This window comes from Vanacampus margaritifer, chromosome 10 (genome assembly GCF_051991255.1).
Source record: "Vanacampus margaritifer isolate UIUO_Vmar chromosome 10, RoL_Vmar_1.0, whole genome shotgun sequence".
In the NCBI taxonomy this organism is placed as follows: domain Eukaryota; kingdom Metazoa; phylum Chordata; class Actinopteri; order Syngnathiformes; family Syngnathidae; genus Vanacampus; species Vanacampus margaritifer.
In genome coordinates, this window is record NC_135441.1 from 19,221,944 (window position 1) to 19,275,280 (window position 53,337).

General features: G+C 40.1%; 1 protein-coding gene across 1 annotated transcript; it reads right to left on the reverse strand.

Moving 5' to 3' along the window:
* Positions 1-10,097: 10,097 nt before the first annotated feature.
* Positions 10,098-52,727, reverse strand: gfra4b (GDNF family receptor alpha 4b). Its single transcript, XM_077577877.1, has 8 exons — positions 52,388-52,727; positions 21,055-21,330; positions 19,486-19,566; positions 18,731-19,076; positions 16,637-16,746; positions 15,287-15,421; positions 12,480-12,646; positions 10,098-11,102 (listed from the first exon to the last, which is right to left on the reverse strand). The coding sequence occupies exons 1-8, from the start codon at positions 52,428-52,430 to the stop codon at positions 10,965-10,967; spliced, it is 1,296 nt and encodes a 431-aa protein (XP_077434003.1). The 5' UTR covers positions 52,431-52,727; the 3' UTR covers positions 10,098-10,964.
* Positions 52,728-53,337: the final 610 nt, after the last annotated feature.

Sequence of the window (53,337 nt, forward strand, 5' to 3'; positions counted from 1 at the left end):
AAATGTCCATGAAATTGCAAAAAAATAAAAGTCAGAGAATTGAATAAAAAGGCAGAAAAGAACATGTTTAAAAAGTAACTATAAAATGTACAAAAACAAAAGAAGAAATCCTGAAAATGACCATGAAATGTCCCCAAAATTGCCAAAAAAGTCAGAAAATTGAATTAAGAAAATGTTCCAAAAGTGAAATTGCCAAAATGTCAGAAATTGATTACAAAAAAGTCTGGGAAAAAAATGTCAAAAAATAGTCATAAAATGTCCAAAAAACGAAGAATATGTCCATAAAATTGCCTAAAATGTCTGACATTTGACAGAAAGGAAGAAAATCTCAAAATGTATAAAAAACGAAGCGTGGATTTTTTTTTCATAACAATAATAATAATAATAATACGGAAGAGGATAGGTAGAAGAAAATGAATCTCAAAGTATTGGATGATGCATATTTTTCTGTTATGGTGCAGCTCTAATGAGCTCTTGGGCCCTCAGTACATTAGACTACTAACACGAACACACTGTTTCTTTCATCACAATGTTCAAATGTTTTGCGGCTCCAGGTAAATTTTTTGTGACTCATTTGGCCAAAAATAGCTCTTTTGACAAGAAAAGTTTCTGACCCCTGATTTAAAGTGTTCATGGTCATGGGGTGCTGGAGATGATTGTGTATTGAGTACGCATTGAACTGTTCGCCAGGCAGACAACCATTCACATTTACACCATCACTTGACAGATTTATCACTACACCATCAGTGTCAGCATTCATTCTACACTAATTTTTCTTATGCTTGGCTGAGCAATTTAATATCATGAAGAAATGTGTTTATCTGTGATATACAGTAATACTATGTAAGAATATAGATAGTTTCTTTTCATTGGCCTGAAACTATAATGTCAGCAGTGTGGAGTCAGTCATACTGCATTTTTTGCAAACCATTTAAGTCTAAGCGCTACATAAATACATCTTACCATTTCATATTATTCCATTGTATTATAGATTTTCCATTTCAAAGGCACAAGCAACCTCCCATCATGTAGGCTTTTTGTGCTTGTCGTATGATATATTCAAAGATATCAGACAATAGTGAAAAAAAAAGATGAAATAACATGACTGCACGAATGCTAAGTGTCACAATTTCATTCACCAAAGGGAAGCTAAATTCCCTACCTTGGCCGCCGGACAACATGAGTGAAGCCGAAGCGTAACATTAATTAACACAAATACAACATGATCTTTAAACTTTCTGAATCATTTGTCCTTATTTCTTCGAGGAAGCTCTTTTTAATATAATTAGCTTCTTTGAGGAAGTCAAACATTCATAATTACTCTATTTTCGCTTTGTCAGATTTCTACCTGCTCTCTGCAATTCATCAGGTGGTCATAGCAGAATTCACCAAATTCATCATCAACTTGGTCACATGTAAGACCACCTTTTCACCAGTTGTTGTACCCTCACATTTAATTCACAATTTCTCCTACATTTTCAGATCTAACTATCCAAACTAAGTAAGGAGTATCTGTGATGTTTTTTGATTGATAAGGAAATCTGATAAGAGGAGTTATGATGAAAAGGTCACAAAACACTTTGGTTAGTTAATGAACAACTATTAGGTAATGACTGACCCTGCGTAACCTCGGCCCTGTTGGATGTCTCAGCTCTGTCTCCAAGCATTCTATGCTGAACACAATGATAGACCATAGTGAACTGTTAGGGTGGGGGGTTGGTTCGTTATAATGATGACACTGATTGGTGACATATTTTCTGGTTGAGCAGCGAGGTAGCACTAATAAGGTAACAGAGATCATGGTAGAGAGTCTACTTGGCTCACACACACCTAAACGGTAAACCTTTGTCTACTACCACACACAAAATTGATTGATGACAAATTATTTGAATTTTTATCCTTTTTTTTATATCAATTTGTTTAACACTAAAATTTAGTTTCTTAGTGGAAACATTTTATCTAGGTCAACTAACTAATGGGTGCAAACAGTTTTTCTTGTCGTAAGGAAGTTTTGAACATGTTTGTGACCACTAAAACTGTTGGCAAATGTCATTGCAACCAACTGTACCCTTAAAGAGAAAGTCAACCCAATTTTTTATTTTTTTTTTGGACAATAATGTGTTCTTTGCAGCAATATGTTATTCTCTTTAATATTGCGTTAGTGGAATATGAGTCAAGCAGCAAAATCCAGCTGTTTTTATCCATGTCGGGGGGCGGCCATTTTGCCACTTGTTGTCGACTGAAAATGACATCACAGTTGCTCAGGTCTCACGTAACAACCAATCATAATGCCGCTCCAGAAAACAGGTGAGCTCTGATTGGTTATTGCCTGAGCAACATTGATGTCATCTTCAGGCGACAGCAAGTGGCAAAATGGCCCATGAGATGGATAAAAAAACGGCTGGATTTTGCTTCATAACTCATATTCTGAAAATGTAATATTAATCAGAATGTCATGTTTAGACTAGTGAGGTCACTTATAACATATTGTCAAGAAATGTTTAAGGTTGACTTCCACTTTAAACGAACCCCGATGAAACATCATTTGCTACCCTCGCAAACGCTCGTATATCTTTGCCGCTATACAGGCCTTATATTTTTTTAATGATTGCCATGAGTGATGCACATTAATCAACATTTTACTATAGTATTGGGCTCAAGTTGCTAAGTTAAGCTAATTTTCATTGACAGTCCCTTGGGCGGAAGAGACAGCCTAAAATGAGAGTCATATATATATATATACTTTATAAGGTTTTTTTTCTCATCTTAAGGACCACAAGGAAGGAAGTCCATCTGGTTAGACAGAATTCCTAGAAGGGAGTCATATATTTGTAAAAGGGTGGTGTGAAAATAGCACTACCAGAGACAGACATGTACTGCACATCCAAACCTTTAGGGGGCAGTATTACCAAAGAGGCTGTGACTTGAACGAGATGCTGCTCTCTGTATTAGCTTCTACATGGCAGAATATGATCATCAGTGATGATTTGAACAGATGCCCTGTGATTGACAGGCGACAGGCCAGATTGTTGCCTGCCTGCCTTTTGCCCCAAGTCATCTGGCTCCAGCTTTCAGCGACCCTGAACAGGAAAAGCGATTATAGAAAATGGATGGATTGATGGATTTGAATAGAATAAGAATGAGATGTGTTTTTTGCGTGTCGTGGCGTGTGATTATAATTTGTTGTCAAGCCAAAGGTTAATAAATATGTGAGGGTCTTAACTGATTGTTGCGATTATTAATTGGTTCCTTCATACCAGCAATTTCATTTCAACTCAATGTCTTTGCTTTTGTCAGCATAGTGAATTGTAAAATTTCACAGTGCACGGTCGAGCAACGTTTTATTTTGTTTTTACCACGGGAACTTAATTGTACCACCATAACATCAACACATACAGTACATTTGATACACTAATGGCAAAAAAAAACACCGGACGTGGACTGAATCAAATTTGAAACAGGGAAGACAACAAAGCCAGCATTGTCATGTAATATCCGTGGTGTTACATGTCATGATAAACTCACAAATATGTCAACTTGCCTCCCAATTTTCTTTCCTTCACAATACCCATTTTTTCTTGTTACTGTGAGAGTAACAGCTTGCTTCAATGATGCAACAGTTTGGGCCAAAATATAAAAAAAAATTTGCCCGTTGGACAGAACCAATCAAGGACAGAACACTAAAAAGTTAGAAGACCAACAAGGGAACTGCGCCTTAAGTTTGCACAAGATTTTGTAGTGTGCCTGTGCGAAAGTTTTGCTGTAACAGCAGCTTTCATCATTATAACCACAGGCAAAGGAGGGGCAGAACTGATGTTTACGCACTTTTACTTCCTAGGATTCCTGGTCAGACCAACTTTTTTGTGAAGAACCCAAAGTGATTCATGTTACATCTAATTGGATTTGATACATCACAAGGGCTCATTGTTCATTTTTTTTGTAACATTACAGTTCCACTTCAGATTTCCACTAAGGATGCTATTATTTAAATAACTCAAATAATTTGATTACAAAAGAAGTTGAAGCAAAAGCTCTGCCTCGAAACTTTGCGGTGACCATTTTCCCAGATGGACAGAACAGAAGTTTAAGATGTTTTTACGTTGGACGATAACAAACCACAATAGATCTACTGCAAAGCAGAACTGTCTTACACAACAGCCGCTCTTGTTAGCTGCTCCAGCTAAATCCGCCGTTGCTTGCTCACACACGCAAAACAAAAATGGGTGATGTCACCGTAGTGTGCGCGCTTCGAAATGTACACGTTTCGCCTACATTCTATTATATAGCGACATCTAGTGGTGAACATTTATACACTGTCTCTTTAATGCTTTTTTTTTTAAACCACTTTTTTCCACACTGCATACATTTTAGGAGTATCAGATTAATCTAATTACTTCCAAAAGAATATGTCAAATGTTAAATATTCATTTAGATTTTATATTGGAAAGCAATGCAAATCATGCAGAAAAAGTAACTACACAGAGGCAGTATGTTCATAATAATAATAATAATAATAATAATCGTATTAGGGCCAGTGCTGGTTCTGGTACGACCTGGCTCACCTAAAAAGGCTTAATGTAGGACCCTGCTCACCAGATGTGCAAAATGTGGATAATTGCACAGAAATTGTGTTTGTTTCCTTTTTTGGGTGGGTGAGTTTTCTACTTACTGCTTTACTTCCAATTTACATTGGCTTGATAAGACCCTCAGGTGAAGCAAGCATTTAACTCTTTGACTGCCAAAAACGTTAAATAACGTTTAGTAAAATCCTATGGAGGAGTGCCAAAGACGTTAAAAGACGTTTTTTCAAAACAGAGGTGAAACTAACCATTTTCTATTGTTGATTACTGAAAAACGGAAGAAGGTAGAAACAAACTTTTTTTTCTGATGAAAGATGAGAGTCCAATCTTTCATTTGGTAGTATGTGTGTTTCCATAGTCCAAACACATAATTTTCTGTGGACCTTGAAAGATCAGTCAAAATGCTTAAATCGGCTGGCACCCACGGCATCCCTTTTCTGAAAACGCTCGGCAGTCAAAGAGTTAACAGAAAACGTTGTGAAAAGGGACTTTGTAGACTACCACTTCCTGTCAGTAGCTAATATGAACTTTCTCACAAAAATGGTAGTATTTGAAAATGTGATGAGGAAAAGCACATGGTCAAAGTTAGGGAAAGGTCAGCCAGGGTAAACTAAAGCAAACAAAAAAAAAACGACGTGCTCATTCATCACCATCAATCGCACCCCTTGCATGTTGCTCAAACTAGGCGCAATGTTTATGAGCTGCAGATCTGCCCAACGTGAGCTTAATTCCCGGTGACACCGGTCTGGAATATCACACGTCCGTACAATGAAGCCGTAGCTTAGTTTTGGATGTTACTGTGGTTTCGCAGCCTTTACGCCGTCGTCAAAGTGTCAACAGACACTCAGTGAAATACTGTGGCAGACAATCATTGTAAAAGTGCCTCTGGAGGAGGTGAGCTTACTCAGAAAATTGCCTCCACAGGGAGAATTTCATGTGTGGAGCAATCTAGTGAGCTCCCGCGAGGCTCCAGTCCGGGTCTGTGGGGTTCCGGGCCAGTGACTGATTTGCTGTCATCGCCGTCCAGCTGCTCCCGCGACATAAAGGTGTGCACCGCGCTGCAGATGTTTGCAGCTGTCTCCTCAACTTTTTAGCGTCGTTTCCGAGACAGATGCTTGTGTGTAACCATACACCTGCAAACTGAAAACACATGGAAGCACTCGTACACACTAGATGGCACACCTTCTTTGTCCTGCGCACAGATGAACGCAGCAAGCGAACGTGGTAAAAGGTTAATTTTAATTACGCTGGAACATCTTGAATGGCTTAAAGCTCCTTTAACATTTGACCAAATCCATCTATCCACTTTCTATACAGCTTATCCTCATTAGGGTCGGGCTAAGCCAAATCACATTTTCTCCCCCCAGCCGGTCAATTTGAATTTGAACCCTACCTATCATGCATTTGTTTCCATTCACGTGTCTAGTACACCAGTGTTAAATTCAAGACCCTCATGCCAGGCCAGGTCCATTAAGATAACCATAGTTACAATGTTATATGTGTGTGTTACATTACATTCGTGGTCAATTTCCTTTTATACTTGCGTGGGAGTTAATTAAAAAAAAATAATACCCCTTAAGTGTTTTATAGGTTCTAACGTCCTTACATAAAAATATTACCGATTAACTTCTGCTGACACCCTAATTGGAATTACAGCTAATAGCATTGCTTGTTCAGTTAATCTAGGTTTTATGACGGTGACAAATTATTCATAATGAAATTTATCTCAAAAGGGGATTTTTTTGTTTTTGTTTTGAAGTTTCACCAGGAAGTGATTGTGTTTAAATTTGGAGGTTCCGCTGTGTTTGTTTACTATGCAGACTTGCACAGGCAAAAGCATCCTGTTGTTGAGACGTGTATACACGCTTCACGCACATCCACATGAATTCCCTTAGATGTAGGCAAACAAATGCAAACGTATAAACATCTGGAGGTGGAAATTGGCGCGGAACAGCTTGTCAAAGATTGAAAGGAAGACCGTTCTATAAATATTCACCTTTGCATACATACTAAAAGATGATGAGGAGGAAGAGGATTAGAAAAGCTGCAGCGTTGTGAATTTTACCAGGTTTGGACAACGTTCTTACACGGGATGCAGGGTTGATTAATTGCGATTGTGTGTGTGTGTGTGTGTGTGTGTGTGGGTGGGGGGGGGGGGTAAATCATACCTGTACATTGTACTTGAATGCTTCTACACAGGCACATAATGTCCACACAGTTGTGAGTCATCGATTTAGACAGTGTTTGACTATTCGTAAAAAACATGCTTTTTCCAGGTCCTTCAAATATCGTATTTAGGATAATGAGAGGGGGATGCCACGATTTCTGTATATATTCACATGAGACCAAATTCAGATAACTGATTAATTGCACGATTCATTTTGAAAAATACATACCGGTGTAATAATTAAAATAGCTTCTTTAAAATTTGTCCCTTCAAGCTTACAACAATAAAGATATGAATTACAGGCAAAACATTTCACTCTTTTCACCGTATTTTGTACTTAAGGTAAAAAAATGTGAGAAAAAAATCAACCGATTCAGTTTTTTTTTTTGTCATTGTTTTCTGTAGAAAAAAAAAAGCAGATTTTTAAAAATGCCAATATTGGCCGATTAATCAGTCGGGCCCTAATTTGTCGTCACTATTTGTATTTCTTTCATGCAAACTTGCAAAGTGTAGATTAATTGAAGTCATACTATTTATTTCTATTTTGCAATATGCCCGTTACCTGGATGATCGCCAAGCAACAAACAAAATGCAATACCGTAATTATATGACGTCTTGCTCATGGTCGACCAATCCTGCTGGTGCCATATTCACTTCCATATTTCTAATGTGTATGCTACCAATTTGAGTAGACATCAGAGCACACATTCATCCAACCACCAGAATTTGTCAATAACAACATTATGAACTGGCTCAACGTTAGATAACCTACCACCAACATCAACCTAATCCATGACAGCATGCATTGTATGCTATTCTTATTCATCATTAATATTAATCTATTTACATCTGCTATGGATTTTGTATGTTGTTCCCGTGCTTGCATGGGTCTTCTTCCAGGTATATTCCAAATTATATTATATTCATGGAAGACTAAATTGTCCTGAGTGTGAATGGCTGTTTTTGTTGACCTATCTGTGCCCTGTGATTATCTGGCGACCGCTTCATGGTGTATACCACCTCTCGCCCCAAAGTCGGCTAGGATAGGCTCCAACACACCTGTGACCTTGTGAGGATGAGCGTTATGGATGCATGGATGAGGATTTATAAATTTTTTAAAACTTAAAAAAATATATATTATACAGTTTATAGCTCACCCATTCTTAATAAATACTGAGTCCCCCCCCCCCCCCACAATTGCTGAGATTTGATCACACTCGTGTTTCAGCATCATGAGGAACACCAGTCGTGAGAAGACGCAGTCGACAAATGTCGCGTTTACACCAATTAGCAAGGGGATCAATTTCAATTATTTCTTTCACCTTCTAAGATTGTGCAACCTGGAGGAAAAGAAAATCACAGGAATCGAGTAAAGTGGTGGAGGTGTGTTGAAACGGTGCGGGTAAAATGATCTTGTGGTAAATAGCATGAGGCTTCAACACCCTAGAGCAACTTTTGATTGTTCTTATTGATCGGAGTTGGATTCACAGCCTTTGCCGGCAAATAGGAATGGCGCTGAAAAGAGGAGAGCGGGCGAAGGGAGTGAATTAATACAAGTAGTCGCTTTTAAATGCATGAAAAACAAAGCAATTTTGAGAGGGAGTGAAACAAAGAATGAAGCCATGTGACTTACAGTGTTCCCTTGTGTATTTCAGAATGTTTCACTTAAGTGCAAATTAGCAATGTCATTTTTTATTTATTTATTATTATACCTGTCCAAACCTGAGATAATATTCTTGCCTTTATATGTTAATTCCAGAATTCTTGTCAGGTTTTCTCTCTTAGGATAGGATAGGATGCCTTTATTGTCATTATACACAGGTACAACTAAATTGTGGACGTTTCCCTTGTCAGTGCAATAAGAAAATGTGTCTCTTTAAACAAATCTGTTTGACACAATTCCACCCAAGTGCTTTTGATAAAAATGCTTTGAGAAATGATGGCCAATCAACAACTTTTAAACAAAAAACTGTTCCTGTCAGTGATAACCAACTGCGTAAAAAAAAAAAATCAACTCGTTGTTCTCTCACCTTTCTGCCTTCCGCCTCCACTCACATGCTTCTCACCTCGGTGGCTCTCGCCCCCGCGCCCCGACTCACTAATCCAATCACATTCAGACAACCGCGTGGTCTTGCAGACGGTCACAATTTATAGAACTCTTAAAGCCAATTCACGGAACATATCTGCAGGGTCGCTACAGGAACATAATTGAAGGAAAATGGCAGGAGGAGGGAATGCTTTGCCATCTATATTCACTGACAATGGACAGCTCATAAACACACTTTATGCAAAACAGTAAGTACATTAACAACAAAATGCAACTCAGCTGTAAAAAAAATATTAGTGCTCATAAAACAATTAGGAAAATAAGAGGCAATGGCCTGCGAGTCTATTCATAATCACAGTCCTGCTCAGTTTTGCTTTTCAATCTTGGTTTGTGTGGAAAAACTTGCTCTGGGCCCATTACAGCACGACGCAGGGATGGAATTGGTGGTGCTTGCGAGTAGTACTTAATACCTCTTCATGTTCACGAGAGCATTTCAGCACTCTGCTTCTACTTTGAAAGTGTGGGCTGAAAGTTGTTCAAAATCTCAAGCTTGAGTTTGGCTTTTTTTTTTTCCCCCTCTACAATTTTTTTTCCTCACATTCAGAAATAGAAGAACATTTTAATTAATTAAAGTGATGGACTAATTTCATGTGTGTGTGTGTGTGTGTGCGTGCGTGTGTGCGTGTGCATATCTGCGTGCGTGTAAATTTGTGCTCATTAATTCACCTAAACCGAAAACTTCAGAATCCCGCTAGAGTCCTGAAGTCGTCAGGAGACCCGAGGAAGGATCAAAGAAAATAAATAAAAGTGAAATCCAGCACCGACCAGATACTACCCACAGGGTTACAAACCAGAATCTTTCACCAACCCCAGAAACATCTAAATTCCCAAAAATTAGGGAGAGCTCAAGAGACCAAAGGAAAGACTAAGGAAAGGAAGGAAGGACAGACGAAGCAGAGTGAGATCCACAGACATCAGCCTCCACCGTTTCAGCGACTAGAGGAAGAAGCAGATTGTGTTTGAATTTCGGTAGAGGCTGGTGTGGTGGACCTGGCATGCATGAAAAGAGAGCCGTCGACCCCGGCCAGGACAGGGCAAGCACAACCCCCCAGGTCCCCCCAGGCCGCGGCAGCGCCAGGGCACGACCCCTGGGCCCCACGGGGGCCACTGGCCGGAGAGCAAACCCAGGAACCCGTAGCGCCCAGACAACCCCCCACCCATCCACCGTACCACCATAACCCCCCAACAAGTATTATCTTTAATTATTTTCAGGAGCTTTCCAAAAAACACAAAACTTGGAAATAGGTAAGTTTCTTTATTTGCAGAAATTAGTTCCGAGAACAGAAAATACTTTTGTAGACTCTTTTCACATCTGTTCAATCTCAATTTGTGTATTTATGTTGGCAAAGATTAAAAAGCTAAACCTTCCGCCACGCCTGCTCTCGCAGTGTCCGACTTGCACAAAGAGAACTAGAAGGTTATTACACTCACAATTACTTTTTGTATAGCAGCCAGAGGTCTAAAGGAATTGTCTTTTGAGAATTGGCTGATAATTCCCTTTTAAGAGCGAGGGCATGTTTTATACTGTAGCTCCAGAGCTAACAAATAAAGTGAGAGTGTGACAAACGGCGATGGAGAGCATGATTGTGGTGTCAAGGTTTGTCTTATGCACTCTCGGACGGACGCTGCTGCAGGACACCGAAGAATCAGGGCATCTGTCGGCCACGTCGGAATAAAATGTTGCTCTATTGTCTCTCCGGCGTGCCCCCACCCCCACTTTTTTTTCCCCCCAGTATTGATTAGAAATAATGGTCCTCTCGCAGTCACTTGAAGAGAGTGCTGTTAAAGGGCCGTGTGCTCCGGCAGCTCTCCAAAAATGGACTCACAATAAGAGCTTCTGTTGGTATCTTCAACTACGTATCATACATATATAGAGAGACGTCGCTGGGTAGCTTGTGAGCGTCATCAGTCCGTAGCTCAGTTTTGGCATGTCTCAATCATAGCAACAACTACAGTATGTACAACTGTACACATCGGCTTCCGTTAACTACCTAGACATAAAAATAGAAACGGAATTGCTGTACAAGAGAAGCAGGAGGCGAGAGTAGCTGCACGGTTCGTGAACCGCCTCCATTCTCTTTAGCAGGAGGGGAGTCCATCCCTGCGGTCTTTAGTGTCCACTGTCGAGCAAGCGAAACAACAGAAGGCTGATGGTAACTGGAGGCAGGAGCCCGAGAGGGGACGCTGCATTTGGGAGGCTGTTGGACGGCAGAGTGGACTGGCCCACCAGGAGTTCATTTCCCATGGCCTGGGAGGGGGGGACAAAGACAGATTACAGATTTAATTACATTGTTGCCTACAAAGTTGAGCTCCCCAAAAAGTGGTGTAAGTCGGAGTTCAACTGAAATGTTATGGAAAAATAGGTCTCAGGAGTTCGAAGCATTAAATGTTAGACATCAGCAATACTTGAAACGTCACTGTCTTTCCTTGGCTTTTTGTTATGCCACCACGGAACGGCACCAATGATAACAGATCAATGGGGACAAAGTGATCTTAACCATGAAACCAGGAATGTGGTGGTGTTTTTGGCAGCCATCGTTTTTTTGCCTTTTGGACAAAAACAATATTAGATTTGTCACATTTTAGTCATTTCTTTATTTAATAGTTGTACTCACAAAGGCTTTAGCTGAGTTTTGGTAAAACTATTAGTCATTTAACAAATGCACGTCATCATACGTTATGTTCAACACATCATTTTGACTAATTACTACTAAAAAAAGTACCGCCATGTTAAGAAAAGAAGAAGAAAAGAAAAGCCTTACCCATTAAATAAGCAAAACAATACATTAATGCAATTATAAGGAAAAATTATATATTGGGATATACAGGTTTTTCTTTAAAATCATCTGTCATTTATGGGTGATGAATTTTATTTACTAGTCGTATCGGTATTTGGTATCAGTAGCGGTGACTAAAGAGTTGTGGGAAAAAAGTGATGTCGAACATCCTTAATCTTGACCATGCGCCATGACATGTATTCTGTAAATTCAACTCGCTTTCATTTTTTACAGGCAACATATAATACTAATTCCATGTTTCAATAATAAGAGTAATAGTTCCAATAAGAATATGACTATTATCATATTAAAGCATTCATTCATTATCAGTCACGCAGGCTGGAGGTGGCCGCTTCTGAATTTTGTACACAGAAAAAACCCTGGATATTGTGCAAATAAGAACAGCATTTTCTTCAGTTGCATTGAACACAATCTATTTTATTTTTCAACAGAATATAGATTATTTGGGACAGAAAAACCATGTCAAGTTTAAATAAATAAATAAATGAGCTACTCATGTTGTCCTTGAGGTTAACTAGGACCCACTGGCACATTGCACATTAATCAGTGCAACAAAAACACATTTGTTTTGTCTTGCTCTCTCCATTCTCCTCCTCCTCTGTGCATAACTGCTCAAATTGCCTGCAAATGCCAATAGTTGGCAGCAAGACAACTTTTGTCTAACTGAAGCTCCTCAACACACTTCAAATTGTTTTCATAGCACTGCGATGCCAGTAGATATTTCAGTGAGCAGTGGAGGCTATGTTAAAAGAAAGAAAATTCAGAATAGGCAAATATTGCAGGGCTTCGCAGCACCCGTAAAACACGAATTCCCAAGTACAACACACCTGCGTGGGTATTTTTGTATCCAGAATGTACCCCCTTGTTAGTATGCTTTCCGGTGGAGAAGTAGTGCTCCTGTTTTCTCTCCTGCGGAGGTCGGGGCTTAAGGTGTTGGAGTGGCCCGCCGTTGGCTGCTGGCCAGATTCACTTCCAAAAGCCTTCAGGGCATTCTCTGTTGTACAAGACACAATAGGACACATGATGTTAATTGAAACTTCACTCACATCATCTTTGGTATCTTCAAAAACGGAAAGTCATTTTATTTGCCTTGAGTTGATTTAATTGTATTATGCTTTGGTTGACTTTATTGTTCTATAAGGGTTCGGAACTGAAACCACTGCTTGCTTGCTTTAATGTCACTTTAATCCGTCTGAGAATGTTTACATAGGTGTTGCTGTTCTAGTTAGCAAACAGCTCACTTAGCTCAGAAGTCCGCTTGTAAGGCAGCGCATATGGACGGCCTACCTGTTTGTTTTTCCTGGTCAGAGAAGGGAAGCTTGTGTTTGAGGGAGGCATTTATTTATCTTAAATGCATGATGCACCTGACAACTAATTGGGGCACCGTGTTTACGTGTTTAGTCCGTGTTTTTAAATAACCGATATTCATGAGGTCGTGGCCTTAGTTTGGACTTTACTGGCAGAGAATGGACAGCAAAAGCAAAAAGCATCAGTATTCTCTCTAAGCCGCCGCACTGCACCTGCATCTCCACATCGGCCTCATTAACTCATAGAACCTTCTGACATGGCCAAACAACTCAGAGACTCTCTCTGTATCTTTTCTAGGCAGCAGGCCCAAGAGAGCTGCTCTCATTTGCCACGTCGAGCTCGGCGAGCCTTTCCGCTCGCGAGCGAATGACTGCAATTCAGTAAGTGTGAGTTGAAAATGATTTGGGGGGGGATTGGAAAGCAGCGGTGCTGTACAGAATTTGTGCGCCGCCGCCACGTTACCTTTCACAGGTTCAAGTGACAAAGGCTGCGAAGCGCGGGCCTCGTAGCACCTGCTAATTACGCTGAATATATTGTGGCTGAACGTATGACAAAATGACACTCATCTATTGTGTTGACTTTTTCTCTATCCACCATTAGAAGGGATGGGAAAATATGTCCTTTTAGAGATGTATGGTATGTCAGGTGGACAAATGACATTTAGAGTATTTTTATTGCACCTCAATACCTATTCAAGTACCATTTCAGGAAATATGGTAATTTTTTTGTTCGTTTTTTTTTTTTTTTTAAAGAACTAGCGAAACATTAACTGCCAGACAAAGGTTGCAATTTGATTTTCAATCCCGCTATCAGCTCAGTTGGTATTTGTGACAGCCTCAGCACCTTAGGTGCAACCAGTGTGAGGTAGATGAGTAATAAAAAGACAAACAGTGAGACACAGAGGATATTTAATTATGTGTAAAGCAAAAAAGGCGGGGTATATTTGATTAAAATGCTCTGGTATTTGAGCATGGTGGCAAACATCTGTCCACGTCGTCCCGTGGGCTCTATCCCATGACAACGGTGCCTGTTTTTCTGCGTCATCTTGTCTGGACGCATCATGACTCGGGTTATTAATTTAACTCGCTCTATTGAGTCAACATCATATTTTTAATTCCAGGAGAGTATTTACCTTCACCACCAGATGTTGACAGTAATAATACAAAATACATATATTTATCAGTGCCATTTCTACAAAAAGCACTTTTCAAGGTGATGTCAAAATGCTTCTGCTGAGATTGAGATTTACTGAGACTCAGACTAAAGTTGCTGGTGCTAACCTGAGTTAGCATACACAGCAATCAAGTGTATTATGTCCTATTGTTGATGTTTTCCTTTTTACCCGTCTTATATGTGCGTAAAAGTTGTGCAGGTTAAAATAAGACCTGCCATTAATCCAGTTAAATTGAAATTGCTCTAAATCTCCCAAAAGTTAATAAGACTCTCGTAAATCTAGCTCTCTCGCTCTCTTAAAAAAAAAAGGGGAAAAAAGTTGTTTTGGTTAAAACAAGACAATTTAAATCCCCCAAAATGTTCCCTGGTTAAAATAACATTGCATTAATTAAAACATGAGAAAATCACGCTTAGGCTAAAATAAAACCACCATATATCACCCCAAAATTTACTGGTACAATCTTAAATAAGAATACCATAAATTCACCAAAGTTAACACATCTTAAAATAACACAACTTTGAATCTGCATAACTTTGCAAAATTTCCCCCAAATTGCAGGGATTAAAATATAACTTCATCATTTCCCCCAAAAAATTTCACAGATGAGGAAAAAAGGCAATCCTATATCCTACCTTAAATCATAAAAAAAAAATGTATCACAGATGTGAATCTTACTCATTTTAATTAATTAATTAATAATATTAATAATAATAATAATAATAAACCTCCAAATTGCACAGGTTAAAATCAGACTACATTTATTTAAAAAAAAAAAGAAAAACAAAAAATCATATTCATAAATACCTAAGAGTTGCACAGATTAAGACTCAGGCTAAACGGAACCAACCCTAAATCCCCCAAAAGTTGCACGGGTTAAAATGTATTTCCGGCCATAAAATCCCCAAAAATTGAGCTGGTTTATTACAGACTGCCTCTAATCTGAAATCAAATTGGCATTAATCTCCCAAATGTTCAACTGTTTAAACTAAGCATATCATCAATCTACCAAAAGGCTATACAGGATATAGGACTGCCATAAATTTCCCCAAAGTTGTTGCAATAAAGAAATAATACACAGCAGGCCTTTTGCCTTTCTTCAAAACGTGTATGCCAAACAACAGTGAGTTAGTTGTGTTTCAAAATTGCACTCACGGAGACAGATGTTGTCGGTGAAGTAGTCCAAAAAATATTCACATTCCTGCCTTTGGTTTCCGCTGGCCGAGCAGGAGCACCACGGTGCCACACTGGAAGTGGCGTTGTCGACATAGTTGGGCGTGATGGTGCTTCCTGTGGAGAAACGACACCTGCTATCAGCCTGCTTTACATATTCATACGCCTTTGTGTGATACCCCTTTTATTTTTGAAAGCTCTCCTGAACACCCACCTTGTATAAAAGGGTCGACTCTCCAGCATTGTACTTTTTTACTTTGAGGTCGCACCAGTCTAAAGCCATGAGATTTTTGTGCAGTAACACAGTGGAGGTGGGATTTTGAGTGCTTCAATAAATGCAAGCCAAGAGTGTGTTTGTGCTGTGGGGCACCAAGGGCATGAAGTTATTCGTGCGCCTTTCTGTGATGTGCGGAAAACTCATGGCTATTCCTTCCTTTTATGAAATGTTACGAAAACAAAACACGCTGTTGTCTGGAATTTGTGTGATTTATTTTTTATTTTTTAAGACTTATTTACTTTTTTTTTTTTTTTTCAGGAAAGCTCAGTATTGTTCATTCGATTTGACATCATCATTGCTCTCCTTTTCTTTTCTTTTTTTATTAAAAAAAAAATATATATATTTTTTTATTTTTTATTTATTTTTTTGTATGTGGGTGTGTATGTGCGTGCGTGCGTGCGTGCGTGCGTGCGTGCGTGCGTGCGTGCGTGCGTGCGTGCGTGCGTGCATGTGAGCGTGTGTGTATTCATCAGTTCACCTAAAGCCTATTAAAAAAAATCCCATACTAATAATATAATATAATAATAAATTGCCAAATGCAGAATCATCAATGTAAGTTATCACGATGTAGTGGCTCTCGCTAACAGACAGAATTAAGTAACCAGAATTAGGTTAAAAAATTCTATATACGTAGACCATGTTTCTATAAATTTTGATATTTGGTTTTTATTTGAGGCAGATATTTTTTCCATTAAAATGTGATTTATGAGGAGGTTCAGACCATTGGTCGATATGCAGAGTTTGTTTATTTTTCCAGTTAACAAGAATTGTTTTTTTTTTGCGATAGCAAGGGCTACAAGTGTAGATTGAAATTGTTTATGTGGTAAGTCAATTGTTGTTAGGTCACCTAGCAAAGACTTATTTACTTCTATTGCTCACTGATCATGCGCAGAAATAGCTCTCGCTTCCCCGTCGCTGCACAATTCTCCTCGTGGTCCTCTCACATAACATATGTTGCCTTTACCGCTGTGTTTATACAGCCTTCGCATCTTGGTCCCGTTCCTCCATCTGTCGCTCCAACTCCACACTGAGTTTCTTCTCAAATATGCGCTTACCTATGAGTCCTGTGTAGGCGAGGAGGCAGGCACCGTAGTTTCTTTGCTTGCAACCACTGGCAGACACTTCAGAGGGTTCGCAGTCAAACTGAAACTGTGCCAGACGAGACCTGCAGAAAAAGGAGCAAGAACATGGTGGATTCTTGTACAGTGTTCCGTTGTGTTTTTTTTTTCTGTCCTAACACTTGGAGATTTAACTTGTCTCACCCACATAAGTAAATACATATATTGGCTAGCTTGGTAAAAATCAGAGTACATTGGTCTAAAATGGGAAAGTGATAGAAAGACTAATATATTTCACCACCAAGGCCTGGAATCATTAGTAAAACCCGCTGAGTCTAATGGAGCCATGGAAAAATAATGACCATGACCAGAGATTGCAATGAGCGATAACTCTGATCCATCTGGCTCTTTATCCGTGTTCAATATTTAATGTGCTATTCCAAGAGGCTCTCAAGGGTGTTCTAAGCAATGATGGAGGGTTGGTAAGGCTTGGGGGTAAAACAATGGGTCATTTGGTTGACTGAATGGCTGTTTATTCCTTTTCAAAAAGTCTGAGAGCTGAATCATGCCAGGTTTACAGATAATGTAACCGTCCTACAAAGGAGACTGTTTGTCATTTCAATCTTCTAAATGCCTCATCCATTTCTTAGGGTTAACCACACATGCATCACTTATTCCAGGGGTATGCAAGCTGTGGCTCCCTGTGGATCTAAAAAATTTTTGAAATTAATGTTTTTTTTTACATATATATTTATAATTTTTTTTTGATAAAATATTCTTAGATAAAAAAATGAATAATTAAATATTCAAAAAATGCCATCCAAATGTTTAAGTTGTAAAAAAAAAAAAAAACGACGGGCGGTTAATTAAAACGTTTTAAAAAGTAACTAAAAATTTCAAAAAAGGGAGATAATAAGTAGAAAATTTCTATAAAATGTCCATGGAAATTGCAAAAATACAGAGAAAATACACAAAAAAGGCAGAAAGCAAACCGTTCAAAATGTAACCATAAAATGTCCGAAAACAAGAGACGACCACTCTACCACTGAGCCACGCCCCCTCCTGTACCACATTGGTGTTCTGTTCCAATCTTCTTTGTGCCTCATCCATCTAGGACTGAATCACCTGACCTTAATATTCTCTGGGTATACCACGGTGGCACTCAGTTCAGACCCAGAATTGAAATGGATCTATTGGGTCTAAAAATGGTTTAAGAACTCTGTATATTGACCACCGAGGTATCAGCAACTTTGGCAGGTACCCAATTCCAATCTTCCTAGTGCATCAGCCTTCTTGGGGTTAATTACGCAGGTGATTTTACAGCTCTCACTCCTAATACCATTTGGCATGGAGCACTAAAGTTTTCTCCTCATCTGGAGTTGAAAAGGGTGAATTTGGTTAAATAAGTTTGAGGAACGACTTGAGATTGTCGTGTGCCAACAGGGGGGCCAGCCATTTTCACTGAAGCAACCCTCTTCGCTCCCGGCTGTTTTACTGGATTTTGACAGATTTTGTAAGGCCCACAGAATATTGTGTTCTATTGCTAGAAAAACATGGAATCTACCAAAAGAAAGATTAGTCTTTTCTTTCATCAGGACAAAAAAAATCTATCTGTTTCCATTTTGCAGCAATTAGCATTAAAATATAGCTAAGTTTCATTATTATTCACAAATTTGTTTAAAACATCTGGGGGGAAAAGCTTGTTGCAACATGGCCCTGCTTGATCTCTTATACTCTGCTGCTACCTGTTGGCCGTTTTTGTAATAACTACCGTTGCTTTAAGCGTTCTCTTCATTTCAGAGGCTGCATCAAAGCCTTCTGTATGCTTTAGCAATAAAAAAAAACATTTTAATACAAATTAAAGAAAAAGAAAAATAAAAAAAGAGAGAGCAATGATGATGACATGTCAAATCGGTAAAATTACCGAATGAACAATACTGAGTTCTCCAGAAAAAAATAAAATTTTCATAAAATTTAATAAAAATTTTAAAAAAAGAAGAAGAAAGAAAAAAACATTTTAAAAAACGTATAAATGCGTTTTTGGGAGCAAACGAGTTAATGGATCTCAACAAGCAATAAACGTTCACCAACTTGCACACGTAGTCCGCCTCGCAGATCCTCCTCTGCGTAATGCAGCTGGGCTTTTCCACGCTTTCATAAGAGCAGCCGGGAACGATGGTCTGCCTGCGACGCTCCGCGCAGGCCGTGTCCGTGCAAGGGCAAAAGAGCAGCTCATGCGTGTGGTCAGCGGGGACCCGGTCGAAGAACCTGCGCAGGGCCTTGTTGCATTTGACCCGGTTGCACAGGCCAGATTTGGCAGCGGGTTTGATACAGGCCGAGACGTATTCCGTGCGCAGCTTCTGACACAAGTCGTCCACGTTGCAAGCCTTTGCCGCATCCAAGCAGCGGTTCACAGTTACCATGCCAACATCAGAGTCTATGGAAAGGAAGTGCACAAAATGTATTCTGTTATAAAAGAGTAGATTTTCTCTTTAAAGTTAGTCTACCACAATACCAATTACAATCATAATTGAAGGTCCCATAACGATAAACTTTTATGACTCAGCAAAATGCATGTAATTCTTAAAAGTAAAGTAAACACTGATTACATTTTGCTACCTCAGCAGTAAGACCCAATTTCAATTCATGGCTTGTATTACAGTAACACAGTGTGTGACAAAGATATCATTTTGGATGCAGGAATTTGGGTTGGATAAATGGTGTAGCTGTCCTCAGAACAAAACTCTCTTGTCTTTGCCTCAGGCCAGCTGCCAGGGAAAATCCAAGCGTACCCCAAAGGGTACAAAAGTAAAAACATGAAAGTTAATGAAGGTCAGCAGACTTGCCTGCTGTGATAGAGGCCAAACGGACGTAGTCATAATCCCTCTGCACGGTCTCATAAGGATAACTCTCCACCAAGTTGAGTCCTGAGGGAGGAAGAGATGTTTGAAGTTGTAATTTTGCTGCAATCTGTCGATTACACATGATATTAATTGAAGGACGTGCAAACTTGTTTTTGTGAACTTTAACTTTTCATTGTAGATCGAGTATTGCCACAATATGAGCATTTTCCTCTTTAAAATGTCATTTTGACTCCCACTTTTAACTGCACCAACTCTGTCGGGATGTTGACGTAGAGTGTCTCTAAAGGCAGTTAAAAAGAACGATCATCCTCAATACAACTTGACCATTATCATGTTTTTTCTTATGTCTCGTCTGTACATGTTGAATTAAGGGATTCTAATGGCTAAATGATAGTTTGGCGGTTAAATGGAAAGCTTAGAAAATTTGTAAATATTAAAATGCTGTGATCAGTATGGCGTAGTGGTTAGCACGTCATTCAGTTAAGCGGCTGAAGATTTAAATCCATGCTCCGGGCTTCATGTATGGCGTTCTCCCTGTGCTTGTGTTGGTTTTCCAGATTTAATAAATCCGCATGATAGGTTATTTGAAGACTCTAAAGTGTAAATGTGAGTGCGAACGATTGTTTACATAAGCCCCGCGATTATCTGGTTTCCAGATCCAGTCAGCTGAGATAAGGTTGAATTGTTTTTGACAATATGTTCTATGCAGCCCTACTAGTCTAACTAATAATAATAATAATAATAATAAATTTGATGTCATCATTCATCACATGATCTCAAAGTGCTGAAGAGAACAAAAAATAAATAAAATCATGTTCATAATTGAATGTCATAGGCTTTTCTAAATGAAAAGGTTTTCAGGCCTGATTTAAAAGATATGGCATTCTGGTTAATATTGTGTTAGTGGAACACGAGTTAAGCAGCTAAATCCAGCTGTTTTTATCCATCTCAGGGGGCAGCCATTTTGCCACATGCTGTCGACTGAAGATGACATGAATGTTGCTGAGGTCTCAGGTAGCAACCAATCACAGCGCAGCTTCATAAAACAGGTGAGCTGTGATTGGTCATTGTCTGAGCCCGGAGCAGCAACATTGATGTCATCTTCAGTCGACAGCAAGTGGCAAAATGGCTGCCCACTAAGATGGATAAAAACGGCTGTTTTTTTGCTTCATAACTCATGTTCCACAAATGTAATATTAATCAGAATGCCACGTTTAGACTAGTGAGGTCATGCGACATATTATTGTCAAGAAATGTTAAAGGTTGACTTCCCCTTTAATGAGTGCAAGTGCCAAATAAAACAAATGGACGGATTGCAATACTGTACATTCTAATAAATTATATTCTTAAAACTGCTGGGTCAAAATGACTCAATTTGGCCAAAAAATTGGACCGACTCAGTAACTTGGGTCAATTTGACCCCAAATTGTTAGTGGGTCGGTCCAATTTTCAACCCAGCAGTTTTAAGGGTGTACATACTAATGCAATGCACACAAGTAGAAAGTGAATGGCATGATTACTCCCCATGTAAAATATCCGTCAACCACTAACCGTGAATGATGGACTGGTGAAGGCTCCAGTAGATGCTCAGGCAGTTCTTCTCCCTCTTCATGCCTCGTTTACACTGGCAGCCGTGCAAAGGGCTGGAAAGCAGAGCAGACACCGCGTTGGCGCACTGGCTCCGGGCCCCGGGGCCCAGCTTCATGCTGCCGTTGCCCGCCACGCATTGACGCAGCGTGCGCAGGCGCGGGCTGCAGGTGTCATCGCTTGAACACATGTCTCCGGCCATTAAGCAGTCGCTGCCAGCCAGTACAACCTCCGACAGAGCTGTGGGGGAGGGAAGGAGAATAATGAGTGGTGTAAAAGTTGACTAGAACAGTGGTTGTCTAACTTTTTATGCCAAGTACCATCGAAAAAAAAAGCTCTCCAGGTACCATCATTATGACCAACATTAAAATACAGTCGCTTTGTAGGCCAGAGCCAAACAAACAAGATGGCGGTTTTATATTATTGTAACCCACTTTAAGATGCACAGTTTAAACATTAACAATGCAATTAATTATAGGGGGGAAACGAATGAAATGATTCAAGTGTGTTGCTCATAAAACTTACATAAAAATATGTAATTAAATAAATGTTTGAAAACAAACACTTCTTAAAGATTAAATCATGCAAATATATTGCACACAACTGAACTATACTTCGGCAGTGATTCGTTCACAAACCATTAGAGGGCCTCTCACCACCACACTTTGAAGAATTACTCAATCGGAATTTTTTTTAAAGCGAGGCGGAAAGTCAGTAGACTGATATTTTACAGATGAAAAGAAATCTGTTGAACTTGAAAAAAGCCTATAAGACATAAAGATGACGAAGCAGGGTGATAAGCAAAATATGACCCGTGTGCTATATTCTGCTCTGTTCTTTATTGTGGTCCACTGAGTATTTCCATTATCAAACCAGTTTGGCCATTCTCCCCTAAAATCTGCATATCAAAAAAGTATGTATTTTATTTTTTCATTTTATAGAATCATGTGTTACTTGATTTATTGTGACTAAATAACATACAAATATTTTAATAAGAAATATTTTACATATGAACTCATTCACTCCCAGCCATTTTCACTGAAGCAACCCCCTTTCGCTCCTGGCTGTTTTACTGGATTGTGACTTATTTTGCAAAGCCCACAGACTATTATGTTCTAATGCTATAAAAACATGAAACCTACCAAAAGTCAAGTCAAGTCATCTTTATTTATATAATGTGTTCAAAAGATTAGTCTCTTCTTTAATCAGGAAAAAAAAGTATATTTCTATCTGTTTCTAATTAGAATTAGAATAGAGCTAAGTTTCATCATGGCCCTGGTTGATCTCTTATACTCTGCTGCCACCTGCTGGCCATCTTTGTAATAACTAGCATTGCTTCAAGCGTTCTCTTCAGTACAGAGGCTGCATCAAAGCCTTCTGTATGCTCATGCATAAAAAAAAACATATAAATACTTTTTGGGACAATGGTAGTATTTACAATAGAACATATTTATACGTTTTTGGGAGTAAATGAGTTAAACACTCAATGATGGACAGCATTTTTTTCCCCATTCTTCTCCAGACTTGATTGAGCGAAACACACTGCCTACTTGTCAAGTTACCGCAATATACTTGTCGATTTCACTAGCCCAACGTTGTTTCTTTCCAGTCTGATGTCAATAATGTTTAGTTAAGTTTAACAAGGTCTTAAATATTTACACAATGTTTGTGTATTTTACTCTATCCTTTGTTAATTCCTTCCCATTTGTGAATGCCTTATGACAAACTCCAGTGTTTTGCTGTGTTTACTGTGGATAGAAAAAGTCTGAGAATGAATTTCTTTCTTTCTTGGTATTCTTAAAGCAGCTTGAATTGAGCTTGTGAAATGTTGCTTTCGTTACGCATGACCAACCTTGTCCTCAGTGGGGTTTTCTATTGGAGATTTCCAGGGTCAAGATATTCTATAAGCAGATACATTTGGTGCAGAATTCAAATTGTTCAGTCCATCCATCCATTTTGTAACATTTATCCTATTCAAAGTCATAGGTGAGCTGGAGCCTTTCTCAGCTGACTTTGGGCAAGAGACAAACTAAGACTAACTCATCACAGAAAGTATCTGAAAATTCAAACATGGTAACTGAGGCAGATGTGCTAACCTCTACACCATGCTTCCTTGATTTCAGTAGTCTCCTTTCAAAATGAAATGGCAATTACCCGCAGAGGAAAGTTTTTTTTTTTCTCCACAGACTCATTTTAATTTCATGAAAGTGGTGATCTCTAAGACACTTCCTTCTTTTGTTCCCTTGCCTCTGCATTTTTTTTCCACGATGATTCTAAGAAGAAAGTAGCTTCTATTAGTTTTACGAGTTTTCCGTGTCATAGTCCAGCTCATGACCTCCAGTCGGAAGTTTCAGAGATGATGACATCCGCCTCAATAAAACCTTTTCACTTTATACACATAATTGTGGGACACAATTCTCAAACTCGTCGCAGGTCTCGGTAACATCACACATTTAAGCTAGTGTAAGATCTCATATTCTCATCACCAAACGTCAGCAAAACACTTCTAATAGACACCTCTGTATGTGGCCGTGTGTCCCCACGGCTACGCGTGGCAGTTTGTGCTGCGTGGCACACAAGCCGGAATAGTCACCATCCATTATGAATGCAAATGGATAAGTTGATTTGACATTTCCAATAAGCTCATCTTGATGTAGCGGCGGCTTTAGCCAATTAACCATGTCAGTAATCAATGCGTTCCGAGGCTCAGTTAAGTCCTCACTTTGCCTGCCACATAAATCACAGGCGGATTAGCTGATCAGTTACCCGTGCAGGCTGACTAAATGGACCACTGCAGGACAGATAAAATGGAAAATGAAATGTAATGAGGCCGACTGGTGTGGAGGCGTCGCTCATGCTCCCTGCGAATGATCACAGACACCGCTAAAATTTGGAAATGGATTTCATGTCGGGATTAACGGGAGTATTCTGGCCTTGTCAACATAAAGCTACTTGAGTGACAAGCGCTTCTCTGCAGAGGTTCACACTTGTATAAGCTAGCCCACGCGTCACACCATGTTAACGTAAACCCTGACGCACATAAAATGTTAAGGATATTGGGCTTTCCGGTCTAATTTCAGGATGAACCTAAAATGCACTGTAACCTAAACTTACTTTGACCTTTGCCCATACTTTTTGCACTACTCGCTGTTCTCTAACTAGAAGCTGAATGACATGAATGGTGGCCTGGTGGGTGGTGTCTGGTCGGTGCTGGAGTTCACTTTCCTTTCTTTACTTTGGTCCTTCCTCGGGTCTCCTGACGGCCTCACGACTCTGGCTGGAAGTGTTCGGTTTAGGTGAACGGTATGGGATTTTTTTTTTATAGGTTTTAGGTGAACTAATGAATACACACACGCACGCACGCACGCACACACACATACTCAGCCACATACAAAAAAAAAAAAAAAGAGCAATGATGATGACATGTCAAATCGGTAAAATTACCGAATGAACAATACTGAGCTCTCCAGAAGAAAAAAAAAAAAAGAAGAAGCTGAGTGACAAAAATCACCACCTGTATTTTGCTTTAATTCCCAAGATCTACTTTTTAGCTTGACGCAACTCTCATTGAGCAGCTATTTGTAAACAAATGACTTGAATCTGGATCTCATGTGACTGCCGTCGTGCATTTGAGTCCATCTGTTTGTGCTTTTTGCAAATTAACGCAGAGTGAAGCTGTAGACTGCCACGGTAGCTTCTTGCGCTTGTCGCTAGCTTGCCATATGCTCGTCACTGGTGATCAAAAGGTAGAATTTGCATGTTATGTTTTTCAGTCTTTTAAAATTGTTAATTGATTAAAGAGAGTTTCAGGTCTCAAGTAGTAGCACACATAACAACGTCACATTCTGAAGTGAAATGTCACTTTTCGTGACCTGATGAGCCCCCTTTTTGATCCGTGTCCGTCGTCTTCAAAGAATTGGCCGTTAATATTAAACATTAAAGTCGGGCCAAAAAAGCAAATATAAATTTAAACATTCTAAAAGTGAGCTATTTCTGACATCAAAGACGCGCAGATTGATTTTGAGACAGCAACTATTCAAAGTGAAACGCTGTCACTTGGCTCACACTTCAAACACATGCTGCATTCAAGAACCAGCAGGGAAAAAAAGCTGCCTTATTTAGCTTCAAAGTCCTGAAGAGTCACAGTCACACTTGAAGCACAATGTGCTTAAAATGCAAAACACTTTTTTTTTTTAAATCTGCAATTTGGCGAGATTTCTGTCCAACAATCTTCATTGTTTAAAAGCACAGATCCTTCACATCGTGCCGTCTAAGTTTAGACTTTAATGAAGAGGAGAAACTCTCACAAGACTGTGGCTCAAACAGACTATGGCTAAGGGTCTGTTATAAAAACTAAATGTGGACATAACAGTGGATGTAAAAGTCTACACACCCCTGTTCAAATGTGAGTTTTTTTTTGTGATATAAAAACATTATGAGGCCAACATAAATCCTTTCAAAATGTTATTCAATGTGACCTCTAATGTTTACAGCTTAATTAAATTAGAAGGAGGATAAAACTCTCTCATACTCCATACTCAACATAAACGATTTAAAAAATAAAATAAAAAGAAAAACAAACAACTGAGTTAGGTTATAGGTCACATTAATGATAGAAGTTATTAAATGATTCATCTTGGTCTAATTTTTCATACCACAAACACTTAAACAGGGGGTGTGTACACTTTAAATACACTGTATCCCAAACACTAAATATGAGTGTTTAACTAATCTATAAATTGACTAATTGATCATTAAGAATTATGTGGAACCCATTTTTGCTTCATTGTTTGTTGAATTAAGGAGTCAGAGGTCAGCTATGATTAACTCTTTGACTGCCAGACGTTTTCAGAAAAGGGATGCCGTGGGTGCCAGCCGTTTTAAGCATTTTGACTGATCTTTCAAGGTCCACAGAAAATTAGATTGGACTCTCATCTTTCATCAGAAAAAAAAGTTTATTTCTACCTTATTCCGTTTTTCAGTAATCAACAATAGAAAATGGTTAGTTTCACCTCTGTTTTGAAACAAACGTCTTTTAACGTCTTTGGCACTCCTCCATAGGATTTTACTAAACGTTATTTAACGTTTTTGGCAGTCAAAGAGTTAAGATGAGCCTAAGCAAAGTTAACTTCTTTGGGTTTGTGTTGGAATCATAATTTTGGGTATAAATTAAAGTTCAACAATTACTATAAGTACTTATAGAAAAAAGAATAAGGGTGTTGTCAGTTACTGTGAGATTTTCACTTTTTTTAATTGGAGTTCAAAGCATTCAAATGGGGGAAAAACACATTCATTGATCCTTAAATTTACCTGCAGTCAAAAAAGGAAAGCCTAATGTTCATGCATAATTACATTTTCAAAGAGCATAAATATAATGATGACGATGATTAAAAAAAAAGATAAATCTAAAATATGTTGTAGGTTGTTGTGTGTGGCTTATCAAAAGGTGACTTTTCAAACCCATTTTCTTGTGTTATTTCTTTGCCAGACTCTCACCATTAATGTATGTAATTCAATTGTAACGATCAATCCCAAACCAAAAAAACATCTCATCCAGTACTGTGCATCGTCAGTCACGGGAGCTTCTAATAGCATCGTGGTGTCAAATTAGCATATGCGTTGTAGCCTTGAACATTCATTGCTTACGCAAACCCAGAGAAAATCGAAGATCATCAAATTTTACCTGAACTCGGATAGTAAACACAGAAAATTGATTCCCTGAAAAGTCTGTCTCGTTTGGGCTTTCTGAAGCACCTGAGGCTAACATCATTGGCAAGCTGGAATACGTTTGAAACTTTTAACTACTTGCCGCTGACACACATGGGGAAATTCAAGCCAACTGAAGATCCTCTGCATATTTTGTTTTGATTGAACTCTACACAGATACAGTAAGTAATGGTAGACCATTTTTCCTAACAAAATTTGTCAGACAGTGTCTGCTTATACATTCAAATGGTGTCTTCCCTGCAAGATGATGCTGCACAGACATGGTATGATAAAGAAGCAGAGACACATAAAGCCATTCTGATGCTTAATGGAGAGCTAATGTTTTGCTGTGTCGCTTGCGGTTTCCGAGGAGACAGGAAGCCTCCTCGGAATGGCAGATGCATGCTTATGGAAGCTTATCAAATGTCCAAATGTACACGCAAGCACACAGCTGGTTGAAACAGAAAGGGCTGTAAAAAAAAAAAAAAAGAAAAAAAAAAATCCAAACAGCAAAAGGCCTATTCTGCCAAGTTTCCAGTCCACACTCGAGTAATCATAATTTTTAATCAGTGTGTTTGATTTTGAATATTACCACAACATCAACAGCTGTACAACGTCAGCGCTTTCAATGATTGAAGGCCAACGACATCATAACAAGGCACAAAGGCTGTGAATAATTCAGGGCACTCTTACATGCGCTGGCAACAATTAATCAAATGGGAAATCAACAGCTACACCTTTGTGCTTTGAATGACTCAAGGCCAATCATATCCTAACATGAAGTCGGTCCTAATTTTTTCCCAGGAAGCTTTGCTACAATCTTTCTACCTTTGGCTACAACCAAAGTGACATCCAGCTTTCATTTCATGGTATTTACATCTAGACAGGCACGTGGAGAAAGGACGGGGGGCTATGGGTGCCGGGGCCCCTTTGCCCATTTATTTATTTATTTTATATTCAAAAAATGGTCTGTGAATGGTTTGCCATGGTCGCTCGCCACTACACCCGCGGTCGTTAAGATGGCCGCTCCGTTTGTATTTACGTAGTCTCACTCAAAGTAAACAAAAGCCAAGGTCATATAACGCAGAAAACTCCAGCAAAACCCAATGCCTTTATTTAATAGATCTTGTACAATTTGACTGAAGACTCCCAACTTGTAGCATGTATTTAATAATAGCTGAATTAAAATATACTTCAAAAATATATGTGGAAATTGCACCATGATCTTTGTTTTTATTTTAAAGTATTTTGCAGTCAGAGTAAGATCCCAATAAGAAACAGGTAGCAGTGTGATCAGAAATTAGGGGGACAATGGAGAACCAAAAAGAAGAAAACAACAATCACAGAGTTTTATCAAAAAAACAAACAATGTAGCTTGCTGTGATGTGGCAGTTGGTTGGGTACAGTCCCAATAAAATATTAACATCTACACCTGCAGAAAAATAATAAAAGGCATTTGCTCTTACCGACACGTCTCTGCAGCATCGCGTGGACATCGGGGACGGTGCCTCTGGATTGGCAGACCGGGGTGGTGGTTCCCCTTTTTAAGAAGGGGGACCGGAGGGTGTGTTCCAACTTTAGAGGGATCACACTCCTCAGCCTCCCGGGTAAGGTCTATTCAGGGGTGCTGGAGAGGAGGGTCCGTCGGGAGGTCGAATCTCGGATCCAGGAGGAGCAGTGTGGTTTTCGTCCCGGCCGTGGAACAGTGGACCAGCTCTACACCCTCAGCAGGATCCTCGAGGGTGCGTGGGAATTCGCCCAACCAGTCCACATGTGCTTTGTGGACTTGGAGAAGGCGTTTGACCGTGTACCTCGGGGAGTTCTGTGGGGGGTGCTTCGGGAGTATGGGTTACCGAGCCCCCTGATACGGGCCATTCGGTCCCTGTACGACCGATGTCAGAGTCTGGTCCGCATTGCCGGCAGTAAGTCGAATTTGTTTCCGGTGAGGGTTGGACTCCGCCAAGGTTGCCCTTTGTCACCGATTCTGTTCATAACTTTTATGGACAGAATTTCTAGGCGTAGCCGAGGCGTTGAGGGGGTCCGGTTTGGTGGCCTCAGCATTGCATCTCTGCTTTTTGCAGATGATGTGGTGCTGTTGGCTTCTTCAAGCCGTGACCTCCAGCTCTCGCTGGAGCGGTTCGCAGCCGAGTGTGAAGCGGTTGGGATGAGGATCAGCACCTCCAAATCCGAGACCATGGTCCTCAGTCGGAAAAGGGTGGAGTGCCCTCTCCGGGTCGGGGAGGAGGTCCTGCCCCAAGTGGAGGAGTTCAAGTATCTTGGGGTCTTGTTCACGAGTGAGGGTAGGTTAGAGCGGGAGATCGACAGGCGGATCGGTGCAGCGTCTGCAGTGATGCGGACGCTGTATCAGTCCGTTGTGGTGAAGAAGGAGCTGAGCCGAAAGGCGAAGCTCTCGATTTACCGGTCGATCTACGTTCCTACCCTCACCTATGGTCACGAGCTGTGGGTCGTGACCGAAAGAACAAGATCCCGGATACAAGCGGCCGAAATGAGTTTCCTCCGCAGGGTAGCCGGGCTCTCCCTTAGAGATAGGGTGAGAAGCTCGGTCATCCGAGAGGGACTCAGCGTCGAGTCGCTGCTCCTCCACGTTGAGAGGAACCAGTTGAGGTGGCTCGGGCATCTGGTTCGGATGCCTCCTGGACGCCTCCCTGGGGAGGTGTTCCGGGCATGTCCTACCGGCAGGAGGCCCCGGGGACGACCCAGGACACGCTGGAGAGACTATGTCTCTCGGCTGTCCTGGGAACGCCTTGGGGTCCCGTCGGATGAGCTGGCTGAAGTGGCTGGGGAGAGGGAAGTCTGGGCTTCCCTGCTAAAGCTGCTGCCCCCGCGACCCGACCCCGGATAAGCGGAAGAAGACGGACGGACGGACGGACGGACATTTGCTCTTACCTGAATCAAGCTAAATGTAAGACATTTTTTATGCTACTTGCACTATAGGAAAATCCTAATTGTGTTATTTAAAATGTACATTTCCTGTACATTTTAAATAAACATTTTATTTATGTAAATTTGTTGTTCATAAATAATTTTTCATACACAAAAATGTAAAAAAAAAAAGGTGTGATTTATTGTTTAATCATTATTTTAATTGGGAATTTTACAATGGACCCCCCTTACCCCCGCCCCCCCCCCCCTTCACACACACATACACACGCATATATCTACATACACACCCTCTAACAATTTCCTGAGTTATTCATCTACTTAAAGCACCCCCACCTCTCCACACATGGCGGCTCGGTGGTGAGGAAGTAAAATGCATACTCTATTGGGTTGAGGTCCGGTGGTTGACTTGGCCAGTCTAAAAAAATTCCTCTTTTTCATCCTGATGAAGTCATTTGTTGTGTTGGCAGTATGTTTTGGGTCATTATCTCGTTGCATGATGAAGATTTTTTTTTTTACTGTAAATTGCCAGACAAAATGATTTAGTTGACTTCAGAATTCATTCTGCTCCACCCATCATGAGTTACATCATCAGTTAATAACTAAATTGATTACAGTTAATTGTGATCAACAGTCCAATAGGGATGCAACTATTTATTTTAATTGATTAATCAGACAATTATTTTTTCAAATGATCAATGAACCAGATAAAAAAAACGCTAGTGGTTATTACAAATATTAGGTGTAAAGTATTTTCTGTTTTGTAACAAAATTTACACTAACGCAGTAGTTAAATCATAATTAAAATCCTGCTTTGCTAGTTTCTATAAATCCGGAACTATCCATTACAGCTACACGCGATCTGTGTGTTAAAGAGCCCCCAGTTGTGCCGCCAGCTGTGTCTGTCACTCAAATACCAAGAAAAACAACATTTCCATACAGTCACTAATGCTCAACAACAAAGTCTACATCTTAGACTTGAAGCTACCAGCATGCATTTAGAAGTCGAAATTTGCTGGCGGCGTACCGCCGCAGACACAGTGAGACGCGACATGATTCATGTGAGTCTCCATCACCATAAAGACTAAGAACATGGCAAAATCCATAGTGTGCTTTATTACCATGCCGTAAATCCGCAAGCATTTGCTTTGTTTTCCAATTTTATGGATCCAGATGTGCACAAAACTGGCCATGTGCGACAACGGCGTCTGTTTTTTAGCACTTATGTTATTTAAATGCCTTTCATGGCCTCTTTGAGAATGCCATCGCTTTATATCTCACTTTGATTTTCTGTCTCAGTGATGTGTAATCATTGTCATCACTCATCCACAGTGCTGGACACTTTGGGACAAGTTTTCAGTGAAAGAGTAAAACGGGAAATGTGGGTCAGTTTGTCCAGACTCCGGAGCAGAGGAGTTCGTTATGGGGTGACCCCGCGGTAGCTCAGTTACATGCTTTATTGGGACTCCTTTGCTTGCAAGCCTGAGACAAGAGGTCACTCGGGGAACAGAGCCTGACATGGAGATCTAAAAGAACATGAGCTCTCAAGTGTAAAAAAGCCTGTTCACCGCTACACAAGCAAATTCGGCCAAGCATGTAACGAGTGCTATGGACTATAAGGATTAGTTTCTCATAGTGGATGACTACAAATAACGAGAAAGGACACCTGGAAGTCATTCCTAGAATATTTTTAAGGGCTTAAAACTCTGAAGTGCGAGTGAAATGATTTGGTGATGGCGTCTTCTCTTTAATTATTTACATTTTCTGTTGACATGCAGATTTCTTTTACAGTTTTTTTTTCTTTAATTTTCTTTTTGCAGGATGCAGCACAACTATCTTTCTAGATGTGGAAACAAAGAACATGTATAGCAATAGCTTCACAAGGACTTTCCATGACTGAAGACCATTGACATCGAAACACTAAGGCTGTCCAAATTGAAGGTCGTCAAATTTAAAATGCACACTTCTGTTAGATTAGGCCCCTTAATGATAAGATAGGTGACTTGAGCGAGGCCATTTTGTCGCTGTCACCTGTCCTGGCTTGGCGCCTTCCTATCTATCTGCACTCTGGCACACTTATCCAGTTGAAAGCAGTTAAGACAATCAGGTCACACATTTTCACATGGACTAGGCTGAGCCGTCCCCCTTGTGTAGACAGTATAAGAGTAGAGACCATTTTGAATAGATTAGACCTTCTTCCGCAGACTAAGAGAAGAGGGCTCCACAGCTGTATACTCGATCTTTCTGGCATCCAGTAAATAGTTCAACTGAGAACATGCAGTCTTCTGGTCATTACTTTTAGTATAATATCGCGAGCATTGATACAAGAACCAGTGAAAGTTCCCATTGGAATTTTACACTTCCTTTTTTTTTTTTTTTTCAAAATGCACACTTCCTGTTTTTGTGTAATGTGCATAATGACTACAAAAAAAATCTGTGATTTTATTGACTAAAAACTAATGTAAAGGCTGTGTTGATTGAACGCGGCCCACTTATATCACTTTTGTAGGTGGCATGGCAATTATCTTTCGATCAGGTAAAAAGAAATTGTGAACACGATATCAATAGCTTTTCAGCGAAATCAACAGCTACACCTTTGTGCATTGAATGACTGAAGGCCAATGATATCACAAAGCAACAGGCTGTTAGAATCTGATTCCTTCAAGTGCACTATTCTTATCCTGTTTTTTGTACTTCACAATGCCTTTCTCAGGGATGTGATTTTTCCGCTAATTCGCGGAATTCCGCTTTTTTTTATCTCCCCCCCCCAAAAAAAAAAATTCCGATTTTTTTATTTTATTTATTTTAATTTTTTTTAGTAGTTCATTGTGTATGCACATGACTCCGACAGATAACATCTTCTGCTATAACAGACATTTGTGGTATGCTCTAATATGAGTTACTTTTCATTTGGTCATGATACAATTATTTGTTCATGAAATTTGAACTCTTCAACATTATTTATGTGTTAACTTAGTAATCACATTAGTTAGATATGATGATATTCTCAGTGATAGTTTTTAAAAGCAAAGGCAGTCCAATGTTTTTGAATGTGACTGATTTTGAGTTGACTAAAACTGCCATTTTATATGGGATAGTTCAATATACATTGAAAATTTATGCTGTTGTTTTGTCTATTTCTTTGTCATGTGAGTGCATTGAAAGTACTTAAAAACACGGAAAACCCATGAGCTCCCCCTTGTCCCCCCACCAGGGCACTGCCCTGCCCCCAGACCCCCGGCGCTAAATTTTCAGATCATTTCACTTTGGTCAAATCACATCCCTGCTTTCTACCTCTGACAACAAATACAATATTTCCATAATTAATAGCTTTACAACGTAACGTAAACAAAAAAGTAGAAGAAATTGAAAAAGAAGAAAAGGACAAAGTAGTAGTCAAGGCAACTAGTGTGTGCCTCATTGCTAGTATAGCATGCGGCATTCGCGACAAGGATTTACTATTTGCAGCACTAAAAGGCACTTTAATTATATAGTGTTAGTTGCCTTTTTTTAAATCTAATATCTGGCAGTTCAAACTTTCTATCGTATTGCGTAAAAAAGTGTTCAACAGACGGCAAGGTGTATTCCACATTTTATTAGCAACTCAATGCTAATAACAAGCCTCTGCTCGGCAACACTTGGACAAGCCGGGGCAACTTAAGCGTAACATTTAATAACATAATAACATTTTCATCACACTTAATGTGGCCCTATAGTGACTTCTTTAGCAGTGAACGCTATTGTTAAATAAGACACAATGTGGCCCAAGAAAGTGTACTGAAATTGTGTTATTAAACTGCATACTTTTATTTTGAAGGTCTGACTTTTGACAGGAAGTGTTACGCATATTGGCTGAGTTTTGCAGAGCACATTAGGAGTGTTATTACTTTGAGTTGTTTAAAAAAAAAAAAGTGCATTACAAAATGTTTGGAAAAAGGATTTTGAAAATTACACAAAATTGAGATTAAAAAAAATGGTTGAAAATCAAATCATATAAAAACTAAGGCATAGGAAAACCATTGTATGGCCAATGACATCAACAGTCTTTGCAAAGGCTCGTTTCTCTTCTCCTTTTTCACAGGAAGCATCATGATTATCCTTCACAGTCTTATTAACACCATTTAAAACATGAACATAAAATAAGTATAAATGAGCCTTTAGCAGATTAGCACATTCTCTGGTTAATTGACAGTAACTGTCTGGGAACATAGTGCCCCCAAGGAATTACGTAAAATACAAAACACAAGCTCGTATGGAAGTACTTGACATCAACGGATCCTCCACTAGGCAAAAATGTTAAGCGATTCACTTTAGAGAAGTGTCTTTTCTATCACAGATGGTCTCATTAATGTTAACATTTTGGTAGGGCAGAAAACGTGTGGGCGCTAGAGAGGAATAACTTTTGCTGTAAAACTCCCCATTTATAGTTGAAAGTTTGAAATTTGCACTGGCCTCGCATCGAGTTGAAGCAAATTACGGTGCAGACACCGTTGGCAACCCGGGATTAACACATGACAGGCAGCTCATGAATGGCTGCAACATGGCTCCAATAGGGACTGAGCAGTCTCGGCACTTCTGTCTTTTCAGTGTAAAAATGAGCTTTTAGGCTGGAGAACAAGAAGAAAGGGAAGTAAGACATTGAGAGGAAAAGTAATGGGGTGAAGCAGACTGAATAATTTCCCCTCGAACAATACACTTAAATTGCGCCGCGCACGCACTGCTGTAATCATACAGCGTGGTACATTACCATTTGTATGCTGCTATTCTTTTTTAAATATCAATATGTTGCTCAATCTTAACAATAGTGAAACAATGAAAGTCCACTAACATAATATTTCACCGCTAACAGTACAATAAACCCCCAGCTTTAAAAATATGCCTTAAAAACGATGTTATGTAGAAAAAGTGTACATGCATCGAAGACTCAACATACAGTAACTTACTGTATGTCACTGTATGTTGAGTATTGTTGTAGTCTGTCTACATGTTCGAATGTCTGTTGCTGAAAGGGTTACACAACTGTGACATCGTTACTAGCTAACTGGCCTAAGGTATTTTGCATTGCTTGTTAGCGTTAAGCTGTCATCTTGTTAGCGTTAAGCTGTCAGATATCTTAACGCTAAGCTGTCAGATATCTTAATGCTAACAAGCAATGCAAAATACCTTAGGCCAGTTAGCTAGTAACATTGTCACAGTTGTGTAACCTTTTCAGCAACAGACATTTGTTGCGCTAAGATAGCTGACAGCTTAACGCTAACAAGCAATGCAAAATACCTTAGGTCAGTTAGCTAGTAACGTTGTCACAGTTGTGTAACCCTTTCAGCAGCAAACATTCGTTGCGCTAATCTAGCTGACAGCTTAACGCTAACAAGCGATGCAAAATACCTTAGGCCAGTTAGCTAGTAACGTTGTCACAGTTGTGTAACACTCAGCAACAGATATTCGTTGCGCTAAGATAGCTGACAGCTTAACGCTAACAAGCAATGCAAAATACCTTAGGCCAGTTAGCTAGTAACGATGTCACAGTTGTGCAACCCTTTCAGCAACAGACATTCGTTGCGCTAAGCTATCTGACAGCTTAACGCTAACAAGCAATGCAAAATAGCTTAGGCCAGTTAGCTAGTAACGTTGTCACAGTTGTGTAACCCTTTCAGCAACAGACATTCGTTGCGCTAAGCTAGCTGAAAGCTTTACGCTAACAAGCAATGCAAAATAGCTTAGGCCAGTTAGCTAGTAACGTTGTCACAGTTGTGTAACCCTTTCAGCAACAGACAGTCGTTGCGCTAAACTAGCTGAAAGCTTAACGCTAACAAGCAATGCAAAATACCTTAGGCCAGTTAGCTAGTAGTTGTCACAGTTGTGTAACCCTTTCAGCAACAGACATTCGTTGCGCTAAGCTAGCTGACAGCTTAACGCTAACAAGCAATGCAAAATACCTTAGGCCAGTTAGCTAGTAACGTTGTCAAAGTTGTGTAACCCTTTCAGCAACGGACATTCGAACCCGTGCACAGACTACAACAATACTCATCAAAATGAGCAATGTTACGTCAATATTATACTTTAGTTAGAAGCGCGGTCACGGAACAAATAAAACTAATAAGTTAAGGTACAACGATTGTATGTTGAATGGAGTTGAGGCACTTCATTTAGCTTTGCAATCATTCATGCCAAGCAACATCAGTGTTTTGGTGACCTTTTGTTTGGCGTAACAATAACATATGTTGTTTTCATGAACCCAAGCTGTTTCTCTTCTTTCTTTTGAAAGACATGTACAGAACTACTGAGGCAAATAATCCCAAGCAGCAGGTTGTACTGGGGGGGAAAAAAAGCCTACAAAGTCCACTACATCTGGCTGCAAAATATGTAAAGCAGTTTTTGTCACCAAATCATCCCAAAAAAGAAAAAAAAATGCTTTCATACATAAATGTCCAGCTTTTAATGGGTATTTCTCATACCATTAATGAGGAGGTCATTTAGAAAAGCCGACATTTGTGAGAGCATAACAGACTCTCAATGAGTCAGCTCCATAAATGCATCCTCCGTCTATATTGTTTTTCATTGCTAACAAACAAATTATTGTGCAGCGGAACTGCTACTAAACAGTGGAGTTCAACTGAAACATATTTTTTGTCAGTGTTGTCACAACACCTTATTAGACTTCATTTCAGCCAGCATTAAAGGATTAACTTCGCTTTTCCCTTTTTGGCTTAGTGTGACTTTTTCTGAAAGGAGGAGGGTGCTAAGGGGAGAAGGAGAACGGGAGGAGTTGGTATTGGCCATCTTTCGGTAAACAAAACACCTTGATTTGGATCTTCCGTGATTGTTGTTGTACAGCATCTGAGAACCCGCTTGTTTTGTTTGATATGATTTATGATGACACTAAACAGTAGCAACACAATGAACATTAGATTTCCATGTTATATAAGGAGTGGAGTATTCTTTAAAAATAAAGCTGTCCAATTAGACATATAAAGTGTCCAATTAGCTTCTCACACAAGCTCCACTGGCAAGCTGCCATACCTTTATTTTTTTTAACAAAAGGTTAGCGATGTATAAATGTGGATTTTAATGCTTTAGACTACATTAGAGGTTGATTTCATTCTAGTGTGCTTCCGTTTATTTTTTTTTACGGTTGATATTTAAGTTATATAACGCTCCCTAGTGGTCAGAATTTGGCGCAAACGTCACTGTAGCTGGGATTCAATTTCCAATCAGGTAACCGTGTTCGGTATTTTAAATAAAAATAATAATAAATATTTGGGGGGGTGAATAGGGATTTCACCTTATTCGTTATTCACATTTTTGTCCAGGTTTTATAATGAGCGGACTTTGGACTTGACAAATTTGTCGGTCGTCACAGAGCAGATTCCGTTCAAACTTGTATGTTCGACATAAATGAAGTATATTCATATATTATTGATAAATAGCTCATCGCATAAATTGTTGAAAATCCCCAAGGAGTGTGTGGCTGTAATATGTGGTGATACTTGTCAAAGGGGCACATCCGCAGCAATGTTGCTCTGGTTTCACAGTGATCACTCACGCCGAGCTGTCGAATCCTTCGTGGCATTCTCCTCGTCCAATTAATTAGGGCCTTAATAAGCGCTTTGAGAAGGATGCAACTTGCATCTTCAGGGTAGTGACAGCGCCAAAGGCTTCCCTGCGCAAATGAGGCCAAATTCTTGCCACCGCGGCCTTTAATGAGAAGCCAGAAGTATGTCGGTGTCAAAGAAAGTTGTTGTTGGCTTGAGTTTGTTGACACGGCACAAAGAAAAATTGTTGTAAAAACAAGATAAAAAAAAAAACACAAATTGTAGACATACAGGAGCCTATTTTCATGGCCAGCGCCAACTGTGTGCCTTTTGGTATTTACTAGACAGGCGCAGGCAGGGGGAGGGAACACAGTCAAATTTTTTAAATAATTTGTTCAAAGAATTGATTTCTACAAATATTCGGAAGGCTTGATGCAGGCTATTGTCACATTTATGAATGAAATCCATCCACCACATATGTCTGCAGAGCTTAGAATCTCTCGGCCTGTCCTTCTTTGGATCATATTAACCAAAATCGCATTACACCACCTGCGCCACAACTGAGACCTGCTTTTAGCTGGTCTAAAATTCAAGTCTATTTTCTGTTACCAAATTGTTACGTGCACTGTTAAATTGTAAGGTGTGCCAAATTCCCAAACCGGGGAAATGAGGCTTGCCCCCACATGATGAAAATGAAGATTTGTTGGTATTTATGCCGAACGCACACGTTGTAAACAGTAGTCAGGTTTCTATCCACCCATTTTTATTTGAATTTTCAAGAGATGCCAAAGTAAAACTGAATGGAAACACTAGACATTTGAAAAAGGATCCACAATTTGCAAAAAAAAGTTTTTACACTTGGAGGGCGCAGCTGCTTCCTGGTTTTCTTCTTCTTCTTCTTTTAGATTACTGGTGCATCACATCCCTATAGTTTGGAGTCCCCTCTCAATATTCGCAAAAGAACAGAAACGGGTTTAAGTCGTTTTGCGCATTTTCAGTAAATTCGCTTAAAGAATTTGAATTAATTGGAAGGAAACCTGACTATTGTCTTTAATGCCACTCAATAGGTGCATTTTAACCCATTTAAACGTATTTAAAGCATGTGTGTGTGTTTATTTTTTAATGGCCTCTCCATATTACAGATTTTCATCTTATAGCAAGGTTGGTCTGGAATGCTTTTTGGCTCGGCTCCCTTAACCCCTTTTACTTTTTGTCTGTAAAAACGGTCATTTCCACCATTTTAACTCTTTGACTGCCAAAAACGTTAAATAACGTTTAGTAAAATCCTATGGAGTGCCAAAGACGTTAAAAGACGTTTTTTTTTTTTCAAAACAGAGATGAAACTAACCATTTTCTATTGTTGATTACTGAAAAACGGAATAAGGTAGAAACAAACTTTTTTTTCTGATGAAAGATGAGAGTCCAATCTTTCATTTGGTAGTATGTGTGTTTCCATAGTCCAAACACATACTTTTCTGTGGACCTTGAAAGATCAGTCAAAAATGCTTAAATCGGTTGGCACCCACGGCATTCCTTTTCTGAAAACGTCTGGCAGTCAAAGAGTTAAGGTGCGCTGCATTTTGGCACTGACACAGAATGGGGTGAATGAAATCAATATTAATATCTATATCTATATTATATATCAGCCGATATTCCACCTTCAGGGGTTGTATAAGAGCCCTAACAGAGGCAGGACAGAGCTATGTCTAATATTCTGCTCGGATAGGAATGAGAACTTTAACAATTGTCTGTTGTCATCCTCCCTACATTCCATCTTCTTGCCTTAGCATCAATGTACATACACTGGCAGAATGTTGCCATTTTTGGGGGATAGTAGGACAGATGATTGAACGGGGACCATCTCATTATTTTCTTAATTGTTTTGTTTAAAATGCCTTAGAGTTTAATTTGAATGAACAAAATAATCATTCTTTAAAGACTTTTGCCCAGGTATGCAAGACTATGGGCACAACTGTAGTATCCGAGTCGTAACCGAATTGTGTGTAAAATTGCCGCTTCTCCCACTCTGGTGAGTTGAAAGCGATGTCCGATGACGTCATCATCCGATTGTGGATTCCGTGTGACTGTGTTGCAGCGATATCCCTCCTTTGCCGGGCTCTCGATAAAAGGCCAAGCTGATGATGCAATTTTGCAGTATCTCCGTGTAAAAGAGGCTCGAGATCCTGAAAGAAAAGTTTTAATAATCACAGTCTGCTGTGATACAAAAGTACGGCTGAACTTGCGAGTGCCAATTTGTCGTCTGCATCATCGGCTGCGCCTGAGCGATTAATCTTGGCGTGGTGAACGGAGGTGGCATCCTCCCCCCTGTATCAAGCAGATGTTGTAAATCCACTGCAGCTCGCATAGACAGGTGCCCTCCAGCAACTCTTTTCCTTTTTTTCCTTTAGTCTGCTGCCTCGGTAATGGCACATTTCCTTTCTTGGAATGCTGAGGGAATGAAGCGGCACGCCATCAAGCTTCTATCATCTCCTCATTACAAGGTTATACAGTCGAGGCCTGTTGACCAATCACCTCCGAGGGGGGGATTTTTTTAAACCATAATGCGGAGGGCCGGCGAAAGTGTTTTCAGATGCAGACGGTGAATGAATGCACAATTTAAGGCAGTGGTGTGCAAAGTCTGGCATGGGGGGCATTTGCGGCCCACAATTTTTTCCTTATTGCCTATTTCTAAAAAAATATTACGTTCAAATGTTGAATGTTAACATGTGAGTTTTTCACAATACGTGCAATCACTTAGATGATTTTTTTTGTCTTGAAATTTTTTAATTATGATCACTAAATGGTGGCAGCTAACTTTATAACAAACAGCAGATAATGAACAAACTATGAGAAAAAAATACCTGTGTTAAGTGTTTAAACATTAAACAAATTGTTACGTTGCATATTTAACCAAACAACATAATTTAAGACAATCTGCTAGCTTAATGCTAGCCCGCAATGCAAAACGCCATAGCTAAACCACAGAAACGAGCATTGATGATCACATTGCTCAAACATATATTGAACACAAACGTTGCAGCAACATGTAGACAGACAATATGACAATACACTGCTTTTTTTGCATGATATGTCTGTATTGATTTGCATTGAATGCACAGCTGATATCTTGGCTGTTTTTTCTTGAAATTATTAGAACTCAAAGCAGAACTTTCATTGCTTTTAGTGTGATTAAAAAGCAAACGATGAAGAATGTAAAAGTGGCCCCTGCATCCTTCACTTTTGCTGAAAGTGATCCACTGTGGAAAAAAAAGTTTTGATTTTTGCAAGCACATTTTCTGGTGTTCTGTATAATAGAAAAATTTTAATAAAAATTTGCATTGCTTTTTTTAACACAACAGGGCAGGAATTAAACTTCACACCCCCTGCGTTATATACCCTGACTGCATCTGACTTGTTATGACTCTGATACTCCTCCAACAATGAAAACATTGTGGGTATTACTTTGTCCCTCGTTATCATTCATAGGGAAAAGTGAACATCAGCTTTAACAGGCTGTGCAAGGGGGTTAGATCGTCAGATTTCTTGTTTTAAAGAGCATTGTTGGTATCAAGCTCATACGCTATGTAAATATATGCATTATCTATCAATGCTCTTCTCCTATAAGTCAATCTGTACCCTCATTAAATGTGACTGATTAATTGGGATACGCGATTCCTTAGGGATGACCTGCTCATCCTTTCAGCCAGCTCCTGATCTAAGTTCATGTCATTGCTTAAATGTCTCATCAAAATCTCAAATGTTTTTGTTTTTTTTTTAAACCAGGAATAATAAAATAGTAAAACCCCAATGGATAGTTAGATAGATTGTTAAGATGCCGTGTTTCTCGTTGCTGTCAGGTTCCATCACATGGAATTGAGGCAAGACAAATGATCTGTCAGGGTTCGTGAGCTTCCGGCCATGCGGCCATTTCCTGCATTTCCCATATCTACAACACAACAATAATTCAATTTATTTCATGCAAACAGGCATTTCCAGACATTCCTTTTGATTGCGGCCACACGCGCCTTTCACTGATTTGATTAACAGGAGAGCTCCTCCTGGGCATAAGAGACGGCAAATTAATTTCTGCTCCAAAAGTGTTTGCATCTGCCCTAGTGTACGTTCCAGCTTGGGAACCACTGATAAGGAACTATTGCATTATCTCGGCTGAAGCTCAGTGGTATTTACTTGTCTGTGCATGTAAACTAACACTGCAACTTTCTATATAGTTGGAGGCCACAATTACTTTTTAATGAAATAACATTAATAATGCAGCATGTACGCATATCAAATAGTGCTGTTGCTGGCTTCATTCATCCTGACTGCCATGAATCTGCGCAATGAAAAACGCCAGCTGCATCCATCGTCGGGCTAATGTACAGCTGAGAAGCGTTGAGGTCGGCTGGCATCGTACGGGTTTTCAACATTGTTTACGCTTCGTCTTGTGTTGCGCAACACTTGTGATATAGCGCTGATGACATATGGCGAGGCAGCGTAATAGGCTAATGTTTATGGAAGATTGAAATTTGAGAGACGGCGAGGAGGGGGCTATAAAAGGCAGGATGTACGATCACTGAGGGAAGGGAGCTTTAACGTCGGAATTCTAAACCGATGGTCTTTAAACTCTTAAGAATACTGGCTTTATTTCAACGGTTTCAATCGGGTTTCAGATCAAAACATGAGTATGACACAAAAGTTCAGTGACCGGCTTTTAGTTGAGGGTATTTCTAAAGAGGAGACTGAAGAAGAAATTGTTTTTCACTTCATCAATGAGGGGTACTTTTCATTTTCTGAGATCAAATTTCAAATGAATGCACACAATTTTCAACCTTTTAATAGAAGAAGCCTATTGATTTTGAATGTTGCTGTGTATGAATGGACAGTGGATATTGTTTAGAGCATAGGTGTCAAACTCCGGTCCTGGAGGGCCGCAGTCCTGTCGGTTTTGGATGTTTCCATTCTCCAACACAGCTGATATATGATCAGCTCATCAGCAAGCTCTGCATAAGCCTGATAACGATCCTGCTGATTGGAATCAGCTTGTTTTTTTGTTTTTTTTTGTTTTGTTTTTTCCTGGAGATTGGAATCAGCTTGTGTTGGAAGAGGGAAACCTCCAAAACCTGCAGCACTGCAGCCCTCCAGGACCGGAGTTTGACACACATGACCCTAATGAGGACAAGTGGTATAATAAATGAATGGATGGGTATACTGTATATTAATGATCAGTCGATAATAGTTCCAATAGTCATACTTAGTTTCTATTTGGTAACTGACAGTGCCCTTTATCCATTTATATTGTAGCTATTAATGTCAATTTAACGACGAACAGGCAGTCGGCATCCTAATGTCACAATTTCACTTGCTGTTTCCAACGAGGGTTTTTCTAAAACAGTGGTTTATTACATCCCAAAAAATATATATAAATGAGTGGCCATATGTACCGCTCGGTCCTAGTGTGCGATGAAAATTCTCATTTCACACTCAGCTAACCTGGGGAAAGGAGAACGTCCTTGGACCTTTTGTCAGACCCCCCGCTCAAGAATTCCCTTCCATCTATCATCATGAAAATCCACTTAGATGTAACAGTGTCCAGGAAAGAAGTGGAGCTCGAGCTTCCTCTGCAAAGGGGTTCGGCTTGCCTGTCTGGAACAGTTTTTCTTAGTGGCAAGAATCCCAGATAATGAGCCGCAGTTTCCCTCCATTTCACAAAAGAGTTTTTTTTAAAGAAAAGCCATCTTCCGTCTGTGAGCTTAGTGATCAAGATCGATGTTTGCGGTGCTTTATGGAATTGGTTTGTGTGATAGTACCCCTACTTGAGATACCGCACATTTCCATAAAGATATGATACAAAATAGAAATAGGTATTGTTGATACTGATAACGGTACTGATACTTACTTACCGATAAAACATAAGTTGAGTAAAGAAAGACAGAATTATTATTGTGGATGTTTGCCGGGGAGTTCAAAGCTGTGCAAAAATATTTTTGCTTGACTTTATTAGCTAGAGTGAATCTATCACAGACAGCGTCAATATAAAAAAACACTGACATTTGAGGTGAAATATAATTATTAGGATTCCTGCCCTCACCTATGGTCACGAGCTGTGGGTTGTGACCGAAAGAACACGATCCCGGATACAAGCGGCCGAAATGAGTTTCCTTCGCAGGGTAGCCGGGTTCTCCCTTAGAGATCGGGTGAGAAGCTCCGTCATCCGGGAGGGACTCAGTGTTGAGGTGGCTCGGGCATCTGGTTCGGTTGCCTCCTGGACGCCTCCCTGGGGAGGTGTTTCCGGGCATGTCCCGCCGGCGGGAGGCCCCTGGGACGACCCAGGACACGCTGGAGAGACTACGTCTCTCGGCTGGCCTGGGAACGCCTTGGGATCCCGTGGGAGGAGCTGGCTGAAGTGGCTGGGGAGAGGGAAGTCTGGGCTTCCCTGCTAAAGCTGCTGCCCCCGTGACCCGACCCCGGATAAGCGGTAGATGATGGATGGATGGATGGATCAAAAGCATGAATATAATGCAAGATCGCCCACCCCTAGTCTCAGGTAACAACCAATCACAGCTCAGCTTAAGAGCTGTGATTGGTTGTTACTTGGGACCTGAGCAACATTGATGTCATCTTCAGTCGACAGCAAGAGGCAAAATGGCCGCCCCCTGGGGTGGATAAAAATGGCTGGATTTTGCTTCATATCTTATATTCCATAAATGTAATATTAATTAGAATGTCAAGTTTAGAATAGTGAGGTCACGTATAACATATAATTGTCAAGAAATGTTTAAGGCTGACTTCCACTTTAAAAAAACATGTTGAGGAAAGTAGAACGAAAATGCAATCCAGAATAATGATCATGAAGCATAATCTAATGACATCTTGAGGAAGTAGCAGTGAGTGAAGTCTGACACTGGATCCTGCATTTTACTATCACCGTCGATTTCACACGGTCATTGAGACGGACGGTCCTGAAACCAGACCCCGTCGTCGCACCAATTTTTTAACCAATCATGTTGAATAAAATGGAACATCTAGAAGATATCATGGGAAGGCTTATTTCATTAAATAGCACTTAACCTCTCAAGAAAGATTTTTTTGGGACAACACTGAAGAACTGTCACTTTCATATGAAGTAATACAGTTTGTATAACAGTATAAATTGTCTTGTATCATCCTCACAGCCATTACTGTAAAGTCTAATGTGCCGGCAACAAAAGTGAGTACACCCCTGTGTGAAAGTGTCCAAATTGGGCCTAGCAATTCTGACATTGGTGGCTGTGTTTAAAACGATGCACTGATGACTTTTCACTGAAACAAAGTGCCATTTCTTGATTGATGTTCAATAAAAACAGGTAATAGCATGTTTACAAAAATAAGCGCTACTGTTCCTAATGCCTCCCTACCGTTTATTGGCCATTTTCTCCAAACACATTCCATCACGGTGAAATAAATGGAGGCACTTGACGGTAATAATCAGGATGTGACATGCTTTGCATCGATGAGCGTTCACTCTTGCTGCCAACTTTGTGTAGCGATTGAAGTCATTACCTAGGCAGACGATTATGCGAGGCATTGAATAATGACACCGTGAAAGGTCAGAGCAGCGAAACGGACATCCAGAGAATGCGTCTCCTCTGCAGACTTTGCAACCTTAATAATTGAATACTTTTTAAGGGCTCTGACTGGAGAAGCGAGCCAGTCCACCGGAGGAGAAGGAGAAGGAGAAGAGCCTTTCTGTCTCGAAAGCTTTTAACTCCACTGCCGCACAACAAGTGAGTGAATGTTACTAAGCTGCTGTTTATTGATGGATGGAATGCTCATATCCTTGATAGAGCTCTAGTTCCTGTTCCTCAAATAATCAGCTATGTTAAAAGTTCAGTAAAGATGTGAGGTACTATTAGGAAAAGATGTTTGCAGGTTTTAGCTGTTTGTTCCATTTTTCAACGTATTCAAAGGGGACAAGACAACTTTTTAATTGCTCGTATACAAATGGGTCTCTGGGGTGTGTGAAATGACACGACCATTTTTGGGAACTTTGGGGAGAAAATGTGTCTGAGTGAGCCGTTCTGAATTTTGCCAGTTTGTGATGTAACAGTTTAATTTACATAATATCGGGCCCCGCTATAAATTGGCAGCGGGACGACATTTCTGTTGCATGTGCCACATAATAGACAAAACACTTAATTGAGTGTAATTTGGTGAAGTACTGCCTCCACAAGTGAAACAAAAATTACTGTCTTGATGAGACTGCTAACCAAAACAGCAGCACCTTAAAGGTTAAAGGGTTGACCTCCAAATCTGATTTACAATAATATATTTGATGCAGCAAAATCCACCTTTTTTCATCCATTTCAGGGGGGGCGGCCATTTTGCTGTTGCTCAGGTAACAAAGACCAATCACACCTGTTTTCTGAAGCTGAGCCATGATTGGTCATTAGTGAGCAACTACGTTGAGCACCATTATGCAGAGTGCATCTTTAATTTAATGGTGTTAAAGGGGAAGTCAACCTTCAACATTTCTTGACAGAAATATGTTATATGTGACCTCACCAGTCCAAACATGACCTTCTGATATTACATTTGTGGAACATGAGTTGTGAAGCAAAATCCAGCCGTTTTTATCCATCTCAGGGGGCGGCCATTTTGCCACTTGCTGGATTTTGCTGCTTAACTCATATTCCACTAACGCAATATTAACCAGAATACCGTATTTAAAGTAGTAGGGCTGCATAGAACATATCATTTTCAATAATTTTGTTGGGGGGGTTGACTTACCCTTTAATTAGCTTTCCATTCGAATCTGATGTTTATGTTGATTTCTGCAATGATTCAGAGGTTTTAATGCCCGCTGTTCACATATTTATAAATGACATACGTCTGACATCCACCACATATGTCTGCCTGCACCCCAATCAAGTTTGCCAAAATCGCATTCGACCTGCTGTCTACCCTGAGCTGGCATTTAGACGTAGTCTGAGCAGGCCTAAGTTGACATTGACTTCATGCCACCAAATTGCCACATCTGCAGCAACACGCACTCAACGCTTAGCTTAGCGGATACCAGCAGAAGTGCAGCGAACTTAACGTGAGGATCACTGCAGATGCGCTGTCTACGAAAACAGAGCTCCGAGTGTCAAATTTTGGATCACCAGTGAGGTAAAAGTGTAATTTCAGAATCCCAGCCACAACACTACATTACATGATACATGAAATATCAACTTTTTGAAGCTTTTAGCCATGTTAAAATGATAATTCCTCACCAAAAACATGACCAAAGTTGTGTTTTCATCCAGCCCCTCCCAAACTGAGAAAACAAGCTGTTGGCACTGTTTGACGTCATTGCGTGCGGCCCCACCCCCGCACCGCCTCTGCGGACTAAACGCACGCCCATTTTCTCTAAGACCTCCCTCCAATGGGATAATGACAAAAGTAGCCTTCATCAATAAACATTCTGTCCAAATCAATTCAAAGCAATCAATTATTCTTCACATTTGCGATGCCAAAGTACAATGAAATGACAATTGGCTGTCTTAAAATCCATTGGCTGACACTAGTGTAAACTACAAGTAAAACATTTGCGCTGCTTTTTTTTTTCTCTCCTTCTTTCCTCTAACCTCTCTGCCCCCCTCCTCTTCCACGATTTCTTGCGGCACGGACCCGTTTTGTTTCAAATGTTTTTATACAAGAATTGATGGCTTGCGTGACCGAACCTAGAGATCTAGCAGCCCGTGAAACTTAGGAGTCCATTTTAAAAATCGGCTTAAAACCTAGCTGTATGTTTCGTGGGCGTTGCGCGAAGCAGCCGGCTCGGACGACGTCGTGAGAGGGGTGCGGCAGCCACGGGGGGAGAGGCGGGGTTTGCGAGAGGCGGGGTTTTACTGAACCGGGTAAGAAAAATAGCCACAAAGATAACTCATGTTTCATAAGAAATGACATTGAAAAAATAAAAAATAAATAAAAAGAAATGACATTGCGATTGTGTCAAAGGTAGGATTTCATCATTAAAATATAATGGTGTAGTCCCTTTAAATTCCCCACAAATCTCATATTACATAATTCTATTAGGTGTTATATAATCTTCTGGCTGAGCACGTTTTTTACGGAGTTAAATAGTGATGACAAGGCATAAAAGAGGTTAAAAATACACATAAAATGTATGTTTATTATCCTGTCGTACAACTATGATGCCACCTGCCTCAGGTGTGATTCATGCCAAATGCCTTGAAGGAGGTCAAGCCAATATGCTTGCTAATGACATACTCTGCAGTACTTATCTATCACCATTACAGATACAGGTCACATCCCGCAATGTCGAAGCCATAAAGTCCAAAAAAAGAGTTTGGCTGAAGCTGGGTGCTGAGACGCATGGTGCATCATACTGAATGAAAATGCATTGAAATGATTCAAATGAATGACAATATTCTATATCTATTCACTTTTGTGTGGCGTTGCAATCTAGCGATGAGGCGATCGCTGACTCTGAATGTTCTTAACTCCTGTTTCCATGCCGGTGTCGACCTGTAATAATCAGCCAAAAAGGCTGACAAGTTCAAGGCAAACTACTTGACAGTAGCGCACTCCATTTTGTCTTCATTCACATCACGCTAAGACCCGCGAGCCTTAATTACTGTTGCTTAGCCCGTTAAGCTTTCAGCATGGCGCTTCCACTGTGTGTGCACTTCTTGGAGTAATATAATTGATCCAGCCATTTTCTATAGCGCTTATCCTCATTAGGGACGTAGGTAGCGGGAGTCGATCCTAACTGATATTGGCGGGGTACACCCAGGACTGGTCAAGTACATGTAGACCAAAAAGGATTCACATTCACACCTAGAGGGACAATTAGAGCAAGGCGTCAAATTGGTTTTAATCTCAGTTATTGTCGTTCGGATATGAAAAATAGGTCCACTAAAATTTGCTGCCTCGTTTGCAGACAGTATTGGAATGCGATTGCTCTTTATTTCTTGAATGATTAATGTAATTTTTTTGCTAAAAAAAAAAGTTCACTAACTACTTATAACGAAGTTCTAAACTTCCTAAAAAAGCACTTGGGCTGTAATTATTTCAAAATATAACCTGCCACTCGGTTTTTGGTGTTCATCACCTAGCCAGTAGAGGGCAGTCATGCACTAAACGTGCCCAGAAGAAGACAGGAACAGGAAGTTATTGACCTCATGTAGCAACAGCTAGCTCTACCCTTGTTTACTCACGGGATAATGACTACGTTTACATGCAGTCAATATTCGGGTTAAGGTCAGAATTCCGGTTTCTGAAACAATCGAGGTAACACGTTTACGTGCTCATTTGTGCTTGCGACGCGCGGACAACGTAATTACGTAAATAACGTTTCCGCTTTTAACTTACTATGAAGAAAAGACGGGGGAAAAAACAACACTGAGTGGGTCCTGAACCAGACACATGCTGCTTACAGGGCGAGCTCATTATCCACTACACCATTCATTTAGTTATGTTCAAAAGCGCAAAAAGTCTTATTTGTAGTTTACATAAGTGTCAGCCAAAACCCTTTCTGGGATTTAAAGACGGACAATTGTCATTCCACTTTGTCATTGCAAATGTAATTGATGGCTTTGAATTCATTTGGACAGAATGTTTACCAATTTAGTTTCTATAAAGGCCCTGTAAAGTGAGAATAAATGTCTACTGAATTTGACACAAAGAATATTGTGGTTAACAACATGCCAAATTTGAATGATTAAAAACGTCGCCAAGTATATAAAATGAGGCTTTAATTGTGAAAAATTTAGCTCATCTTTGCTCAAAAACACTGTGGGTGTGTCTGCTCAGTATGTGAATTCACTTCCTGCTGAAAAATGGAAGATACTTCATCTAGAATCTCTCTTTTGCCACTTAAAGCCTCCCATGGCATAGATATGAATGCATTTCGTTGTGGTGTACTTGTGACATGTGCAATGACAATACATTCAATTTCAATTCCAAAACGAGGAACCCTCAAGCAGCCATGCCAGTCAGAATCCCAAGTTCACGTTAAGACATCTTTTTTTTTTCTATTGTTACTCATCTGCCTTTCTCTCTGTGACTTGCACGCACTCACAGCCGACAACGAGGCACTCTAAAGTGGCCATGGCAACATGAAGCCCCACACTCGTAGTAGTCAGGTTGTATTTTTTTCTTACTTGCTCTTTGTCTTTCTCTGCATGGTGTCTGTGCACTCACGGCTGACAACGAGGCACTCTAAAGTGGTCATGGCAACATGAAGCCCCACACTCGTAGTAGTCAGGTCGTATTTTTTTCTCTCTTGCTTTTCCTCTTTCTCTGCATGGTGTCTGTGCACTCACGGCTGACAACGAGGCACTCTAAAGTGGTCATGACAACATGAAGCCCCACAGTCGTAGTAGTCAGGTCGTATTTTTTTCTCTCTTGCTTTTCCTCTTTCTCTGCATGGTGTCTGGGCACTCTCGGCCGACAACGAGGCACTCTAAAGTGGTCGTGGCAACATGAAGCCCCACACTCGTAGTAGTCAGGTCGTATTTTTTTTCTCACTTGCTCTTCCTCTTTCTCTGCATGGTGTCTGTGCACTCACGGCTGACAACGAGGCACTCTAAAGTGGTCATGGCAACATGAAGCCCCACACTCGTAGTAGTCAGGTCATATTTTTTTCTCTCTTGCTTTTCTTCTTTCTCTGCATGGTGTCTGTGCACTCACGGCTGACAACGAGGCACTCTAAAGTGGTCATGACAACATGAAGCCCCACAGTCGTAGTAGTCAGGTCGTATTTTTTTCTCTCTTGCTTTTCCTCTTTCTCTGCATGGTGTCTGTGCACTCACGGTTGACAACGAGGCACTCTAAAGTGGTCATGACAACATGAAGCCCCACAGTCGTAGTAGTCAGGTCATATTTTTTTCTCTCTTGCTTTTCCTCTTTCTCTGCATGGTGTCTGGGCACTCTCAGCCGACAACGAGGCACTCTAAAGTGGTCGTGGCAACATGAAGCCCCACACTCGTAGTAGTCAGGTCGTATTTTTTTTCTCACTTGCTCTTCCTCTTTCTCTGCACGGTGTCTGCGCATTCACGGCCGACAACGAGGCACTCTAAAGTGGCCGTGCCAGCAGGCTACCCGGAGTGAAGATGCATTTTCGGGGCGGAGCATGGCTAGCTAGCTAACTGCCTGTTGCAATTGCGCTGGATAAATAATGAGATGTAATCAACAACGAGTTCCACAATATTCTCAGTGTTTAAATATTCGACTAATTAGTCAATATTTACATTCCAAATGAAAATGCTGCAAGCATGAAAACCCATTCTCAACCTAACAGTCACCTTTTCGGAACTTCTTGATAGGATTTGGTTGTGAATTGTGATTGTCTACTTTTTGCCATTTCATATGTGGAATCTCTTGGGAACTTTTTATCAAACCTAAAATAATCACCCAACCTACAGTTTGTGTTTAATTCCGTATAATTTACAGCTTCTGTGTGTATTTGTCAACGCGCGCGCCGGCTCACATTTATCACCCCGATAACATCAAAGCTCGCCTCGCAGACTGCTCGCCGGGGGATCTGCTTCATTTTTCATAACAGCCACGGCAACAGTAATGCAGCTTGAACTCTCCGTCCCGCGCAATGCAGTAGCTGACCCTCCACTTGATCAATGTCTGTACTTCGGGACCTCCCGCGGTTTGAGTTCCAATCAACTCAAATGCAAAACTAACACAATTTAGATGCTCTCATGATGTTATTAAGTGATTTCATCTTTGCACTGCTACTTGATTTGAGCAAATAACCTCATTGTTGTCACATTATCTCTCAATGAGACGTGACATATATTCAAACATGAATTTTAATGTGATATGATTGGCAACCAATCCATGGTGTAACGTAGCTGTTATGGCGCGGTTGAAAATGGATGGATGGGCTTCAAGGTATCTGTGAACGGATCGCTTCCTGAAGTGATTCGTTCTTTTCTCACTTCATTTGAGCTCAGCCGCGCTCACGTCGTCAATCTTCGCGAACGACCAATCAGCAGCCGGCGTCAGACACGGGCGAACGTACTTCCATGCTATTGGCGTTAGCCAACGCGGATTAGCGAGTGAACGAGTCAGTGAGTGAACGTGTTGCCATTTCCGGTTCACGAGGGGGGCTCAGCGTAGACGAACGATTCAATGAACGAATCTTTTGAACGGTTCTTTTGAACTCATTCACTGCCATTGACGGCTATAAATGTCCAAAATTCATTTTAACTATTTCTATTAGTTTCACATTTTTTCCCACTTTTTTAACAAAAGTATGAAAACCTAGAATGTTTTCATTGTACATTTAGAACAGATATAAAATTTGAGATTGATCGTGAATTAACTAGTGAGTCATGCAATTAATTACGATTAAAATTTTTAATCGCCTGTTGCCCCTCATTTTTTATATTATATATATTTTTTTATTTTTTTTATTTTAGTTTTTTTTCTGGAGAGCTCAGTATTGTTCATTCGATAATATTCTTTTTTTTTTTTTTTTTATGAATTGGCAGTGAATGAGTTAATGAACTGATTCTAAAGATTCATGTCATGCCCATCACTACTGCTGTGGCTGTTCTAAATGAATGAACCAAATATGATAATGAAAAATTTAAAATAAGAACATTTGTGGGTTAAACGAGCTTTTTTAGAACAGCTCCTCTGAGATTTTATTTTTATTTTATTTTTTTTACAATTGCACGGCTGACCGGACCAAACGCACATGTGGCCCAGATGCCTCAGGTCGCCCATCCCTGCATTAGCGGCTTATCTTCCCAAACACATACATATGTGGCTTGCTCTTTAATTATTTTTAGCATGTACGACATGGACACACTTAACAGAAAACGAGACACTCCATTGTGGACTGTTGCCTCCCCTTAAAAAAAAAAAATCAATAGTGCTCCTTCTTTCAATTACATGGAGAGCAGGTGTCACTTTAATGCTGCATTGGGGATTGTTTACTGGAATAAACAGCTCAGCAACGCATAAATAATTACCACTGTGTAATAACAATAAAACAGAGGGAGTCGATCGAAGCAGTTGTAATTCAACTCATAATGCAGCAGTTTAATGTCAAAAAAAGTACAAACAATAAATAAATAAATATAAATGAATAAAGTATTGTTCATTCATGACACTCACAGCGATAAGTAATTTGAGTGACTCAGTCCGCTTACCGTAACTTGTGAGATGGAGAAGATAAAGCCCCCACAGGTCCATCTCTCTGCGTCAGATGATGATGTCTTTTTTTCCCCCCCTTTGGAATAATAAACGCGTGGGAACTTTCACCTTGAACCGGCTTGTTGTTACGCGAAAAGACGAGGATATCCAAACACGCGCATTATTAAAGAAAATATTATTGCGCGTTGGGAAAATGCCTCGTAATCTCCCAAGTCGCCGTTCGCTCGTCGCCTTTTAAGGTGGTAAGATCCCATCAGTTGACCCGAGACCGGGACTGCTCGTTGCGCATTTGGAGCTGCGCGTAATAATGACGAGTGGAAGTTGTACCGCGCGCCTTCTCGTCCACTGTGTGGCTGTGAGTGAGTGAGAGAGAGAGAGAAAGAGAGAGAGAGAGAGAGAGCGATTGGGAGTGGGAAAGCTACTGAAAGCTTCTGCCGCGAGTCGAGGTGGCCGGACAAGAAGATGAACATGCAGGAAAATGTGCTTTGTGTTCATACTCCACTGGCCACAACATTAGGTACACCTGCTGCACAGTCCGGTGACAAGAGTTGTAGGTATTGAGAACATTAACACAACAAAAACAAAACAAAAAAAAGGCTCGATTGCAGGTTACAGTGATATTCAACTCCACCCGCGTCAGAGAGGTTCTTAATATTCAGATTTCTATATTTATATTGATAGTGTCAATCAAAAGTGAACATTTCTACTGTGGAACCTCTTGGGGTGAGGTGGGGAATTATTTATTTATTTATTTTTTTTTTTTGGGGGGGGGGGGTATGCCGTGTCATGCAAAATCTGTAGTTAAAACCATCGTCATGCATGACGTCATCATGAGTCTTCAGCTCCGTGAGCAACTGAAGTAGGTGTGGGCGAACTTTGGTGGTGACGGATCACATTTTATTTTGAAAACAGACAAGTGATGGTTCAAGTCATTTAGATGAGGTTA

Excerpts from the sequence above, each read along its gene's own strand:
- gfra4b (XM_077577877.1), bottom strand. The coding sequence starts at position 52,430 with ATGGACCTGTGGGGGCTTTATCTTCTCCATCTCACAAGTTACG. Across the intron at positions 19,077-19,485 it reads TTTGGCCTCTATCACAGCAG|ACTCTGATGTTGGCATGGTA; the intron begins GCAAGTCTGCTG and ends TCCTTTCCATAG. Across the intron at positions 12,647-15,286 it reads CACCGACAACATCTGTCTCC|AGAATGCCCTGAAGGCTTTT; the intron begins GTGAGTGCAATT and ends CTTGTACAACAG.